This window comes from Trachurus trachurus, assembly GCF_905171665.1.
Source record: "Trachurus trachurus genome assembly, chromosome: 11".
Lineage (NCBI taxonomy): Eukaryota > Metazoa > Chordata > Actinopteri > Carangiformes > Carangidae > Trachurus > Trachurus trachurus.
The window spans coordinates 30,762,193-30,833,684 of NC_139904.1; the positions used below are offsets into that span (position 1 = coordinate 30,762,193).

At 41.6% G+C, this 71,492-nt stretch overlaps 3 protein-coding genes across 3 annotated transcripts; 1 reads left to right on the top strand and 2 right to left on the bottom strand.

Annotated features, from left to right (window-relative positions):
* Positions 1 to 32,250: 32,250 nt before the first annotated feature.
* zdhhc18b (zDHHC palmitoyltransferase 18b) lies at positions 32,251 to 44,012 on the bottom strand. Its single transcript, XM_083981677.1, has 8 exons — positions 43,150 to 44,012; positions 42,231 to 42,391; positions 38,439 to 38,588; positions 38,068 to 38,205; positions 36,383 to 36,434; positions 36,147 to 36,249; positions 35,733 to 35,842; positions 32,251 to 32,773 (listed from the first exon to the last, which is right to left on the bottom strand). Exons 1-8 carry the CDS (start codon positions 43,404 to 43,406, stop codon positions 32,596 to 32,598), a joined length of 1,149 nt encoding a protein of 382 aa, XP_083837803.1. The 5' UTR covers positions 43,407 to 44,012; the 3' UTR covers positions 32,251 to 32,595.
* Positions 44,013 to 45,736: 1,724 nt separating this feature from the next.
* Positions 45,737 to 52,931, top strand: kdf1b (keratinocyte differentiation factor 1b; the record flags this gene model as incomplete). Its single annotated transcript, XM_083982576.1, has 3 exons — positions 45,737 to 46,646; positions 48,170 to 48,256; positions 50,459 to 52,931. The coding sequence occupies 3 exons, from the start codon at positions 45,737 to 45,739 to the stop codon at positions 50,545 to 50,547; spliced, it is 1,086 nt and encodes a 361-aa protein (XP_083838702.1). The 3' UTR covers positions 50,548 to 52,931.
* Positions 52,932 to 52,963: 32 nt separating this feature from the next.
* On the bottom strand, positions 52,964 to 54,621 carry nr0b2b (nuclear receptor subfamily 0, group B, member 2b). The gene is made up of 2 exons (XM_083982575.1): positions 54,002 to 54,621; positions 52,964 to 53,298 (listed from the first exon to the last, which is right to left on the bottom strand). Exons 1-2 carry the CDS (start codon positions 54,564 to 54,566, stop codon positions 53,057 to 53,059), a joined length of 807 nt encoding a protein of 268 aa, XP_083838701.1. The 5' UTR covers positions 54,567 to 54,621; the 3' UTR covers positions 52,964 to 53,056.
* Positions 54,622 to 71,492: the final 16,871 nt, after the last annotated feature.

A 71,492-nucleotide genomic window follows, 5' to 3' on the forward strand; every position in this document is an offset into this window, starting at 1 on the left:
GGTGACTTAATTGCATAGCAGGGTCTTTCAGGGGTGGTCTTCCCTCATTAGAGCTCCATGCAGATTTAGTGCAAGCTCACAAACCTTGCGGGCGGATGATATGGGCCATGGCACCATACTGTGTTCACAGTAGCTAGAGCAGGGAGTGCATGGAAAAAAACTGTGAAAAATGTGGAATAAAGACCTCCCCGAGTGGCAGTAGCTAGGGGGCTCAGTTATTCCTGCTCTTGAATAAATGTCAAGTTAGCAGTTGTATTGAGGCCTTTCCGCTCACACCCAGAGGTTAGTGAGGCTACAATACGTAGCTGCTCCTCGCAGGAAGTAGGCCTAGTCCAGCTGCAGCAACACACGTTCACCACCCAAACAACAAGATACTCAGAGATGTAGCTTAACACAATAAAGACACTGAGGGAGCGTCTGGTGTTCGACATCTTCACACCTCAACTTCAGACCTGCCACAGTTTACATAATGCTAGCTAGCCAGCTGTCTGCAGCTATCAGGCTAATGTTTTCATTAAACACAAACAACAGCAGCAGATTGGTTGTGCTGGATCGATGTTGAAACTGATCCACTTAACTAGATGTTAGATGATACTTTAGTTGAGATATATTAAAGCAGTAAGCGATCTGGTGGTTTTGGCTAACTTCCTGTCAGCCGATGGAGTTAGCAGTCCCCGCCCTCGTCCCTACGTCACCACATTCACGCGCATCCCTTGGCTGCACACACAGAGAGAACCGCCCCTTTATGCCGTTCTCTCTCCTCATTGGATAAAGGTTGTAGGATACAAGGAAAGTTTTCTCCTCGGCTTACAGCAGAGCAGAGTGACTGACAGACCCGTGTTTCAGACCAAACACTCTATATAAGTGATTGCTGTCGGAAGATAGAACTATTTAAGACTTATATTAACACAAACATTCCGCTTACTTCTGCTTTAATTGGCACAACTATGGCAAAAGTGCTTCAATTACAAGAAATTAGTTGCAATTACAAAAATCTATCCATAGTGTCCTCAGTTATTTACAGTATGTGCAAATGGGGGCTGCAGTATGCCTATTGCTGCATGTGTTGTTACCTTTAAGTTTGAAATTAAAAGTAATTTTAACATGAATTAAGTGATAAGCATCAGTTCTTGTGACGTTCATAATGAGGTGACCTGCCTGTGACATTTGCCAGGTTCCTGCTGTAGCTACATTGTTGTCACTAATTAGACCACGTGACCGATGGAGCAAGTATTAATAGGCGGGTGTGTTAGTTAGTAATGATGTTTGTCATGTTTTATAACGGGTGGTGCTGGTTGTAACTTGGCAGCAGGTAGAGTATGGTATGTCCTCTTTAATGTGCTCTTCTTTCTAATTGTCTCTACAGTAACTTGACACAGACAATGAAATAGCTACACCACCCCGTCTCCCTGGATTCATGAACAGAATACAGTGGGTGATCAGCCATGACATTAAAGAGGGACTATGCAAGCTTTTTAGCTCAACTCTGTTACATTTTTTACCTCAATTAAACAGCTCCAGAGCAGGGCCGTTGCTAGGAATTCTGACCCCCCTGAAAGAATACTAAAATGGGCCCCTGCCCCCTGACTTTTCCACTTTTTTTCTTGTACGTATTATCATTTTTTATTTAGCCTACTTTGTTTTGATGCTAATGCAGCATTATGAATATTAGTCAGGGTCTTATGCAGAATAATTCAGTCATACAAAGATTAGACTACTGGGTTTTTTGGGGGGCCTATGGGCGCTGGGCCCCTAGAATTATCATCACCTTTCTCCCCTATACAACGGCCCTGCTCCAGAGTAATTGTGATGGTTATATGTCAAATTACTTGGTCATTCTAACCGCCTTTCTTGTCAGTAACAGTAACGGTTTTATAACGTGGGAAACTTACAGTATAACACTATTATTTTATAATGCCGTTAGTCCAATCACTGCAGATAAGACTATACAAATATCGTAACGCGTATATGATATATAATGTTATCTACGGCGCTATTGACTGCTTTCTCACCGGCTTTATTGAAAACAAATGCACATGGAGGAGGAGGGTTAGCAAAACAGCAGGAAAGCGACCGGACTTGCAAGTTCTCCTCATGACAGGAAACATTTTTTTCTTGACAAATCCATACAGTATACCTTTCTAAAACTAATTAATTGATTGAACTAAATTAAGTTCAATTCAAATCATGTTAATGTCTTGCCTGTTTTTTTGTGTCTTTCTTACATTCAGACATGTTAAGTTCAGACAAGTCAATGAACTCTGAGGTTTGGTTCAGTGCTGGGCAACTAAAACAACTGTATTTATGGCTCAGGAAAGGTTCTGGTCATGCTTGTAGGCAACTGAAACAATTTTGGCTAAAGTTAGGGGCAAGGTTTGGTTATGGTGAGACAACAAAACCTAAAGCTAGAAATTAAATCTTGACTCACAGTGCGCTCTCTGTAAAAGCTGTGAATTAAAGGCCCAATGTATCTGCCCATCCACCACCTCGACCACAGCTCCCTCACTGTACAGTACTTTCTGTCCTGCTATTTCACTGCTTCCTGTAATTTTCAAGGCTCAAATGTATTTGCGGTTTTTTTTTTTTGCACTGACAGAATTTCTAGAGGTAATTTCTGTGTTTTTGGTTTCAGATCATGTAGAAAAGTGGAAGAGGAAATCAGATTTATTGCAGATTAAGTTGCATTTTTTTTATACATGTGGTCACTTTTAGTTCTCCCTACTTTTACTGGCTTGAAACAGTCCCTCCTTTTGCTTCAGTATGTCATCTGTGAGGCTTACAGCCACTCTCTCCTAATAGCAATGCAAATGCTGTGGGGGAAATCCAACGCTTTCCTCTCGCAGTTTCTTTATTTTGACTTGAATGGAGTCAAATACGGATAAGGAGTGGAGAGCCCTTTGATTATATTTTCCCACTGGATTATTTTTACTCTCACAACACGGCTCATTGACAGAATTGCAGTCTTTTACTCTATTTTAGGCCTCTTATTTTCTGGTTCTTGGTTGGACTTGCACGGCAGGCCCGACCAAAGCCCAGGTCCATTTGTAGCCTCTATGACCAGCAACCTTCCAAACAATGTCCCAAGGTCAAAAACAAGCTCAGCAGTGTGTCTTCCCTCTTCACAACACATTCAGAAGTTGTAGTTGAAGTTGTTGTAGATTCTATGAGCTTGATGCTCTTCTGTGATGAAATGAACAGTTGAGTCTTTACAGTATGAGAGCTGTATTCCAATGAATGTGAAAAAAGGACAAAGTGACATCATAAATAAGACTGAATAAGAGTGAACTTGGGAAAATATTCAAATTATTTGGTCAGAGTTACACACAGCACAGTTCCAAGCAGATGTTGTGTTGTCTTCCATAAATAAAAACTCTGGTAGTTTTTAAAAGTGATGAGAGAGACAGAAAAAAACAGATGTTAAGTACAGTATCAGAAGAAAAAACATATATCCCATAATTATTTATACACAAATATACACCTTGTGCATATAAATGAGACCTATAACCCTAGTGCTGCTGTCTGTGGTTACCAACGGCAGATGTGAACCCACTTTCTCTTGGACGCGACATATGCTGCATGAGCTTTTGGTTATAAATGACGTGCAGCTGTGCTTCAGTCTGTCTGGTGGGAACAATAATGCCAGCTAGAGCATGTTTTTCTTTAGAGCATCAAATATATTTAACACAAAAATATTATTTCCAGTGCACTTCAGATGGTTATTCCTTTCAAAGACAACATGTGGGTAAAGTGAAGAGTTCCCTTCCAGGACTATTTCATCCTGGAGTCCTGGAAGCTCCTGTGGAAAAGCTGCTGTGAGTCGTATCTTAAACAGACGTGAACAACTTAACCAGACAAGTGTTTACCAGATCAGAGGTCGTCCTCATCATCTAAGCATACCCGTCAACACTGGGATATGAAAATAAGAGAAATTATCCGCGACCCCGCCGCGAGCAGTCCCACCACCCATGACCCCTTATGTTTTTAGAAAAGCTCTTCTGATCATTGTACTGAAGTCATTCACACCTGATAATCACCAATATTGGTGGACATAATGAAATAAAAATGGGTGCAAGCCCAGGGGCTACCAGAGTAGGGGCCTATATGGATCCTGGGCGCAAGCCACATGGGACCCACAATTGCAGCCCAAGTGGGGCCCATATGAACCCCACGTAGCATTACATTTGATATTTTTGATATTTTGATATGAAATTGTGTATTGTGCTCTATGTTTTATTATACGTTTTTGTGGCTTATGTTTTCTTCTCCGCTTTTGTTGCCTCTGGTCCATGTCGTTGTAAATGAGAACTGGTTCTCAATCAACCTGGTTAAAAAAAGGTTAAAATAATAATGATAATAATAATAAGTCTTTTTCTCTTGTAAAACCAAAAACATATTTGATAAAGTTTTAATTTTTCATTTATCTCGGCTCATTGTCCACAACACCCAGGAGCCATTAACACGCCGGCTGTGGCTCAGGAGGTAGAGCAGCTCGTCCAGTAACGGGAAGGTCGGTGGTTCGATGGTGTGGTTAGTTTCCTCCACGCCTAGCGCTGTATGAATGTATGTGAAAGGGTGAATGTGACCTACAGTGTAAAGTGTTTGGAGTGGTCCAAGAGACTAGTAAAGCGCTACATAAGTGCAAGTCCATTTACCATTTACCATTTGCAATGAGGCTAAGAGGACACTTCATCAGAGGCCACAAAGGACAGACAGAAGTCATTGGTAATGGGGCTTCACTTCAGAAGAAAATGAATGTTTGTGGATCAAGGATGGAGGCTGTCAGCTGTGTGATGGATGAATCAAGAAAGATGAGAAGACATCCTGTAGCTCACCTGCTAGAGTTAAGTCAGTGTGTGCTCTGGGCTTAGTTTTGGCCCCAGTGGATGGGATTCAAGTCCAGCATGTGGCCCTTTATGGCATGTCATCCTCTCTCCAATGTTCCCATCTCTTTCTCTCTCTCTGATCTTTCTCAGAAAAGGAATGAAAAGAAAGATAGTCTGTTCGAGTGTTTATACGTAAACAGCTGAAATCACAGCTCAGTTTTTGTCACAATGTTTGGCGATTTTGTCAGATGATGTCATAGTTATAAAGTCAAGACTTGACCACAGTCCAGACACAGAACCAGGTTCTCAATCTGTCTTGTTTAGTTTTACAAGAGATAAACAATCAAGGATGAAGACAATCTGGTTATTTTGGCCAAAGTGTTTGGTCATCTATCCATCTCTGTTTACAGGAACGAGCAAGATTGTTTTGCTTTTGATATTAGTTACATTTTCTTCTGTTCTTTCATTATTCACTTGTTCTGGGCGGCTGAGGCTCAGGGGGAACCGGGTCGTGGTTCGATCCCCAGCTCAGTGTCCTGGGCAAGATATTGAACACGAGTGGTTAGTTAGAAATGCACTTCGAGGGGTCACAATATGATTGCCAGTCCATGAACCATTTACCATAACTGTGTTGATGTCAATGTTATATTTAACAAAACAATGCAATTTCTAATGTAACAATAATACACACACAAACAAGCTTGAAATATAGACTTTTTTTTTTTTTTTGAACAATTTCTCATGTCGGGGCTTCAGTACAAGAGGGACATTACAGACGAGCACTGTGGAGGTATTTGGATGTTTTTTGGTGTGTCTTTTTGGACAAAGAAAGTTGGTATCCATTCACAACCATTATATGGACAAATACTGCTGTGCGAACCCCCCGTAACTCAGAGAAGGAACTCTGAAAATTCTCACAGCTCTTAGTTGACATGAGGGTGAGTAGATAATGAGTGAAATTTGAATTTTGGGTGAACTATCCCTTTAAATGTCTAAATTGTCTCCAGATAGATTCAAACACACAGTTTTTTTAACTGATTTACGTATGTATTTTTGTTTCCAGGAAACTTCACAGGCTCATCTCATCCCTGTAAAGCCAAATTGATTAATTTGTTGCACAAGCCAAAGCGGCTGCATGTGATTTCTCGCTTCAGGAAAGAAAGCACCTTTTAACCTACCCGTTTACACACACACCTCATCCGTTGAGCAGAGTCTCATGCTGGTGGACCCCACACAGCGTCAGAGTCTGAACAGTCGGCGGTGAGGAGGGTGAGGCAATGCCAGCCCACGCTGTAAAACCGGCCACAGTTTATACTAATTGTACCATGAAAAACCTGACGCAGAGATTCTGTCACAGGGTATGGGAGGAGATGGGGTTTGAGAGATGAGTAAAGGGTGAGGAGGAGTTATCCAGAAGCAAGCAAACTCAGAAATGAAGCACTCTTTTTGGCTCTCAAAGGTTCTTTTTTGCGGCGTCAATCCAGGCAACACGTGGCCTCCAGGTGCTCCATCAAAACTAGTATCTGCCAGCTGTCGGACAGCCAGCCTCAAAGTATCAACCAACACACACACAAAAAAAAAAAGACGAGACACTTATCTGTTTTGGGATTCACGCATCGGAGAGACACAAGCAAGTGTGTAATGGAACTGAGTCAGCAGTGGATTTATGAAGTTGCGGATATGCATGAATCTTCTCAAGGCAGTGGAGGCTGTCCAACATCTGTGTTGATGCTTTGGACATGTGACAAATCAGCCATTTCCTTCTGAGGAAGACAGTGCTGACTGGAGGAATTTTAGAACCGGACTGAACCTGTTGAATCACGCACTCCAATAAATACATATACAGTGAAATATTAAAAAGCAGAACTTGAGGAAGCGCCTGTTAGAGGTGTTGACAGAAAGACACATGACTGTCTCCATTAGATGACATAATTATAGCTGAAAAAGATGGAGCTCAAACTGGTTCCATTGGGCCTTGGCGGGAACTACAGATACAGCAGATCACACAAGTCTGGATACTGACTTTGATGAACAGGTGGCTGAGACCAACAGGGAGAGTAAAACCAATTCTCCACTGATTCACAAATATAATAGCTGTTAATTCACTCTTTTTAAACGATCAACATTGACCTAGCAGCGTTTCTTTTATTTGGATTAAGTTAAACATGAAACACTCTTTTGCAATATTTTAAGCAATATCAGTGTATTATTTTTGATTTCTACAATAATGTGGTTTTCACCGGTGGAGACAGTTCTGCCAGTTTAGCTTAAAGGGGAATTTTTTTTATTTATTTAACCTTTATTTAACCAGGCGAGCAAATTAAGAACAAAATTCTTATTTGCAAGTGCATACTGAAGGGGAAGGGGGAGGGGAGTGCTAAAAGTGAAAACAAGGTTATATAAATTACACAGATAGATTCAATATAATACAATACAATACGATAAAACAGTTAATCAGTATAGGGCATGACAAGAGGCCTATTAGCAAGTGCAGGAGTCGACTATGGAAATATCACTTTTTGAAGGCTCTTCAACATGTATTTGGGTGTTTGTCTTGCCTTCTGGCCCCCAAAATGTGAGAATTGACAAAAAAATCTGTAATGTGCAGGGTCCCTAGGTTGAACCTACCTGTGAGTACCTGCACTGGTAGAAGGGGTGGGGCGGGGCAAGCAGTGGCTCATTTGCATTTAAAGGGACAGGCACTGAAACCAGCTGTTCTGAACAGGGCTGTTTAGAGAGGATGAAAAGAGCTGTGATGTTTGATCCTTGGGGGATTTTGACTGAAGAATGTCACAGACATGTCTTTAAGACACCTGGGAACTATTTTAATTTGTGGAAAATGGGCATAATATGTCTCCTTTAAAGATCATAGCATACAATTCACCCAGATACAACGCTGTCAGACAGTTGCTCAGTAAGCTGCAGCACATGAGGCTTTGCAAAACTTCAAAAGAACATACCACATTTGTCCTGGATCTTAATTATTTATGTTGCATTTTGGTTTTTACCCCTACACGCATTGGCCTTTATCAATTATGTCTGTGTTATTCTAATCCTCTTGTTGCTACACCCCTGTGTTACATCACTGTTTTGTCTCAAATCCATTGTTTTACCCCCCAGTTACGGCTAGACACTTCAGCCCTGTCCAGCCATATGTTGACATAATCTATAAATACCTTTCTTCTATATCAATATATTTTTCCCTCCCGGATTATAATGTTCTTTCGATTCAGTGTTTAGCACGCGTTTGATCAAGAGAAACACTGGGGTCAGGAGGTTCACAAATGGCCAAGGTTAAGCAATGAAAACAGTTGGTTATGTTTAGAGAAAGTTCATGGTCTTTGTTACATGCTGGAAAAGTCAACAGTGGCCTGAAGCAGGAGAGATGAATAAGAGTGTCCGGTGTCAGTTCTTGTGCTTTATACGCCCAAGAATTCTCCCCCGACTTCCTCCCTGCGACCTTTCTCTGCAGCCTAAGAACATCACACAAAGGAAAATGTCCTCCAGAAGACAAAGCAAATTGGTTGCACATGAATGTAATGCAAGAGACAGTGTTGGGCATCCACAGAGAAATATAGCTGAGTCTAATCCCTTATGACGCAATACCTGCGGATAAGTCGGGCATTTTCACCACGGGAGGCAGCACAGCTGGAGAGCAGCAGCGACTAGGAATATGAAAACACCACAGAGGAAAAAAACTGCGCTTTCACATTATGTGAAAATGTATTTTAAAGGCAAAATGAAATCTCCAAAGCATCAAGTATACCCTTCTTGCTTGAAAGGTTGTCAAAGATCTCAAAAATGACACGGTCAGATCGGAGTTGGTAAAACTCGTTAAACAGATCTTCACCGACACAACAGAAGCGCTGATTTTCAGTTACTGCTACAATATGTAATAGCCTATATGCAGCTACGTCATTTTACAGGAATCCACCAATCCAACCTCCACTTCCGGGGCCATGGTGGCAGCAGGATGAATGAAGTAGCCCAGATGTCCCTCTCCATTGCCAAGTTTCAGGATTCCCATGGAAGAAAAAGAAAGATGAGATGTAGGCCTATAACTCCTATGGAATTCCATTAGGTCTCTTTCCCATAGTGCCCAAAGTACCTCCACTGGACCGTGTCCAAAGGGCATCCTGACCAGTTGCTTGGACCACAAACAATCTACAGTATCAACCTCCGGCCAGATGTCCAGACTCTTTACCATCACCCACTGCTGCCATCTGATGTTTGTTTAAAAGATCTGTGAGAAATTGGTGTAATGAAATTGTAACATACCGTACATACATTTTAAAGATGTCATTTGATGCCTTTAAAGCTGTACAGAAAAGAAAATTGAATTTGAGCCCACTCTGGGTCATAAAATTAGTGTAATAACTCATCTATCAGACGATGTAGCCCAAACTTTGTGCAAAATTCTATTTTTGATTAAATCCGGGATGAAAGTGGGGTAGTTTTTTTTCGCATTGGATAATGGATTATACGTCAGCCTGCTCACGATTCATCAGCCACTGATATTGGTAGTGTTGTAGTAGGCTACTCGAGAATGGTCTTGGTCTCGAGACCGGTCTCGGTTTGTCAAGACCAGCCGAGACCACAGCTGCTGTGATTTTTTTTTTAACCGCAAGAACTTCCCGAAAAAGAAGACCTCCCTCCACAGTCTTGGTCTTGTCTTGGTCTCGGCCCCTCAAAGTCTTGGTCTTGTCTTGGTCTCGGTATACTCTGGTCTCGGCCTTGTCTTGGTCTCGGGTTAGGTGGTCTTGACTACAACACTAGATATTGGATCCGTCATCCGTCAATCAAATTTCTGAGACACACACACCGAGCTCGGTCTCGCCCCAAGCTTTGAATAACCCGCCCGCTCGATAACGACAATAATGATCAAATTTGTTTTCCTTACTCAGGTAAACTCGTGTGGCAACTCGTGACAACTCGGCGCGACAAACAAGACAAAGGGCCATTTCTGTACACCTTTAAACTGATAAAAATGTCCTATGTCTGGATGGAGGATAGTTTACTATTTCACATAATCACTATTCATTGTAAAATGGCAGTTGTTATGAAGGAGGAGAAGCAAAGAAAACAGCTGTTAATGGCTCTCAGCTCCCGCTCTCTCTGTATGTCGATTCCCTCTGCACAGTGCAGCACACGGTTATATGCTGAAAGCATTGCAGGGCAAATTAAATGTAATAGGCCTTGTCTGCCAAACTGAAACTAAGACAACCACAAGGTGAAGATTCAATATGCATCAGAGATGAGGCCAAACACTGAGTCAGTAAAGAAACTGGTCGTACACACACTGAAGCTCAACACAGAGAGGATGCTGGAACAGCTGTTACTGAGAATGAAGACAATCTGGCACAGGAGACATGGGGCACGCAGACTTGCATTAGGAGGGGAAGACAATGAGACACAGGTGTAACACATAAGAGGCGGGGTGGACAATGACAGGAGCACACAAGAGGAAAGGTTATACACAACAAAATAAAACAGGAAGTGCTACGCAAATATGAAGAAAGGGACAGGACATGAGGAAAAACGTCTCTTAACTTAACTTAAACTTAACTTAACTTAACTTAAGGGGCCCTAATTTCTTGGCGCAACTCAGGGTGGCGCAGCGAGGCGAGCCCTGACGCAGCTGGCGAAGTGGTATTATCGTCCAGTGCAACAAGGTGCGCAGCGGATTCGGTAAATTGGCAGACTGCTGTGCGCTGAGATGGGAGTGGTCGCGCAGCAGGGGGAGGTGTCGACAGATTCGCCGTGGCGCAGTGACAATTTGTTGCCGATAGACCGCGCGGAGAGTGCGCCGAAAGCTCGCCAGCTCCAACCTGGTCTAATCTCAGCGCAAGGCGAAGCGCAGCCAGCGCAGTGGCAATTTGACTGCCCAGCGCGCAGTGCAGACACGTCACCAAGACCTCACAGGCAGATTTCCACAGTTCCAGGCACATTTAAATGCAATTAATAATAATAATAATAATAATAATAATAATAATAATAATCACAATAACCCCTATTTATTGTATCTGAATCAGCACATACACCTATATCTATATAGATTGTCCCGTCACACTGATGGCAGACCAAAGGCTTGCGTAATGGAAACTCAGCCTGACTGAATTAACACAGATGAAACCAGGGAGGGACTGAGACAGCCGTGGATGTCCCAAGAGCAGGTGTTGACACTACACACTGTGCCGTTGCAGATTATCAGCTATTTATTTATTTATTTACTTATTTATTTATTAGGGGCCAGTGCCGCATCGTCACGCGACCATAACAAATAAAACTGAAAACAAATAAACTATCATCTCTCACAGGGTTACATGCTGCCACTCCGACATATCGCCATTCCGACATTTTACTATTCAGACATGTCACCATTCAGACATACCACCATTCCGACATGCAAACGTCCTGCCATTCCGACAGTTTCGTCCCGCCATTCCGACAAGGCTTTAATTTCCATAAGGAAATGTGCGTTACTCCGAGCGGCGGTTAGGTGTATGTGTGTATGTTTGTTTTTTTTTTTTCATGTTTTAAGACATGTGTACAGATGTGATACAGTCAGTGGAAGCTTAATAAATACACAACCACAAAGTCTCGCCATGTACAATCACACACTCCGATGTCAGTTTGTAACAATTTCCCTTACAATAAGGATATAAGGGGAACTGACACAACTGCTGCAGGCGGATCTAGGCTCGCGCTACTGGTGCGTCCAGGGAAGCAATAATCAAAGTCGCTACTTAGTCTGAGTCTCTGTATTTCACTGAACTCAAAACGCGCCCATCACAGGCGGCATATAATAAACAGTTAAACACAGATCAACAGAACCCGAAAGCCCTCCCCCCTCCCCGCTGTCCATTAAGTCCGAGTGGGAATGGTCTCGGGCGCACTGTCACTGTCCGTGCCGGCGTGTATGTGTGTGTGCGGGGGTGCGCGAGCTCACAGTGGGTCTCATTCATGAAACGCGAGTAAATCTGTGTGTAGATTTGCACATAAAAGCTCACGTTACTAAAACTCTACTCCGGATTCATGAACGGTGCGGGAAACTCAGATTTGATCGTAAACACGTGTGTAAGATGATGAATCCCAGCCCATCGTAAACTAACAACACGCCCCTGGTGATCAGCAATTAGCATAGATCTCCATACATGAATAGCCATATAAGGAGATCCTGACCACCATATTAGGAGGTAGGTGCCTCCTGCTCACCTGCGGCCATGACGCAAACGAGGAAAGAGGGAGAGAGAGAAAAAAAGAGAGATTGCGGATCGAAGTCATTTTGGGTGAAGTGGAGTCCAGAAAAAATATTTAATTCTCTTCTGTTAGTAGTGGTGTGACTGGGACAGGTAATCAAAGGCTGGAGGGAAGAAACAGATTTAGTGAATTAATAATAATAATAATAATAATAATAATAATAATAATAAGGTTTATTAAAGAACCGTTTAAGAAGTAAAGCCAGAAATATTCGATATGATGATATATGAAAATGTTCGATATCAAACATGAAAAAAAAACAGCAGCGACGGGAGGAGGAGTCTCTTCACAGCCTCAGCTGTAGGCAGGTTATATTGTTACAGAAGCACTAGCTGTCTGTCACAGCTCCATCCAAACCGGTGCCGACTGCGCTGCTGCGCAGGGTGAAGTGTGCACCCACCGAACGTGTTGCAACACAAAAAAGTTTTTTTCCGGTTTTATATCAGATTATTTTCATCATTAGATGGACCCTTGACGCGTTTGTGCGTGTCCGATCCCTAAAACGTCTCTCTCTCCAAATATTTCTAATTGTTTGTCATGTTTAAATTACGTGTTTCAAAGGCGTCTGCATATTTTGAACATGAGAGTAATACGGATTAAAATTGTAATTTTCAACAGTGACAAGCAGTATTTCTGTGCATTCCTACATTTACACAAGCGCAACACACAGTCCGGAGCAGGTGTAGATTTTGTGAGTAGCTACGAAAAAATCAGCACTACTAAAAGATTGATGAATGCGGAAATCCACGTAAATTTGCGCTGCTCAGGGTTTACACACAAATCCGTGCTGCTCACGTTTCATGAATGAGACCCAGTGAGTGTGTGTGTGTGTGTGTGTGTGTGTGTGTGTGTGTGTGTGTGTGTGTGTGTGTGTGTGTGTGTGTGTGTGTGTGTGTGTGTGTGTGCGTGCGTGCGTGCGTATGTGTGTGTGTGTGTTGGTGCGTGGTGAGGGTGAGTGAGAGAGAGTTTGTTTGTCCTACTGTCCACACGGGAGAGACGCCGCGGCTCCGCCGAGGTCTCCCTCGTCCCGCTTGGCTGAAAACGGGCTGTGAGGTGTCCAAACGGGCCTTTATGATCCACAGGGTAATCCACCGGGAAAAATAATCCACTATGCCGCCTCTCCTCCCCTCTCACCACGTCACTTCTCCATTTAAACCCTCGGTCCCACTAATGCACCTTTACGCATTACGCACACAACTTACAGCAAAAAAGAAACATTCATTCATTCATTAAAGGTCCGCACGTCCAAGTGCGCAAACCACAAGGATAATTGATCATTTCCCTGGCCTAATACACAATGAAAAAAACCTGGGGAGCAAACCTGCAAATCAACTACCCCAGCTGGCCTGGCAAAACCCAGTGGATCACTACAAGTTGTTGCAACTTTTGGGAATTTACTCCTGGTAAAAAGGCTTACAAACATGGACCAGGACGGCTCCATAATACGCACAAAAATCCAAAGGAAACGAAAGGTAACTTTAAAAAAAATAGCAACAGCACGAAGTAGTCAAAATGTGTGTTTTACGCATGCCTCTGTGCGTCTGCAGATCAAATTGTCTATAATTAAACTTGGAGCCAGACCCGGCCAGGCTACAGGAGAGATCAAAAATATGCAGGGGTCCAGGACCCCCATGAGAACCACTGATCCTGTTGAACGTACTGTAACCACTGTGATACAATAAAAAACAACATCACTGATCTGATTCACCGGCGTAGCGGTCCCTCTCTCCATTAACTCTCTAGCTCTCTCGACCACAGCTGCAAACTAAGTAGCACAGCGCCAATAATAATAATAATAATAATAATAATAATAATAATAATAATAATAATAATAATAATAATAATGCATTTTATAATCGAGATGGGATGTGACAAGGGCGTTGACCAGAGTCAAAGTGCTGTTAGAGGAGAGAGATGGGCAGGCAGGGAGGCGGTGATCATTATTAACCTACACATTTAATGACCTTATGTCGGAATGGCGGGACGTTTCCAAAAAAGGAAAGTACCGCCATTCCGACAATGGAAACAAAAACTGTCGGAGTGGTGGGACGTTTTCAATTAATGGAAGTGCCGCCATTACGACAATTAGACGTCAATGTCGGAGTGGCGGTATGTCGGAATGACCCGCGGATACCCTCTCACAGCAAACCACAATCAGGAGGTGCGTTACGCACCTCCTGATTGTTTATGTTGTGATCTGTGCACAGTGTTTAAATATAGGTTAGATAGATAGATAGATAGCACTGGATAACATCATAACCTCCTCCCTCCCAGACTACTTTTGCTTCATCAGCCCGTGAGGTCTGTTCGCGCGACCGGACACTGCCAGCTTGGACCGGACCAGAACATCAGTTTCCTCCCGTCTCACTTGCTCTGACAGATTGAGAGCTGTTGCCCAGTAAAAAAAAAACAACAACAACAACACACACACCCCTTTTCCATTCATAAAGACACTCATATTTAGTAACCTATATTTAAACACGTGTGCACAGATCACAACATAAACAAACAGCTGTGCGTAAAGGAGGCATCGCGGAGCGTCTCTGTTTTTCTTTTTTCTTTAGAATTTACCTGAGAGGGGAGATGTGAATATCTGCTCACTATGATGTGGTTTGCTGTGAGAGATGATAGTTTATTTGTTTTCAGTTTTATTTGTTATGGTCGCGTGACGATGCGGCTCAATAAATCAATAAGTAAATACACAAATATAGCAGATAATCGTGTAGTGTCAACACAGCAGTAATCCATCCTCATCTTTCATCTGTGCAGCCTTTGATCTGTCATCAGTGTGACGGGACAATCGATATAGATGTGCTGAATGTCTATGCTGCAATCTGTAGGTGCTGATTCAAATCTTCTCTTCCACGGTGAAATCAAACGTCCGCCTTGCGCGCGCGGCGGATTTAAAGGCGAGGAGAGGAGCTCATTTGATTGGTGAAGATCTGACTCGGCTGTGTCAAACCCACTCCACGCCTTCTCTCCTCCCTCTATGCCATTTGCGCCGGTGGGAGGGAAGTAGGCGGGATGCGCTCCGCTGCGTTTCGAAGGAAAATCGCAATCTGCTCCTGACCACTCCCCGTTGGCGAAGCGAAGGCGAGGCGCAGGCCTGATCCGCTCCGCCTGCACCTAGTTCACGAAATTAGAGCCCAAGGCTGTTATATTATTAGGGGCCGGGCAGCATCAGCTTCCAGGTCAGGACCCTATTGTTTTCCTCAATGTTCTTCTTCTTTCTTCTTCTGTGGAAGTCCTACTTCCCATGCATAATCAGTGAAATAACTCCACAGAAATGTTCCACCCCCAGATTTACTCAACTCCAAGGACATGTGCCCCCCCCCCACAATATGTGTTAAATGTACAGACTTTGAACATTTCTACCAAAGCAACGGTACATGCTACACTTTTGAAACTTCACCAAAATGTCGCCCCAATACTGCTAAAACCTTTGTCCACTTAAGTCCATCACTCTGTTATTTTCAAAAACTGTTTTGCTCAATTGACACCAAACTTGCTAGAGAGCATCTTCAGACTGTCCTCCACAAATGATCCTCACAGATTTTTTATTAATCAAAAATTGAGCCTACAGTGCATGAAAACGTTTGACTGTAAACAGTACTGTAAACATATACTATCCAATTCTTGCTAAATACGTTTTCAATCTTCCTGAAAAAAACATATTTTGGAGTCATGGCTGATGAAGTTTGGCAAATATCAGAATTTTATCTCAAAATCAAAATTTTTGAGAACATTTTGAATTCTGCTCTCATGGGAACAACTGCAGTCAATGTAGAGTGGCATTTTGAAACATCAGATTTTCTCTTATGAAGAAAAACACTTATCATTGAAAACAAATCACCAACATTTCCATGCTGTCTAGATGCAATTTATGTATTATCAGATTTTTGTTTAGATAATACAATTTGTGATATTTTGACAATTTTTCGAAATCTGCTACGACAGCTGCTGTCCGGTCTATGACTCCCTGAGTCTATTTGAGAAGCCACACAGGTCTTACTTCAAGACGATTAGCTCAGTGAGTTAGACGCTGGTTCTTGGTATCAGAGGTTGAGGGCCCCAGTAAGGCTGACACATAAGGACACATTAAAATAGAGTAGAGTAGAGAGTAGAGAATACTTTATTCATCCCTAGGAGGGAAATTCAAATTAGTCCAGTAGCTCACACGACAATGACACAAAAAAGAAAGAAAGATGAAGCAGGGCCGCCGGATGGAGCAGGACTGCCGGATGGAGCAGGGCCGCCGGGTGGAGCAGGACCGCCGGATGGAGCAAGGCCGCCAGGTGGAGCAGGACTGCCGGATGGAGCAGGACCTCTGGATGGAGCAGGGCCGCCAGGTGGAGCAGGGCCACGGGATGCAGCAGGACCGCTGGATGGAGCAGGACCGATGGTGAAGGGGCAGCTGGGTGGATCAGGATCATTGGTGATACATATGAGATGTCCTCAATGGTAGTGTCACAGCATGCCTTTTAAATTTAAAAAGGAAAAAAAAAACTTGCCCAGCGCCAACCATTGACCTTATTGTTTTGCTTAAACTTCTTTTTCCTTCTTCTTCCAAGGAAATCCACACGCCAGGGCTCACTTCCAGACAATTAGCTCAGTGAGTTAGGAGCTGGTTGTTGGTGCCAGAGGTTGTGGGTTCAAGCCCCAGCAAGGGTGATGATGATGACATATCAAAATGCCAGATGTTCTCAACTAGTAACACAAGACAATAGTGCTGATGTTGGTGTTACAGCATGTATCTAAATTTAAAAACTTTGAAAATAAATTCATAACAGATCAACCATATGTGCTAAGGTTTTGCAACTTTCACATTGAAATTGCCAAATTTCGTCTATTAAAAAAAAAACATTGCTGTGCAGCAGCTATAATTTACCATTATTATTTCCTCCTTCCTTGCATGACCAAATGTTTTCCATTTATCGTTACCATGAACAACCAGTCTGCCTTTCCAGTTTACACCTGCTCCATGCTCAATGAAACAGTTCACCCAGGTGCACTGGTGCTGCACTTGTTATAACATTAAGTTTGCTGTAACATTCAGTTCTAAGTTCATAGCATGACACGCCCAGCTGTACTCCGCTCTGCTTCATTTACTCACATCAGTCATCACACCTCAAATCAGCAGCCGGCAAATGCAGGCATCTCCCATGTCAGGTATGCAATGGGTTTACTGCTGATGATCAGAAAGTTTTCAAAAAGAATGTAAGTGAATACACTGAATATATACAGTATAGCACATAATATAGCTCATATGAAGCTCAAAGAGTGGACCGAAATTTGGGACGCTGTTAGTTGTGCACAGGGTAAAAAGTGGATGTTTACCTGCAGATCTGCAGAAGCAGGACGACTATTTCTGAGTGTTAAAATATGGAATTCCAACACAGTTGAAGAAAAAAAACTTTACAAATATCTTTCAGTTTAAGAAGTATAAGCAAAAGTAGGGATAAAAGCATGTACCCAATAAAAAAGAATCGTTATGGATTTTGATTTGTATATTGTTAGCTGTAAAACGATTTATTATTATGGTATTTCATCTGATGTAAGCATTTTTTTGTTTGTTGTAAGAAAGGAGCAGTCCAATGCAATCCAATCCAATCCACTTTTATTTATATAGCACGTTTTAAAAACAACAAGGTTACCAAAGTGCTGCACAACAGATACACAAACAGTAAAAGAAATAAAGTTAACATACAGTAAATTAAAAGCATATAAAAACACTAAGAAGATCAGATAACGTCTCTTCATCCTGCTCCTTTCCCCCAGTATTGGAATATAGTATATAAGATTTACACATACAAATGAAATGAATGTACAATCCTGATATAAACCTTCAACAGCCTTTAAAAGCCCATGCAGAATTCAGTCACGATGACATGACGAAGTATAGAACTGCTCTCATTCCTGCTTCATCTTGGCTGTCCCTGGCTGCTGCAGGAGGCCTCCAGCCTCTAAATGAGAGCTGGTGGCAGCGTCTTGATGAGATGTTATCAGTGCCAAGAAGTGAATGCATAGTAAAGGGTGATGAAAAGTTTTAACCCCCGAAGCCTGAAGCACAGACAAAGACCCCACTCATTAAGCATGAGAAGGGGGATCTCCCTGGCAACGGCTCTGTGTTTTCATGACACAGTCGGACGAGGAAGGGGAGATCGGCCATGTAACGCAGCGGCCCATAAACATTTATTTGTTCTTCCGAGGAACTCATTAAACATGGCAGACTCTTTTGGCCCGCGGCAACCCTAATTTGTCTTGACATTCCCAAGATGGTGCGTTGAGAGGGGAGCCCCGCTTCCCTCGTAAGACGCACACATGTAAGACAGACAGGTAAACTACCGGTTAGACAGCTGGAGAGAACTTGTAAAGATATTATACACGCTGCTGATGATGTGCAGTGTTTTTCGTACATTCAGTGCAAACACTTTTTAAGGTTTTTTGGCGCCTTACCATGATGATCATTTCACGTTTTAACAACCCGCTGTTGAGACAAACAAAATCACTGACATATGAGGTCAGTGTTCTTCGATATAAACACAAGAAAACATAATTTTGTTTGTTTTAATAATGAGCAATTGTAAGCAGTTGACTAGCACTGAGAATGATCACAAATCAATGTGGTTTATATTAGAGCCTTTAGACTGATTAAAAGATATCTTCATCTTCAAATCACAAGTTGTATTTAATGTGTATGACTAAATAGTCTGAAATGTTTTGCCACATTCAGGGACAGGCCCATTAGAGGTCAAAGGTCATTGTGGTTAGGACAAATTATATCACTCGGCATTAATTTATATGCACCAGTGTTAACTTAAAGGGATAGTTCAACATTTTGGCAAATTGGCCCATTGCCATAATCCCTATATTCATAGTAGTAGGTTCGTTACCTTTATTTGTCAGTGCAAGCTATTTTTAGAACGGCGGAGCAGAGCCGTGAGCTGCTCAGAGCTACGCTATGGAGGCTAAAGGAATTTCTTGGTTTTCCTCATCAAACTCATCTAATACAAAATCCCAAAACTCCAAAAGGCTGTCGTGGACAAGTTGTGACATGCACAATCACCACGCTATGAGATAATAATGGAACGTTACGAAACTGAGCCATTTTCGAGGTAAATACAGGGTAAATACAGAGTCTGCTTGCTGAAAAACTGTCCCTGAATGCAACGCGCATCAGCGGTTTTGCATGAATTTCCCTCTAAAACAACTCTGTCTGGTAACGTTCTGTTATTATCTCATAGCGTGGTGATTGTGCAGCTCACAACTTGTCCACGAAAGCGTTTTGGAGTTGTTGGATTGTGTATTTGATGAGTTTGATGAGGGAAACCAAGAAATTCCCTTAGCCTCCATAGCATAGCCCTGAGCAGCCTGCCGCTCCTCTCCGCCTTTCTAAAAATAGCTTACACTGACAATTAAAGGTAACAAACCTACTGCTATGACTATAGCGATTATGGCAATGGGCCAATTTGCCAAAATGTTGAACTATCCCTTTAACAAGGCAGTCGTTAAATGGTGCAATTGAATTATACTGTATGCATTGACTTTGGAACATAAAGCTGCATCGTCAATGTTTGGCCATTTGGGGGCAGCAGAACAGGCTTTAACTGTCTCATAAATCTGTTATTGGTCATTTAAGTGTTAACCATCTCAATCACCATACTTGTCATTTATAATCATACTTATACTGCTAATAATAAAAAGTACAAGTGAACCAAAGCAGTCAGTTTAATACGAGCTGAACTGCGGGACTTTGTTCCAAAGACCCAACTGTTTTTATTAAAGTGTCGACACTGGACTCTTAATCTGCCTACTGTTTAACCTTGGACTGGTGATGGGGAAGGGCAGGGGATATAAATCAACTTCTTATTGTTAGTGGAAGGTGTGAGTGAAGTTTGCAGCCCAAAGATCCAAAGCCCAGATAGTAAAATTAAAAACCTCTGTCCCAGTTCCACAGCCTGAGTCTGGCCCTTAGACTTCCACATCTGGGTAGATTCCTGTTGTCATCTTCCAGAAGGTTTTTCTCTGTGTGCACCAGAATGAACTCTGGTTAAATCTTATACTGATTCATTCACTTCATTCTGATGACTGATACAATTCAAATTACACTGACATTGCTAATGTACAGTGCCTTGCAAAAGTATTCATAGCCCTTGAATGTTCCCACATTTTGTCACATTACAACCACAAACTTAAAGGATAATTGCCGGTTTTTACAATCTGGACCTTATTTCTAGCATAAAATACGATCATTTACTCACCCAGATAACTTTGGTGTCATTACAAGTCGTTCAGACGAAATTAGCTCCAGCCGAGAGCCGCGTATATCCGTATAATGTGAGTCTATCGGGCAGCAGAATGCAGCCTCTAAATAACACATTATCTGCCGCGAAACTCGTTCATTTCACTAATATTTTGTTCTGATAGGCTAGTGCTATTCCCCTCTGAGTCCTGGGTTAGCTGTTATCAACATCCGGGGTCTGTAGGTTGACCTACTGAACCGTAGCATTAGCGGTAGCAACAAGCCGCGCGGCGCTCAGAGATGACATCATCCAGGTCAGAGGTTAGTAGGTCAACCTACAGACCCCGGATGTTGATAACATGCCACCACGGGCTCGGAGGGGAATAGCACTAGCCTATCATAACTAAATATTGGTGAAACGAAGGAGTTTTGCGGCAGATAATGTGTTATTTAGAGGCTGCATTCCGGTGCCCGATGGACTCACTTTATACGCTGCTCTCGGCTGGAGCTAATTTCGTTGGAACGACTTGTAATGACACCAAAGTTATCTGGGTAACAGTAATTTTCCTTTAAATGGGTTTTATGTGATAGCAACACAAAGTAGTTGTAGGAAAATGATACATGGTGTTCAAGGTTTTTAACAAATCAGAGACCAAAATTGAACTTTTTGGTTCAACACTATGTGTGGCAGAAACCTAACACTGCACATCAACCTGAACACACCATCCCCACCATGAAACCTGCTGGTGGTGGCAGCAGAGTTGATGGGAAGACAGATGGAGCTACGTATATACAGGACAATCCTGGAGGAAAAACTGTTGACTAAAGACTTGAGACTGGGATGGAAGTTCACCTTCCATCTTCCACCTTCCACCCTGTTAGAACGGCCCAGTCAAAGTCCTACAGGCCTAAATCCTACTGAGAATCTGTGGCAAGACTTGAAAACTGCTGTTCACAGATGCTCACCATCCAGTCTGACTCAACTGGAGCTGCTTTGCACAGAAGAATGGGCAGAAATTACAGTTTGTAGAAGTGAAAAGCTGCTAGAGACATACCCCAAAAGACTTGCAGCTGTAATTGCAGCAAATGGTGTTTCAACCAAGTATTGACTCAGCAGGGCTGAATACATACACACACCACACTTTTCAGATTTTTATTTGTAAGAAATCTTGAACACCATGTATCATTTTCCTTTCACACAATTATGTGCTACTTTGTGTTGGTGTTTCACATAAAAACCCAATAAAATACATTTAAGTTTGCGGTTGTAATATATTGATAAGTGTTGAAACCAGGCCGCCAATATTCATATAAACTATTATTCTAGATCACTGAGCACATACAAGAGACGGCTGAAGGAAGACTGACTGATGGCTGAAGGGAAATCACTTTCGGGAACACTTGAATGATTCCCAACTTCCCAACAGCATCAATTTCCTTTTTGCAGGTTCTGTTAGCAACACCGAGGCCTAACAGCAACATGCTGCTGGCCAGGACAGTGTAATAGCTTGCGGATGGCAACACCACTTTACACTTGCAATGATGGCGTTGGGGACAATTTTGTGTCTGGCACACAACATGATCTTTTCATGCTGCGAGTACCAGACAGCGGTACTGACAGGCGTCCTCTTCATGGTCAATCAGAGACATCCTGAAAACATTCATTCAGAACAACACAGTCTGAACACAGTGTTCTGGCACAGTTAGTGCAATGTGAAATGAATTCAAAGTGTGTCACTGTAGTTTCTTTTGGCCAGAGTGAAGTGGAGAATTAACAGTAATGTCTCGTAACTGAGAAACCTGAGGGAGGAAATTAATAATCTTCCATTTTTATGTCACTTTGTGGGAATTCCAAAACCTTGTTCTGTCTATTAAATGATAATATCAGTTTTAAAGAGGCTGACGAATAATCTTGATCCGTGCTTCCCTTTCCTAATTTGATCAGGGGGAAGTTAATTGAGCAAAAACATGTTTTTATACAGGACATAGACTCCATATGGTGCCATAGGATCATAAACGGCCTGATTATGACACTGCATGTTGACACAAGATCATGTTTATTAGATTGATTGAACATTAACTGGTTTTTATCACGTGGTAGATGATAAAGTTTATATTATAAGAAGGACACACGTGAGCCATATGGGCACTCATTACGTCCCGTTTTTAAAAACTGATTCAAACTAACATTATTGTTTGAATTATTTTGACCTATAGTTCAGTTTTAGAAATAATGACTGAACCGGGAAGAGGAGCTTCGAGAAGCTTCCGCTACAAACAAGCTTGAAATATAGACTTATTTAATTTTTTTCGGGACAATTTCGCATTTCGGGGCTTCAATACAAGAGGGACATTACATACGAGCAGCATGGAGGTATTTGGATGTTTTTTGGTGTGTCTTTTTGTTACGAAGACAGTTGGTATCCATTTGCAACCGTTATATGGACATGCACTGCTACGCCGAGACCCCCTGTAACTCAGAGAAGCCACGGAGGACTCTGAAACTTCTCCCAGCCCTTAGTCCACATGAGGGGGAGTAGATAATGAGTGCAATTTCAATTTTAGGTGAACTATCCCTTTAAGGTCACATACTAAGCTCCTGTTTTGAATAGAGGGCACGGCAGAATGCATTGTAGTAATGTCATTAAAAATGATTGTACATTATTTCCAGCATGAGCCATTCAGAGTGTCAGTCAGGATTCTGTGAGGTTTACGCCCAGTGGCACGGAGACACTAATCCAACTAGCAGCGGTGTAGGCGCCGACAGGCCTTACTGTCGGACACTTTTACAAAATACATTCACAGCCTCACCTTAACACACACGTTTCCTATCTGTGGTTTCCAGGCAGCACCCTACCTCTCAGACACTGTGGTGTGTGGCTGGCTGCTGCTCTTCTCCATGTAGCCTGAGCAGAGTACACAGCAATGACCCTGATTAATGCAGATTTTTTTCCACATTCAAAAGGTGGCAGCGTGTTTTAAAGGTATAGTTCACCCAAAACTGAAATTTCACTCATTATCTACTCACCCTCATGTGGACTAAGGGTTGGGAGAAGTTTCAGAGTCCTCCGTGGCTTCTCTGAGTTACAGGGGGTCTCGGCGTAGCAGTGCATGTCCATATAACGGTTGCAAATGGATACCAACTGTCTTCGTAACAAAAAGACACACCAAAAAACATCCAAATACCTCCATGCTGCTCGTATGTAATGTCTGTCTTGTATTGAAGCCCCAAATCTACACACGCCGGCCAGACAAACGTCTTCATGACCGTGGGAAATGCAGTCTTCATTCCAGCAAAACACCACTGCTTTCGTCCACAGGGGCCGCCAAAATCAACACTAAATGAAAAGTCTGTACAGAAAGTAGCTCTTTTTTGTCGGGTCCTAATGATTTCCAGTTCATGGCCCACTGAAAACTACTGCACATTCCCAACATTCATATTGCAATTTCTATATTTAAGCCATCTGACTTGCAGTACTTTCTTTGCTTTACATTATCTTTTATATATGTTTATGTTTATCCACCACAGGACCAAGCAAATTCACCTTTTGTGAAAACCTACATTTTAAAAATAAACTTGATTCTGATTGTTATGATTTGTTGGCCCATTTGTAATGTCTTACCCAACCTGTGAGCCACAGCTCTCAGTATGGGAACCACTGGTTTAGTGTATTTTTTTAATTTTTTTTTTTTTTTACTGTTGCATACTTACTAGATGACTGGCTATAAACATAAATATTCCTAAGATTTGAGCAAGTTCTAAGGGGCTTTAACACTGGAAACACTGACCATGTTGGTCAATGAAATGGAATTCATTTGGAAGCTGCTGACGAAGGACAGAACACGATTCATTCACTTTCTCCATCTACAGTTTCACAGTCAGCTGTGGAATTCAGCTCCTCGACCGTCCACCTCTCTGTCGACCTTCAAGGCTTACCACTGCACTCTGCTGTAAAACACCTGACTACAGCTTGGTGTTGCATTGTTTTGCTATAGTGACCCGCTAAACCCAAACAGACTTAGATATGAAGCAAAAAGAATGGTAAAAGCAATTTCATTTGACTCTCAACTACTTAATCCAGAAAAAAACTAAATTTTCTTAGTATAAATGAGGAAAGAGAATAGAAAAAGAAAAGCAAAGTAGTCAAGTGACAACAGATGTGGATGGTGCTAAAAAAAAATGCCTGAAACTCAATAGGTGTCCTGAGTGTTTAGTTCACTGCCTGGTTAACTGTGGATGGATTAGTTGACTGCAGCTGCATGTTCATGGGCCGTCGCTGCCATCTAGTGGTCAATTGTAACATTTCAGAGGAATAATATCATTGACTAAGTCAGGTTTGTTTTCTTTGTCTTTATTTTGACAGTAGCATTGGCTTAAACAACCACACAGTTTGTACAAAGACAGTACAAGTGTTTCTCCTCATTAATGCATTGCTTTGCATTCACTCGCTGATGATCCAGAAGATGTTGGGGGGTGACCGCTGACACACTGAACACTCCACATGAAGTGATGCTTCTCTAGTGTTACAGTAACACTCTTTAGGTGAACTACAGACAAACAGTGTGTGTACGTGTGTGTGTGTGTGCATGCCTACGACTCGGTGCACGGGGATGAGTTGGGTCATTTGCATTTTTGTGCAGCTATTGCCATCAGGTTACAATGTGGATTAACATGATATATGTCACATAGAACTTGCATATTGAATTCCTAATTCCTACTGATTTCCACCTGAGAACGAACCAGCACATCCACCGTTCACACATACATCGTTTAGATTTGTCAAAGCGCACAAAGTAAAAACAGTTTTAAGGAGGTGAGGACAGGTATTGCTGTTGCTGAGACAAAGTGCGAGCAGGAGGTGGACATTTGAAACGGAGCTTTAAATTTCACCGTGACATTAATGATAACACAAGCAGGAATGAATGGCGCTGCTTCAGCTACACAACCTAATGTTTCATCCAAATAAAGGTGGCGGAGGTCCTCTGAGGCGTGGTACTGCACGTGACGTCTGAATGGATTCAAATCAACAAAAATACCATAAAATACGTCTTTTGTCATTATCATGCAGTTGCATTCACTGCCATTTGTACAGCACTGAAATCTGAACAACAGTACACACCAATATCACTGATACACACTGAAGCCACTGGGCTGTTTGAGCGAGGCTAAAAGAATAGTCCACACAAAAACAAGATTCACATTGTTTGACAGTGGTGTGACTCGGATGCAGTGGCCTTTAACTGAAGCCGAGTGAACACCTCAGTGAGATTTTGGAGCAGAGTGTCAGACAGAACCCTCCACCCAGGGCTGAACCCCCCCCCACACCCCCACCCCTCAGCTGCCTCAATGTCTATGCTTTTATGCTTAATGCATGGCAGTTACTTTGTAACTAATTAAAGATTAATGTTGAAAAAGCCGCAATGTAATTCATCTTAGGTCTTGATTAAAACTAAAATAATAACATTAGGTGCTTAAAGGGATAGTAGCATTTTTTTAAAGTGGGGTTGTATGATCTACAAATAGTCCTTAAGTACTTTAATTGCAGTAGAAGACTCACTGCACTCCTCCCGTTAGCAACACCAGCCCATAGCCCTGCCCAGAGATTTACAACATACAGTGTTGTGAACAGACCCAAAGAAACGGCCTATTTTCACGGCCTAAAAGAGGTTTTACCTGAGAAAAAATATACACAGTTCCATTGTTCACTAATATAATTTTTTCCAGCCCTTCAAAGTGCAGGAAAAACACAGTTTTTATTTGGACCTAACCAACTCACGTATCCCAGGGTTAGTGCCCGCCGATCTGCAGTTGGTTAGGTCCAAATAAAAACTGCGTTTTTCCTGCACTTTGAGGGGCTGGAAAAAATATATATTATAGCGAACAATGGAACTGTGTATTTTTTTTCAGGTAAAACCTCTTTTAGGCCGCGAAAGTAGGCCGTTTCTTTGGGTCTGTTCACAACACTGTATGTGGCTATTTGTAGATCATACAACCCCACTTTAAAAAAAAATGCTACTATCCCTTTAATGTTGTTTTGAAATGCACGTTTGGAGTCTGCATGGCAGTTACTTTGTAACTAATTAAAGATTAATGTTGAAAAAGCAGCAATGTAATTCATCTTAGGTCTTGATTAAAACTAAAATAATAACATTAGGTGCTTAAGAGTGGCCTTTATGTAAGGAAACCATCTAGTTCACCATCTGGACACATTTTAAGGTAAACGTCATAGAGAGAGGTGAGATACAGGAGATGTGGCAAGGTGAAGAGGGCCCGGGCGGTCTTCGAACCCCAGACTCCCGGGTAAGAGTCATATACGCGCTAACCAGTCACCCAAAGGGACATCCCCTTAGCCAAGTAGCCAGGGCGCATGATCAACTGGAGGCATAGTGACAGGACCCTCAACTGTCACAGAGACGGGGCTCTATCATTGTATAAAATTGGCATGCTTGTTGGACTGCCAGTTTTTGGAAAGTCACTGAAATTGTTTAAAGGGGAACTATGCAAGTCTGATTTTCCTCTGTGTTGCTAACCCTCCTCTCAGCCATCTGCATTTGTTTTCAAATAAGCCGGCGAGAAAGCAATCCATGGAGCGGTGGATGACGTTATATCATATATACAATGCTACATCGTGTATATTTGTGTAGTCTTATCCGTCATAAAGGTTACAAGGCGCGTTGGTGTGGCGGTGCCGCAGAGACAAGAGCTGGGACACCGGGTCGGAGGCTCTGATCTTACAAGGTTGGTGCTTTTTAAGTTAAAAATGTAGCATAGCTAAGGAAAAAATCCTGCATAGTTCCTCTTTAATGTGACCGCAAATCAACTCCTACATTAGTAAGGTTGTGGTGGAGGCTTCAGATGATGTCCAACAATCAAACAAGGTTGTTCATAATGTGCTGATCCCCAGATCGTCTCAGTCAATGTCAGGTTGTAGTGGTGTATTACAAAACAAATTTGCAATTGATCAAATCACCGCAAACAGGCTGTCGTGCAGTAAACCAAAGGCACCTAAAAGTCTGAGGCCTGCCGGGTAATTCAGCCTCACTTCCATTAAGATGATCACAATCCCATAAGAATCATTAGGCAGGATGGTGTTCATTCTTCCAAGGGAGAAATTTCAACTAACTAAATCCATTTTTTTACTAAAATGCATGATAGTGTTTCCTTTCATTTAAATGTCAGTAAGAGTTAGATTTGAACACAGAGCTTTCATATGAAAATAAAGAAACTACCCCCACATCCCTGAACATACCACATGTCTGCCGTTCAAATCCCATGACTCGCTCCACTATATATCTCAACATGACATCACCAGCACAACCTCTGCTATTGAGCTTAAGGAGAAACTGGCTCTGATTCACGCTATAAACTGAGCAGTGTGGTAATATGGGAATCACACATGTGAATGCTGTATTTGTGATGGACTTTTCCTTTTAACGGCAACTTTTCTCTTTAGAGATAGGCTACTCACTGATTCTTAGCGTTAACCCTCCATCACGAAGCTTTTCAAGCTCCCGTTTACATCAAAGCCACTGTTTCACAGAACTGAGTGGATCTGACATGCTGGTAAAATTCATGTTTCACATGAGAATCATTCGAAAAGACAGATGGCTCTATCGGTTTGCCAGTGCCCCCATCTCAAAATGACATTCCATCTTTTCATGTGCTTTCCATTCGAGGCTACACCACAAACCCCTTCACTGCCAGAGGAAGCTTCATCCTTCTACTTCCTGTAGATTGACCACACAAAATAACATCTCTTTGTGATTGTCATCCCCTTACTCAATGACGATACCGATAAACAATAAGAGGAAAACAAAACAGAAATCATACTTGTATCTCACTGTTTTACAGCATGCAAGCTTCAAACAATGTGTGTTTTCTCTTGAGAAAGTCGTTGTTAAGGTCAGTCAGTGCAAAGGGACGAAGCTGGTAGCGTCCGGAGAGGTAGGGGAGACGGGGATGTCGAAGGCAGGGTTGGGAATATGTAAAGCCACTCGTTTACTCTTCTTGGAGCGAGTCTTGGCGTGACGTGAGGGGGACTTATCGCCCTGGGAGCCGGCTGTGTGGCGGGCCCCGCAGCTCATGGAAAGCTCTGGTGAGGGGTCAGAGTTCACGGCGGGACTGCTGTCTGGGCAGGTATGAGCTGTCTGAGGTTTCCCCTGTGGGCACGAGGTGGACAGGAGCGGAGGGAGGGTGGCCGACTCCAGCAGACCTTTAGTTCCCTGTGTGCACTGGGGAGATGTGATAAAAAAAAAAGAAGAGAGCAGAAAGAAAGAAGAAAAGAAAAAGGACGAGCACCGATGAGACGAGCCAGTCAAGTTAACAAGATGAACAGCATGGTGTTAAATCACTTCAGTGAATTCAGCAACAGCTGTGCAAGATGAATAAAAGGCGAGCTGGGAGTGTGGGTGATCTGAAGCAGCAGTTTCCAAACGTTTCATGCCATAGATTTGCATATTCATTAGACCTCAGGGATCATATTTGATAAGTTTTAAGCCCAGGGAAGATCCAAGAGCATTGTCTGGTAGAAGGCCGTATAAAATCGTACTGAAAAAGAAAGATCACACCAGAAAATTTAAACTGCAAATGATGGCATGTGAGTTACTGATTAAAAAAAAGGAGATATATCTGCAGCAAAATCCTTGGATCTTACACTTCCTATTTCAAATTGAACTGTGCATGTTCTTTGAACTTACCAGCCTGATGATGAATAGCCATTTAAAACCGTGCCCCAAATTTGTAATAAAAGCTTAAAAGAATAGTTCACCCAAAATTGAAATTGCACTCATTATCTACTCACCCTCATGTCGACTAAGGGCTGGGAGAAGTTTCGGAGTCCTCCGTGGCTTCTCTGAGTTACAGGGGGTCTCGGTGTAGCAGTGCATGTCCATATAACGGTTGCAAATGGATACCACTTTTCTTCATAACAAAAAGACACACCAAAAAACATCCAAATACCTCCATGCTGCTCATATGTAATGTCCGTCTTGTATTGAAGCCCCGAAATGAGAAATTGTTCCGAAAAAAAAAAAAAGTCCTCTTCCTGGTCCGTCCAAATCGGACCAGGAAGAGGAGCTTCCGCTACAAACAAGCTTGAAATAGACTTATTTAATTTTTTTTCGAAACAATTTCTCATTTCGGGGCTTCAATACAAGACGGACATTACATACGAGCAGCATGGAGGTATTTGGATGTTGTTGTTTTTTTATGTGTCTTTTTGTTACGAAGAAAAGTGGTATCCATTTGCAACCGGCATATGGACATGCAGTGCTGCACGGAGACCCCCTGTAACTCAGAGAAGCCACGGATAACTCTGAAACTTCTCCCAGCCCTTAGTCGACATGAGGGTGAGTAGATAATGAGTGAAATTTCAATTGCGAGTGAACTATCCCTTTAATGCTAATAAGTGCAGAAGCCATGCTAGCAACTCCAAGCTATTTGCAGTCTGGTTATTGTAACCTCTGCTAGCTAGTTTTGCAAAGTTTGCTACTGTACCTTGCTAACATTAGCAGCTGTTTATTTGCCAGCCTTTACCATTACTATACAAAGGTTAAAGTTGCCCATTAGTCCTGTGAGCAGCACTGCTTCTTCAGGGCAGACTGGCCACAGCAGTGACTCGGTATCGGACAGGAATGAGATATGCTGACAGAAAAGAAAAGCAGATCTGTGGCACGAAAATGGTCCATTCTAAAGCTAATACTGAGAGCATCAAGTGGAATTATTTGAGCCAATACTACATACCTGCATTGTGCACTGCAAAAACTTAAAATCTTTCCAAGAATATTTGTTGTATTTCTTGTCAAAATGTCTCATTTCTAGTCAAAACTAATCTCTTTTCTTTTAAAATGAGATTCATCACTTAAAAATGAACTTGTTTTGAGATCATTTGTCATTTGTTTCAAACAATCATCACTATCACTTGAAATAAGTAGAATAATCTGCCAGTGAAAGCTGGTTTTTTGTGCTTGTAATAAGGAAGAAAAACTTGCTCCACTATAAGTACACTATTTCTACTTATTTCATATGAAAATATGCTTCAAAGAAGTAAAAAGTGTCTAAAAACAAGCTACTTTTTAATTTAGTCTTATTTTAAATATAATGAGATTTGTTTTGACTAGAAATGACATTTTGACTAGAAATAAGACAAATATTCTTGGTAAGATTTTGAGTTTTTGCAGTGTGAATTTGTGTTGCACACACTGTAGCCTATATTGTGTTTAACTGTACATTCTACCGTGTCTTTAGCATAAAGCAACAGAGGTGGAGAAGCCGAGAAGCCGAGAGGACATGCAGGCACAGCGGTGGGAGACTCTGCACTCGCTTTCCCTTTCTCTATCTAGGCTTACCAAGCTCAAGCCTCGCTGTTCGTGCTCTAAATGTGGCTTTTCAGCCAGTACAGGACACAGCAAAGTCCAGATATTTCTCCTCCTAGTGTCGGTGGTAGGACAGGCACAGAGACAGACCACATACACAACAGTAAGTTAGGGCTGGATGACTGGACACAGTGAACATTCTGATCCTGGGACACTGTTGATCTCTTCTCCACTTACACTGTGATATGTAAATTAGTGGGGTGGAAAAACAAAACAAAACAATGAAAAGTGAGTATGCACAGATGATGAAATGAATGGACAAATACACATGTTTTATTACATTTTTACTTTTGAAATTGGTGATACATGACAAAATAAAATATGTATAAAACAGGATGAACAACAGATAACAAACAATAAAAAAGGCACCTCGAGAGAAAAAGGGGAAATTATGGCGATCTGTCACAGACAAGTTGGCACAACTGAAATGGAGGAGGAACCAAAATAGAATAAAAAATAAAGCTTCTCTCACTGTTTTCATTTTTACACCCTCACTCAACACATCTCAGTAACGAGGAATGTGTCGGAGTGGAATCTCTACAGCTTCAACTGGCTGTCAGTTTACCCTGCACACAGGGGGAAACAAAAAATACAAACAGCTGTTTGTCTCTATAAAAGGCCAAACAGCAGTTACTCTACTGCTTGGTGTAGGAGCATTGTCACTCATGCTGCAAGTCTATCTGAACCACAGCTGAATGTTGTAAACAACTCTTCAGGCACATAGCCCTCACTGTCAGGGAGAACAGCAAGAGGAGGAGGAGGCTGTGAGCTCTCCTCCTCGCTCCTAAATCATCCTGAGTCAACTTAACTGCACATGAACTAAACACTTGGACGCAGAAAATATAAAAAAATAAAATAGAAAATAGAACTTTGTTTTGCTTCCATCCCAAGAAAATCCTGCAGTAAACCTGATTTGGACATTTATATGAGGTAAACATGACTGTAAAGTTCAGCAAAGCATTTACTACCTGCTGAGTGTCTAAAGTCGTCCGACTAACAAGAACAACGGAAAATCAGATCTTAAAGGGATAGTAGCATTTTTTTTAAAAGTGGGGTTGTATGATCTACAAATAGCCCCTAAGTACTTTAATTGCAGTAGAAGACTCTCTGCACTCCTCCCGTTAGCAACGCCAGCCCATAGCCCTGCCCAGAGATTTACAACATACAGTGTTGTGAACAGACCCAAAGAAACGGCCTATTTTCGCGGCCTAAAAGAGGTTTTACCTGAAAAAAAATACACAGTTCCATTGTTCGCTATAATATAATTTTGTCCAGCCCTTCAAAGTGCAGGAAAAACACAGTTTTTATTTGGACCTAACCAACTCACGTATCCCTCCGCCCAGGGTTAGCGCCCGCCGATCAGCAGTTGGTTAGGTCCAAATAAAAACTGCGTTTTTCCTGCACTTTGAAGGGCTGGAAAAAATTATATTATAGCGAACAATGGAACTGTGTATTTTTATTTCAGGTAAAACCTCTTTTAGGCCGCGAAAATAGGCCGTTTCTTTGGGTCTGTTGACAGCACTGTATGTTGTAAATCTCTGGGCAGGGCTATGGGCTGGCGTTGCTAACGGGAGGAGTGCAGAGAGTCTTCTACTGCAATTAAAGTACTTAGGGGCTATTTGTAGATCATACAACCCCAAAAATGCTACTATCCCTTTAATAAATCTATATTTAATCTAAAATAATAGTTTGTGTCAAATAGACCCATCTCTATCCTGAACCCTGAAATAGCAAGAAAGATATGGCTCTTAACTGCAATCAGTGAGGTTTCATAAACATAAAGCGATACCGACAGGTCTTGTTTCCACTGAGAGAAGGAATAAACACTGATTTGTAAACCCAACAGGCAGCAGACAGATGAGGAGTTGGGGGCGACAGCAGGCAACAGGGCTTCTGTCAGGCACAGGAGGAGTTTTGGAGGGAGTTGGGGGTTACGGGTAAGCCAAAAGCCAGCTGTGAAGATCCTCCTACCACATTTATCTCGCTTTTAGTGGCCGTAGTTGGCACCTCGATGTCCGCTTCCCCCGTCTGGGCTGATTCGTCTGTGGGCAGGAAACCTCGTCTGTCGATCAAACTGAAACGAGGAGAGTCCAGATCATGTTTTTAGTCGGCGCGTCTCCGCTACAAACAGGTGGTGGCAGAGGCAGTCTGAACAACTGTTGCACTGCAAAAATGTGTATCTGACATGTACCATGCTTTGGATAATACTTCATAATTTATAGAGGTGTTATTGCAGGGAGCTGTGGTGATGACAACAGGATATAAAATTCAGATACCATGGAAATGAGTTTTACTGTCTCTTGAACACAGTCCAGTGAAGCCACTTCTGAATGAGTTGTATTTACAGTCTCAGGGTGTGAAGATACATGGAGCTACAGAACATAAACCAGCAGATAGACTGAGTGTGTCAGTACATGCACCACAGCCTTATATTCACTACGTCTGTCTGATAAAACCTCATTGTCATAGAGCTGGGTTAAAGGGATAGTCCAATATTTTGGCAAATTGGCCCATTGCCATAATCCCTATAGTCATAGCAGTAGGTTCGTTACCTTTAATTGTCGGTGCAAGGTATTTTTAGAACGGCGGAGCAGAGCCGTGAGCTGCTCAGAGCTACGCTACGGAGGCTAATGGGATTTCTTGGTTTCCCTCATCAAACTCATCAAATACACAATCCAACAACTCCACAACGCTCTGGTGGACAAGTTGTGACCTGCACATTCACCACGCTATGAGATAATAACACAACGTTACCAGACAGAGTTGTTTTAGAGGGAAATGCAGAGATTGCTTGCCGAAAACCTGCCCCCGAGGGGAACGGGCAACGGTTTTGAATGAATTAATTTATTAATCAATTTAATAGGTTCTTCTTTATCATTTTTAAATTAATACTTATTTGAAGATTTAATATGTAGTTACAAAACTAGTAACCTTTTAGCCATGAAAACTAGAGTAGGGGTCTCCAATCTCCTCATCTTACTGGTCACATTCATTAAGCTCAACCAAATCAGATGACTAAGCTCATTTTACAAGTCATCAAATAACAATAATCGTATCTAAATGAGTATAACTTAAAAAAATTAAGCCTAGAAAATCAAAGCAAGAAGATCCTCAGTCAGTGAACAGGTCAGTGAAGTGAGCTTTACAAAATAGAGTACAGCCTCCCTTACTATATCCATGCTACTAATATACGGAAAGTATTCAGACCCCCTTTGATATTTCACTATTTGTTATTTTGCAGCTTTATATTAAAAATCTAAATCTCTGGCCACTCCGCCATATATCGGAATACTTTCCGTACCCACTGTATGTTCTGTGTATTTCTTTTAAAGCTTTAGTTTGTGTCTGCTCTGTTAAGGTGCACTCACACCGGACCTTTTATTTTTATTGCTGGCGACAAGTCTACATATTAAGTCAACGCAAACGGGCAACTGAGCGATTGTTTGAGATGAGAAATCCCAACTCTCCGGCCGTCAGTCGCTTGTCGCTCAGCGCTGATTGGCTGTCGTAATCTATGCGTTAACTATGACAACTACTGAAACCATGGAAATGTAATACAACTCCACCGGTCCGGAAGAGCAGAGCCGGCTTGACGTTGTACGGCGCTTGTGGGACTTCCACAACTGGTAAACAGCGGCAGCAGCTACAATGTCAGCCGTGCTGGACCAATACAAACGGGAAGAAAAGAGCAACTCGGAGCGAGGTGGAATTCACTGGAATCGCTTGAATACCGTCATCAGAGCGATCTGTTGAATTGTTCCAAACTGACGAGCGACTGCAGCTGAGTGACAGAGCCATTTTTTTTGGAGCGACACAAGCGACAGCGACAAAAATAAAAGGTCCAGTGTGAACGCACATTTATCAGGAGAGTTTTTATTCCATGGAAACAAACCTGACAGTGACTCATCTGTGTAAGTCCGTGTATTTGATTCAGCTGGATTTGGAGTGTATTTACTGACCGAAGTTGTGTTTCTTAAAGGACAATTCCGGGCAAATTCAACTCGGGGGTGTATTTTCCTAACATTTTAGGTCTAAAAGAAGGAATCTGAAGATTTTCAGTTTAATCGCTCCTGTTTTGCGGTAGTTGTGTCTGTCCCTGCATCGCCACGGCAGAAATGAATGGGAGTGGATGTAAGTTCCGCTGTTTAGGCTGTTTACAGCCCTCAAAGCCGCAATTTTTTTCCACAGACAGCGTCAGATGGCGACTCAAACATGCACAGAGAAGTTTATTTACTTCAAGCAAGCCGACGTGTTTGTAAAACTAGATCTAATTCAAAGTCTCCCAGAGTCTCGCGCGAGACCCAGTTGCTGTGCTCGGTGTGTTCAGGTGCAGTGGGAGCTCCCGTTTGTGTCATAAACACAGGAATATCAACTCTTGACTTGCTTCAAGTAAAAAAAACTTCTCGGCGCATGTTTGAGTAGCCACCTGACGCTGCCTGTGGAAAAAAATTTATCACTTCAAGCAAGTCAAGAGTTGATATTCCTGTGTTTATGACACAAACGGTAGCTCCCACTGCACCTGAATACACCGAGCGGCAACTGGGTCTCGCGAGACTCCGGGAGACTTTGAATTAGATCTAGTTTTACAAACATGTCGGCTTGCTTGAAGTAAATAAACTTCTTGGTGCATGTTTTGTTTGAGTCGCCATCTGACGCTGTCTGTGGCTTTGAGGGATGTAAACAGCCTAAGCAGCGGAACTTGCATCTGCTCCCATTCATTGCTGCCGTGGCGATGTGGGGACAGACACAATGACCGCAAAACAGGAGCGATTAAACTGAAAATCTTCAGATTCCTTCTTTTAGACCTAAAATGTTAGGAAAATACACCCCGAGTTGAATTCGCCTGGAATTGTCCTTTAAAATTATCAAGACATGGATTTCCCAGAGTATAATCTCTGAACATCTGGTGAGTTACTGGTAGCCCTCCGGCCCTCTGTGTGCTGCTGTCCAGAAACAGGCAGATCTAAGACACACGTAAAACCAACTACCGTTAGTCAGTCATGCATGGAGTCCATTAATAATTCAGCACTGACCTCGGCGGCATGGGTCCACAGAGCACAGAGCAACAGTTGATGAAGATGTTTCTATGACTGTATGGATTTGTGACATCTTCTCCACTCTTCCCCGACCAGGAGCCTTTAATCTGGAAAATATAAATATAAGTACACACTGGTTACAACATATCTAACCATCTGATAGGAAATTATTTTAATGTTATTTGCATTTCTTTTCATTACTGAATGACCAGTAATAGTATAATGGGGTTATAAATGAAATAATCAACAATAAGCTGCTGCACAACATCACTTTAATTTGTGATAAAGATGTTGAAACCAAAAAAATACAGTGAATGTAAATGTAAAGTGTTTTTATGTGTTACCATTTATTTTTGTTGCAAAAAAGTGAGGGTACACACACAAACATTACAAATTCAATGCTTTACTCACGTCTTCATTAGTGGTCAGGTTGGAAGCGACTAAGTATGTATGGAAGCCTGAGAGGCCCAAGATGGACCAGACTGAGAAGAAACATATGACCAGCTCAACTGCAGTGAAGGCCTGGGTTAAGGAGGTCGTCTGTGTATTTGAGGAGGCTGGAACACATAAAAGCTACTCAGTGACAGTGCTCATTCAGATCATCTTTTTTCTAATCTTTTTTTTTTTTATAAAGAAGTAAAGGATATCTGCCGGGACTCTCCTGCAGAGCAAACACAAGGCCTTTTCCACCTTGAGCCCCTGGAAGAGAAGAAAAAAAAACAGTGACGCACAGTTTGTGAGTGGATTTCTATGGAAGATTGTTAGGGCCACTGTAAAAAAAAAAAAAAAAAAGTCAGTCAGAATTCTGAGTTTAAAGGAGCGATATGTAAGAATGTGGCCAAAAATGTTGCTGCAGTCAAATTCAAAACACAGCAGCGCATTGTCCCCCCTCCCCTACCCACCAGACTCCAGGTTGCCAGACAGCGACGTGCTAACCTCCGCTCTGCTCACTCAGTCAGTCTCAAAGCCTCAAAGCAGAGTAAAAAGCTAAATATTCATCAATCTCACTGTTTTATTGCTCTGACTCACAGTAACTACGAGCGGAGTTCACGTCACTCAGGTGATCTGCAAGTTATTACTGCTCCAACGCTGTGTCTGCAGCGCTGACACACACAGACACAGACACGCACACACACTGTAACCCTGCATCTACCGGAGCCTTAGTGGGTGTTCTTCACGCCGTAGATGAGCCAACATATGAGACGTCTTACCGCAGAATAAACGATGTGAGCCGCTCCGGTTCTCCTCCACTTTCTGACGTCGGATGACAGGCGACGTGACCGGGCCGGACTCATCTAATGAACCGCTCCACACGTTCACAATCACTTCATTTAACATCGGCTCCATTTCGCCACATTTCCTCCCTCTTTTCTAACTTTCACTTTGTACTTTTCCCCTTTACCTTTAGCTTTAGCAGCAGCTCAAACTAACTAGGCTACATGCTCACAACAGCAAGCTGTGTATCAAACGACAGAGCGACAAGCCGCTTATTTCTACCGTGTGATATCAAGGTAATACGACCATAATAACCGATAATAGCCTAGAACACAATCTTTTTTTTCGCGATCTCGTCTTATCTCCCAGCCGTATTTGCAGCTCAGTGGAAGCTAACTGGCAACCCGGAGGCTGAAATGCCACAGATGCTGTGACAGGGAGAGAGCGCTGGGTGGCGACACAAGCCAACTATAGAAATTCAAAACATAAACATGATTCGCGGTCTGCAAAAAAAAATTTTTTATGCGAATATCTTGGCTGTAGGATTGTTGTTGGTGAGTTTAGTATGTTATATGAACATTATTCCTGAGTCTCTGTGACATATTAGGACGATTTTACAGCCAGTTGCTTTAGATTTCTTACATATTGTACCTTTAAAGTCAGAATTCTAAGGACAAAAGTCAGAATTATGAGGAAAAAAAGTCAGAATTCACCTTTTTTTTCCTTTCTTCTTTTTTTTTTTTTACAGTAGCCCTAATCCTGTTCTGTATGTTTCTGGGTCTATTAGAAGGTGAACGTGTGTGTAAATGTATTGGAATTTGATCTGAATTTGAAGCAGTGATACGAGGGTCAAGCTCAGATTAGTTCATTTTATTCCAAGCAGGACTTTAGGTTAAGGAGCCAAACAGGAACCAGGCAAAAATAAATACCAGGCACTTACCACAGCCATGAAAATATTCTGTACACTTCATCTTATCAGATGCCTAACCTGCTGCGATGTGGTAAACCTCACCTGTCTGTGGGTGAGCGAGACTAAACAAACACTAACAGTGGGTGGCGGGTGGTGTTACAGTAGCTGCCATGAAAACACCTGCAGACCGGAGCAACAAACACTCACTCAGCGCGAGATGCGTCGTCACGCAGCCGAAGATGAACGCCGTCAGGAAGGAGAGCGACACGATGAAGGTGTAGAAGAAGCGGTAGTTGCGTTTCCCCACGCAGTTTCCCACCCAGGGGCAGTGATGGTCGAACCGCTCTGGAGGAAGAGAAGAGAAGGCATGGAGGAAGAGAAGAGAAGGCATGGAGGAAGAGAAGGCATGGAGGAAGAGAAGGCATGGAGGAAGGGCAGCGGAGGAGAATTCACAGTGAAACCACTGACATTTCAAATTAGAGGGACGGTTCGATACGTCGTGAAAGGAACGCCGCTCGCTGCCTGCTGCCCTGCGAGGACCTTTATTTAATATTTATCGTGGGTAAATGTCATCTCACCCACACAGTTGTCGCACAGGCTGCAGTGGGAGGTGCGCGGAGGCCGGAACATCTTGCAGGTGAAGCAGTACTTGAGCTTGACCACCTGCTGGTTGATCAGGACCTCCTTTGTGCGCGGTGGAGGCCGGTAGCTCGTGTTTCCAGTGTTGTCTGCAGAGGAGAAGGACGGAAAACACACACACACACACAGACAGACACACACAGAGAGCAGAACTTCCTTAATCAGATTTACTGTTGAGTTAATTTGATCACAAGAGCTAACGATCTGTCTGGCCTCCACTGCACTCACCATTATAGTGAGAATAGGAAATACCAATGGTGAAATAACACGGGCACCAAGACGGAGGAATGCTGCTTGTACGTACAAGACACGGTTGTATAACGTCCAACCAGTGGGAGGCTAGTCGTGCTAGCTTTTGCTGCAAATGACATTTCAATGTGAGTAAATGTTATCTGACAACAAAATCTGACCACAACATCAGTGAATGACAGCACTCACCTTTATATACTCTATATAACTCCAAATATAGCTGCATATACTGTCAACACAATCATGGGGGTAAATTAACACTCACTTTGACTTCAGAGGGCTGATGTGCAGATTGTATTGTTATTATCATGTGTAGCAGTTATCATTGTTTTATTTATAATGTTGGAAATGTCTACATTCAATCATATTATTTGAGTTTCATTGTTCATGCTTTCCTCAGTCATATAGGGACTGGAGATGGAACACTAAGACTAATTTCATTTACACCTCTATGTTAAAAAAACAGATGAGAAAATGTTTGTAATGTTGTTTTCCCAGTGTCAACACTAAATGTGTTTAAAACCTTAGAGTTATAATCAAATGGTGATGCAGTTCTACTATTAACTATGTGCTGTGTACTTTATTGATCAAATTTTAAAAACAGAAAAATCATCATCAAAGAAATGTGAAACACATCCGCACAACTCCAAAAGATTAACACAAACAGATCTGGGTACACGGTAAAAAGTGTGTAACAAAAAATAATGGAAAACGGCAGATACAAATAAAGATGATATAAAATTACAAGTTTTCCTGGGCAAAGGATGGAATAGGATGTGTTTGGGCAACTCTGTGCCCATTCCTTTTGCATCTTCTGTGCTCTTCTTTACATGCTACATGCTTTTACATGCTACACCCATATGTCATGTCTCTATCTGCTATATGCCTATGTGTTTAACTATTTAAGTGACCTATGTGCTGTTAGGAATATTTTTGTCATGTAATGTTGTTTTGTTTCAGGCTGGCAGTTAACACCTTGTCCAGGAACCAGTATTTAGCTAATACTGGCACATTACAGTAAGTAGTGAATTAATGTGCGCTGTCCTTATAAATAATGTAAAGTAAATACTTTGTTCGTAATATTCTCTGATGACACATTTTACCTTGATCAAATAATTGCAGCTCCTGTGATTTTAATATTGCGATTTCATTCATTTCCTGGTTCGCTGTTCAACAGTATCAGTAATCAGATTCAGCTTCATTGATTGAAAACTGACTTAAATTAAACAAAATGTGCTTACGTAAAAGCGGTTACTGTATGTTGGAGTCTCTGTTTCAAAAATAACTGGAACAACAGCAGAACAGTTGGGTAATATGAACGTCTTACATCACCACGGCCTAAACTTTGGTCAGGAGTAGGAGTTTGCAAGGTGCACATGAAGCCAAGTTGAAACACTGAGGTCATTTTACCCCGGCAGGCCATATGGAAGGGAAGGATAACGTTGGCAAGACTTGAGACTGACGGTGAACGTAACCGATGGAGCGCTCCAAACAGGTCTGTGGTGAGAACACAGGACAGATTGGAATCTGTGCAGAACCTCATCAGGAGGGAGAACATTTCTCAGTCCTGAAATAGTTCAGGCGAATCGAGGAGCGTTTGGAAGCCAACAGAAACACCTTTCCTTCAGAAACAAAAACGACCTCAATGGCTGCCAATGTAACAGAGGCACGACAAATGAGTCTTTTCTAAATTTCTCCATTATGTAAATGTTGCAATGAAGAAGTGGAGGATCAGTTACATTTATTCTTTTATTGTACACATGTAGTCAGATTTTGGTTAGACATTCAAAAGTGGCTAAGACCCAAAAATATTCACTTCGAATTTACACCATTAAATATTTGGTTGGGAGTACTGGAGATAAATTGCCCACAGATTGTGAACACCATCATCCTTTTGGGGAAAATATTTATTTTTAAGACCCAAACAAAAACACTTTTGAATTTGGTTTTTTTTTTTAAATAAAGTGCGACGCCAATTTCTTTTGGAAAAAATTATCGCATCCAATCAAGACAAGATAGAAATGCATAACAAAAAATGGGAAAAACTTACTTTTGAGTGAAGGTATACTAAGTAGTTACTATTAATTTATTTGTAGTAGTTTCACATCCTTTTTTTGTTGTAGTTTTGTTTTTTAGTTTAGTTTAGTTTTATTTTCTTGTGCGTGTTTTTATTTTTATTTTTTTCTGTCCTGTTTTGGTCATGTCTTTGTTGTGTTGTTGAGTCTGCTCTGTCTTTTGTCTTCTGTCTGTTTGTTTATTGGTCAGTGTATTGTCGGTTTATACATTGTATATGCCTGTTCCCATTAAAAAAATAAAAATAAAAATTCTCCACAGGACCTTCTCTGTGTCAAAGGTTTCATCGTCATTAAAAGTAAATTGGCATCAGTGTGAGCGGTGACCAACCACCCCATTAGAATTTTCCTGACGTTTCGATTTCAGAGTGAAAACAGCCGACGCTTGCAGAACAATGCCCTCGATCTCAACTGTGAATTGTGCTCTGAAGGAAAATAAACTAAGTGGAAGCTCTTATGACAATGCTGAAAATAGTACGTATGTCCTTGATGTTGGAAATATTGAATACGACTGAGCAGTTGTGCTTAAGCTGTTTGCATTTAGGGATCAAGTTTTCTAGGGCTTGTGGAAAACTGTGGTGCCAGCGGTGGTCTAAATTCAATTAGCAGGAATGTCACTAGGGAAAAAAACAGTGAGCACTTTAAAGGGATAGGTCAACATTTTGGCAGATTGGCCCATTGCCATAATCCCTATAGTCATAGCAGTAGGTTCGTTATCTTTAATTGTCGGTGCGAGCTATTTTTAGAACGGTGGAGCAGAGCCGTGAGCTGCTCAGAGCTACGCTACGGAGGCTAATGGAATTTCTTGGTTTCCCTCATCAAACTCATCAAATAGGTACACAATCCAACAACTCCAAAACGCTCTGGTGGACAAGTTGTGACCTGCACATTCACCACGCTATGAGATAATACTGGAACGTTACGAGACAGAGTTGTTTTAGAGGCAAATGCAGAGACTGCTTGCCGAAAAACTGCCCCTGACGGAAACACACATCAACGGTTTTGCATGAATTTATGAAATTTACGAAAACGACTCCGTCTTGTAACGTTCCGTTATTATCTCATAGCGTGGTGAATGTGCAGGTCACAACTTGTCCACGAGAGTGTTTTGGAGTTGTTGGATTGTGTATTTGATGAGTTTGATGAGTGAAACCAAGAAATCCCATTAGCCTCCGTAGCATAGCTCTGAGCAGCTCACGGCTCTGCTCCGCCGTTCTAAAAATAGCTTGCACCGATATGGTAACGAACCTACTGCTATGACTATATGGATTATGGCAATGGGCCAATTTGCCAAAATGTTGAACTATCCCTTTAAGACTGTGAACCTTTATGATGCTGGAAAGTCAAAAAAAACATTTTAGAACATGTGTACAGCTGTGACCCCAGCTGGTACCAGAGTTGGCCCCTTACCGATCTGTTTCTCAATGTCGGCGGCCTCGTCTGGTGTGGCTCTGGGCAGGATGCCCGGGTCAGTGAAGCTGGTCTGGAGTAGGGTGATGACCACAAACACAAAGAGGACTCCTCCAATGACAGGTATGCAGCTGGTCAGGTGTTTGACCAGGAAGGGACAGCTGTAAACATGGGGCGACCACAAACAGAGAGTGAGGATGAATTACCGGGATTGTTAACGATCAAAGCAAAGACCTGTCTGATACAATTTTTCATCCACCAAAGAACCTGGTTTTAATTAATAAACGCACTTTTAATTACCATTGCACCTCCCTGGAGAGAGAACACATTTTCCTACATAGTGATTAAAAAAAATACTATTTTCATATTCAGGCAGTAATTCCCATGATGTCCTATTATAACAATGTCATGTCACATTAAAGCTCTGACACGTACTGGAAATCTTTAAGAGACTACTTTATTATTATCTTTTCAACAAGAACTGCTCTTAGCACTAAAAAATATGATATTTTTTCTTATCTATTATTTTGTCTATTCTTAATCATACTCTATTACAAATTACTGCTTTGTTTTTTACTGCTGCTGCTATAGCTATTTCTTTGCTGTTGTCTGCTGCTGCCTAGAACCCTGTAATTTTCCCTATTGTGGGACAAATAAAGGTTTATCTTATCTTATCTGAGCTTTATGTATATTTATATTTTGAGCTGAACTGAGCATCACTCAAGAAATTTCAGTAAATGAATAGGAATATGTTACTTAGCGCCTGCTCTATAATTCAGGGTCGTTCTGTGAACCAGACAGACCACACGTCAATAAAAGAGAGCTATTTTAGCACTATTCGCAATAAGACGAATGTCGTTCTCGACACGTTATAATCACCACCAGAGCAGCGGCTGGTAAACAAGAAACATGAACTCACTCGAATATAAAGAATAATCCACTTGTGACGAGGATCAGGCCCAGAGTGAGGGGCAGGACTCCGCTCTGCCGGGCCACGATGATCCGTCCCCCGCACAAGAAGCGATTCTTCCCGGGGAAAACTTCCCACTTTCTCCTCGGTCTCTTCGGCTCCTCCGTCTTGTTGTCACCGTCGTCGTTCCCATGATGAGGCGGAGGGGTCGGGGTGGGCGTCGGAAGTGCCCGGGGGTCGATTTGTTGATATTCGCAATTATTCATGATTTATAATGAAGTTTGGTCGCTCTGTCCCAATTCAGAAAAAAAACGGGGCACCCGGCCGGCGACACGCAGCAGCAGCAGCGGCAGCGGCATCACCAACCCCCGGCTGCTCCGCGGCAGCTGCACGGAGCAGACGTCGTCATCCCACGGTGAAAACAAGCTAATCCTTTACTGTGGGTATCCAGCTGTAAATAACCCAAAGACCCCGTGCTCCAAATTACATGCCAGTTAATTCTCATGCCTCTTCATTTATTCGTATTTAAGCCTGTTTTTAAGAAACACAGAGTACAGAAGTGCACATTCAAGCAGTAACCCAGCACCCATATCGTTAGCTTGGTAGCCGTGCCTTCCACACTAACCAGCCGTGCCAGCTGCGGACTATTTAACATCAGTGAACCCAAAACACTGTCACCGCTGCTAGCTTGATAGCTGGTATCTCTTGCATAATTTATCTAATCGTTTTGCCAATATCCAGTTTGTTCTAAATGCACAAATCGAAACGAGCTGCAAAAGTTTGTAATATATGATGCATTTTGCTCCCCTGTTAGGAGTCTTTATGCATTCGTGACTATTACTGGTTAGCTACGTTGCTATAGAAAAAAAGCGTCGGGAAAATTTGTCTTTTGTCAAATTTAACACAAAGGAAAGATGAATTTCCGGTTCTTTTAATTTCAAATTAAATCACCTATTAAACGTTACATCTTATTCGTAGTAACGGGTCTCACGTAAATAGCCACACGATATATTGGAATAGCTTTCACACTTTTACAACTGTGATATTCACCATAAATGTCGTTTGTAGAAAGATTAACAAACGTACGGTTGTCGAATTGTACAATATCCGGTAAATCAGCACCTCACTGTGCCTAGCTTGACATGAACTAGAAGTTGCCAACGGATATTTCAAAATAAAATTGTGAGAACGCTATGAACAGTTTTAGGAATTACATTTTAATTTTGTATTTCATGGTGGCCTAAACAGACAGAACCAGCCTGGTGTGTATGAATTGAATACTATATTTAACTGGTATTTACTAAGTGCATTTATAATGTCTTAGATTAGATAAACGCCTGGTGGCGTTTAGAGCACAGACAATCTAAAAAATATATGCACAACTGCATCTAAAATCACGGTGGCTATTTAACTTGTTTTATTTTTGTAGTCATAACCGGAAGTCTCACTCGTAGCTGTTACCTGGTGTGCTTCCTCCACCTTGACGCTCAGGTACAAGGATTTGGAAAAGTTTCATGAAACTACAGTTTTGGACCGGACTTGACGAATAAGACATTAGAAATGTACTGTCAACAAAAATGTTTCATGTAAGGTGGAGAAGACTACGTTAGTTTCGGGACTCGGTTGGTGGACGCGCCGTGTATCCTGTGAGTAATGTTTACTGAAAAAAAAAAAAAAAAAACGTAAGTCCTCTAATGGAGGAAAGAGCAGCAGTGACAGGTCGCCATGAAAGTGAAAATCATTTTAATACGACAGGGACTTTCCAGAGGCTCGGCCAAGCCTGAACGTCTTATTTAATTTAGTCGCTAAAGGTGAAGGGAATTTGGAAAATAAGGGTTTTTTTTATATAATAACGTTATGGCCTAACGTTAAGTGTTTATTATATGGTACAAGTTAACTGCTGTTGACAAACGTCGCTAACACCGCCACGACAGGGACGGTCAGACACTGTTTTGACAACCTCGCAGTTGAAAGGGCGTCATGTTGTCACTGAATAAATCCGCCGGTAATCGAACAGCATTTATAAGGTTTAAGAAGAAGGTTTTTTAAACACCACAAAAACTGTTCGCTGTAGGCCATTTGTGCGGACTGTCAAAATAAAAGAGGTCTAGGTCTAAAACATGTTATTTGGCTTAAATAACATTAATAAAGTTATTGGTTATGCTCTGGTTGCTCTGGTCACCCCCCCCCCCCCCCCATTAGATTAGCAAAGGGACATTTGTTTTTAAATAAGGTTTATTGTATATGGGCTTTTATTCAACAAAGTCCCTCTGTTTTTATAATGACTCATTTCAAGTTCAATCTTAGAAATCCCCATGACACAATCCAATAAATTTGATATGCCTGTAATGAATTGTCTTGAACTCTTGTGTTTACATACTCAATAGAACCAGTTGGGTAACTTTACCTGCCACCTGGGGATAGTAGTTTCACATCGGTTTCGAAGAGAGATGCCCTCAGGTGGCTCCAAGTGATTTTAGATTTTGGCAGACACATTGGAACTCCCACAAAAGTTGCTCAGGGATGCTGTTTTAACACATTTTGTACTGATATTTTCTTTTGCTTCTGCAGATCTCTGAGCCAGTTACCGGTAATCATGTCTGCCGGCAGCACTGACAGCTACAGGCACGGGCCGAGCCGGAGCAGCAGCCAGAGGTCTTCGTACGAGGAGCGCTGCGTGGATCCAGTGGAGTACAGGCTGCCAGAGCCGAAGACTGTCCACAAAGCTCACCTGAAAGACGCGAATGGGAAGCAGTCGGAGACCATCGGCTTCATCCCTGGCTCGGCCGACCCTCCTTCTTCCACGCAAACCTGCAATCCCTGCACTTCTCCGAGAGGCTGCAGGACCTTGGTGTGCAGCGTGCTGACCTGTGGTCTGTACAGGGTCTGCCAGCGTACCATTCTTGCCCCGTGCCTTGCACCGAATGAGAGCTCCTCGGATGAACCGGAGAAGGTGAGCCTCCAAAATGTGAAGCAAGAAGACAACAAAGAGGAGGACAGCGCAGACTGGCTGGGGGACGTCCGCATCGCCGGGGTCAAAGTGGACAGCCCGAGGGAGTATTTAGACGTCGAAAGCAAACCAGTGCCGTACGTTCCCCCCACCGCCGGCGTTCAAACGCTGCCCGGCAATCACTCCTTACACGAGTCCATGAGGTTTGACGACTGGGAGGACGCCAGCGAAGAGAACGTGGACTCCCTGATAGCGAAGAAGCTGCTGGAGCTCTACTCCGAATATCAGATCGAGGAGCTGGCCAGGTGCACCTCGGACTCGGTGTTCCTGAGGAAGAGCAAGGCCATCAACCAGCTCATCAACTCGGTGGCCGAGGAGCACAAGATGGACGAGCAGGAGGCCGAGTGTCGGCTGGTGCGCGGCATCATCCGCATCAGCACCCGCAAGAGCTCCAAGAGGAGGCCGCCGCCGCCCGCCTCCAGGAGCGAGAGGACGCTGTCGGACAGCGGGAACGAGACCATGAGGGAGAGCGATTCCTTCTCTTTCAGCAACAACAGTAAGTCACAGTGCACAGAGCGCTTCTGCTGAGCTTTGACATGGTTCGCTTCATGGAACAGAACCACCACAAACCTGCCCTTTCCAAAGAGACCACCAGGCACAGGCACACTGCTTACACTGCGTGTTTGTGCATGTGCATGTGCATGTACCTGCAGACCAATCCTGTCAGAAAAGTCAGCATACAGCAACAAGATAGACACTGTACACGTCACTCTGGAAGGAATTGTTATGACACTTTATTATCTAAGGTGTAGGGATGGTTTACCTTTCATACCTTTCACATTTGAACCGATACAGTACCAATACTCGGTTCCTGGGAACCGGTACCGGTATACAACAGTGCCTGTTTTCGGTACTTTTTGTGTGTAGGCCTATAATTAAAGCAGAAGTAAGCGATCCGGTGGTTTTGGCTAACTTCCTGTCAGCAGATGGAGTTAGCAGTCCCCGCCCTCGTCCCTACGTCACCACATTCACGCGCATCCCTTGGCTGCACACACAGAGAGGACCGCCCCTTTATGCCGTTCTCTCTCCTCATTGGATAAAGGTTGTAGGATACAAGGAAAGTTTTCTCCTCGGCTTACAGCAGAGCAGAGTGACTGACAGACCCGTGTTTCAGACCAAACACTATATAAGTGATTGCTGTCGGTAGATATAACTATTTAAGACTTATATTAACACAAACATTCTGCTTACTTCTGCTTTAAAGTAAATTTTTGTTTGTAAAAAAAAAAAGGCCAAAACTTCTGAATTTTTAATATTTATTTCTCAACATCACAACTCCTCAGCCTTTAAGAGTATTTTATGATTTTGAATAATCAAATAGTCATTCAATTAAAAAATAAATCAAATAGTTTATGAGACTATCGTCTTGTCTGAAAAAATGTAAACGTTCCCTTTATGTATAATATTTATAAGATATTCGCATCTGGCAGGCACTCCCATAGACTGTATCCTCTCTGCCTGAAGCATTGCATGCAAAGTTGCATTCAGGTACCAAAATGTTTTTATGTTTTAAGTTAGGGGTTACTGTGCTCCTAGTGAAATAAGTTAGTCTGGAGCCCTGACATTTGCTACCAGTATTAGGCTATTGTTCATGTTGGCTACACAATTATTTGCACAAACAAATCAAAAGATATGGGCTGCCAACTTCAAAGAGGTACAAACCTGTACTGAACTGTGTCCTGTGTGCTTGAATTGTTTAATCACATTGTACAGAAATTTCAGATGAATTTGAATAACTGGTTTATTTGCATTCAGCAAAATAGTGCAAACTGCTCTGTGTTGAGTATGGAGCTGTCTGACATTTGTTATTACAGCTCTCTGGGTCTGCAGAGCCTCTAAAATGTAAAATGCTCCCTATGAATTAACATACACATGACAAGATGAACACTGATGAACCTCTGATACGTTTTAAGCGATTCACCACTGGTGAAAAAAACACTGTCCATAGAAACCAGTGTTACCTCTGCTGCTTCTCTCCCACTGAGTAACCGTCACTCTTGTCCTCACTGTTTCCTCAAGATGACTACAAATCGAACCCAAACATCCAGATATCAGAGCTGACCTCCTCCGACAAGTGTGCCAGGGAGATATGGAGAAACAACGGGGGTAAGAAATCAGCCTTTATTATGTTATCACACACACACTTTACTGTCACACTCGCAGCTCCTGCCCAGCACCTGCAAATGAGTTGTAGCTTGAGTATCGTGGTACTGAGAAACATGCTATGTTTTCCACACCGACATTTATTTGAGGAAATCCATCATGCGTGTATTTGCCAACACACAGATGGATCTGAACACAGCCTGTTGTCACCAAACAAAGCCAAACACTGCTTTAACTTCCTGTTAAGTTGTGTTCCAACTTTTAACTTCAACTTTTGTTTCTGATTACACAAAGAGTCCGTATTTAAGCGCAGCAAAGTCAATTAGTAAGACTTGCACTAAAATCAGCTATTAGATGTTTTTGTTTCCTATTTTTTGCTATTATATACCTCTGATAAGGACAGAGACAACCCAGCCTTTAGATGATCTTAGTTGAATATCAGAATTGGTTATTCTTTGTCAACCAAAAAAACCCCCCAGAAATTCACACTTTTCTCCACATAACCGATCAGATACTGTATAATGATCAACATCTTTCTTCCTTGTAAAAGTCTGTCTGTCTTGTGCACATCAGAATTGTACGGCCTGCTGCTCACTTTGTTGGACTAAAAGCTGTTTTGGATTTTATGATATTGATTCTTAAAATACTGGAATGGAAATTTTAGTTTGAGTGATCGATGGAACTAAAGAGCACCAGGCTTATGTAAGTCCATTACCTGAAACTTTCATGTAATTTTCCCCATATTTTTAATTGTAGGCTCTAAAAGGTTTCTATTCCCTCTGTTAAATCTACAGGATCTGACTCCTCTGCCTTTTATGACAGTAACAGCTGCACAGAGGTGTTACTGTTTATTGTGAGAGCAACTAGCTACTCATAGGGTGCAGGAGGGACAGAACAGCTGAAAACAGAGCAATGTTACAATAAGTGATGCTCCAAATAACCCAAATAACCACACAAAAATTCTACACAGGAAACCACCGTGTGATCTGTAGATCAACCATATCTAGTCCAGCCCTAACAACAGACAGCTTTGTGGTTCAGCCGACAAATATTCATATGTGGACGAACTCGCAAGCAAATGAGCACAGAGCTGCTGCTGAAACGTACCTCCAACATATTCACAGGGCTGCTCCAATAACAGACTGAAATGTAAATAGTTTAGTGAAATGAGCAGTGCACTGGAGCGTCTGTGTCGCTGCTCTGCACTTACAGAGCTCAACAATAATGAGCCTAATATTTTGTCTTTTCTGTGTGGTATGTTTGATTCACCAAACTCCCTTAGCTGTTCCAACTTTTCCTCACTGGCAGTATCTGCTCCTGCTACTGTACTTGCCACACATGTCAGAGCAAAGAGGAAACAGTAGGGGATAGAGAGTTACATACTACAGCAATGCAGTGCATGATGGGAGATGGTCAGTGGTAAATTAAAATCCCCAAATAGTGTCAAACATTTCAGAAAAAAACAGCAACACATAAACAACTCCAAAGTGATACAAGTGCTCAAAACCTCAACAGAACAAATAAGTGAGATGGAGATGACGGAGGTGTTGAGAACAGATATTAAAGGGATAGTTCAACATTTTGGCAAACTCGCCTGTTGCCATAATCGCTACAGTCATAGGAGTAGGTTCGTTACCTCTAATTATCGGTGCAAGCTGTTTTGAGATCAGCGGGGCAGAGATGCAAGCTTCTCAGTGAACACAACGGAGGTGAATGGTACTTTCGCTTTATCAAACTCAATCAAATACACAATCCAACATCTCCAAAATGCTCTCGTGGACAAGTTGTGACCTGCACATTCACCATGAAATAATCATACAACATTACGAAACAGAGTTGTTTTTGAGGCAAATGTGTAGCTGGAACTACATTCCAGACACGGCTGCTGGGCGGAGTCATTTCAAAAGCGTAAAAGTAGTTCCGAGTATTTGCATAATGTTTCGTAATGTTACATAATTATAATTGTTTCATAGCGCAGTGAATATGCAGGTCACAACTTGTCCACAAGAGTGTTTTGCAGTTGTTGGATTGTGTATTTGATGAGTTTGATGAGAGACAGGAGACCTGTACCATTCACCTCCATTGTGTTCACTGAGCAGCTCACGTCTCTGCCCCGCTGATCTCAATCCACACCAGCTCATCTTTTACATGAACTGAAATGAAAACATCGGTCCCTGAACTAACGCTGATGTTTTATGTTTCTAGGTCAAACTTCTAGTTCTCCAAAACGCTACTCTCACACGGGGACCAGCTCGTCAGGCGTGTCGCTCACTCGCTCCTCCGTGAGAACATGATTTCCCGCTCCTCGAAGTATCTGTCGCGCTGCGTCGTCAAGGTCGCGTTGAAAAGGGGGACGCTCGACTTGCACAGGAGTCTCTGGCTGAGCCGAGCTCCATGGCTTCGCTGTGGAAAAGGGAAAGTGTGAAAATTCACATTGTCTGAAGGACGTCAGTGAACTCAGGGCTCTGTGTGTAGATATTTATGGTTGATGAATATTATGTGTATATTTGAAGGATCGCTTCACTGAGAGCTCGTCCTGCAGGCAGATATCACCAGCTCTTACATATTATGTCATGATTAACCGTCCCCCCTTGTCCTTGAAGGAGTTTGATGAAACCTGATTCTCATTTTACTGTTCAGATAAATGTGCTGTACATTTAAATTTAGTTCTGTAGGAATACAATACAGAGTTATATTTCTTTTTTTTGCACATTTAATTTTATCTACATCATCATAGATTGAATTATAAACAGTTGTATGTGTTAATGTAACAACTATTTGCAGCTTGTGATTCTGGATTCAATAACATAAATGATGTTCTAATATTTTTCATAATTGGGCATTTTTTCAAATGATTATGAGCACAATAGCATTGCACAAAAAAGGGATTGATGATATTTGGCAGAAAGAACTTTTGTAAATATGTTTTTAGTTTCAGAGTTGTATGTGTGCCTGGTAGTAGGCTGCACTAAAAATAGTGACCCCACCTGTTCTCACACCTGTACACTTTCATGACTGCACCCTGAACAGTGGTGATGCTGTTGTGTTGATAAAAGTAAGTCCACAGAGAGACAGACATGGAAACACCAGGCAGAGTGCACTGGTCTAAACCACCTCATCATTCTTGATTTCATTGTCTGAACACAAGAAAAAATAACTAATATACGAAAAGACAAAATGAACATAATCAATCTAAACCACCTCTGTGGTGGAGCTCACTGCAGGTGCTGGAGACACAATAGCTCAGATCCACTCTCATGAAAAAGTCTTAGCCTGGATTTATCCAAAGGTAGCTGAAATCTGCCTGGCAACACCTCTTGAGGAAGCTTAAAAACATTAAGTTGTGCTATTTACCAGATGACTTCCTGTATTTTTTGTAATGAAATCCATCTGAGCTTGGAGAAATCCAGGCTAAACTTTCGTAATTGTTTCCAAGTCACACTACTGTTGCTAGTCTCGTCATATGCAGACATGAGAGTGGGATGCTCAGGAAGAAAAAACAGGTTTTCCATAATGTAATAACATTTTTTTTCTAAAAAAGATAGTTGGAAAAAAAGGTTGAAAGCTACAGAAAAGTTAGTAGCTAGTAAGTGGATCTTGAAGATTTTTTTGTTTTTTTTCTGATACATGTCAAAATTCAGTTTTTGTTTTTTTAATTGACTTATGTGGTTAGTGATTTTTCTTTGTAAAGCCGATTTGTGTGTTGGTGTCATAACACAGAGTTTATATGAAGCAGATAGATCTTCAGGTTTTAAGGTGAAGAGTGTGTTTATCGCTGTCTTGACACTGCTTTGGGGCTGACTATTCTTCTGTCTGGAACTCAACTCTTGACCTGAAGGTGTTGTGAAAGCTGGTGTGAACTGCAGCTGCACTTCAGGTTGTATCATGACCTACAATCTGTCCGGTGACATTGTCCCAGGCTGTCTCCTGAAGCGAGCGTCGTTTTCATACCAACATGCTGACTGGGTTTCCTCCTGGGTCCTGATGGGAAATCGGCCAGATGACTCATGTTCTTATCAGCGTTAGGTTATGGTGAATGTTGGTCATGGACCCTGCTATACAGTAATATACATGAGTACTTTATATATTCTGATTAACCCATGTCCAGACTATGATTTTGTTCTTTAGTGCTCTGTTTGGGGTAAAATGGCCTGAGGCGCTTTAACTTTTTTAAATGAGTCAGTTTGGCTCCAACGACATTGCCGTTATAACTAACAGGTGTAAAACTGGTTGTTCTGGTTTGGACCAGGAAGCAGTTCTTTAGAAGTGACTAATTAGAAATGGTGACTACCCATAATTAAAAATGACAAATCAGTGTCATATGAATGTCATATAAACTGTAACTAGCTTCTGATTTCTCGAAACGGAACCAAATAAAACCATTTTGAGTTCATTCGCATCACACAGTGCTTTATCAGGGTTCCCAAAAGTTATGACACTTGGCTCTTTCTCAAAAAAAGGAACCTCTAATTTTTTTTGCAAAAATGTTTTGGCAGGTTCTTCTATTGATAGTCACCTACTTTTGCCTCACTGTAAAATAATAAAGAAAATGAAGTGAAAGAAAAAGAGGAGTGTCTTTTTGTTTAGCGCATGTGGCCACATGAGGGAGTCAGAGACAACGTTTTGTTTTGAAGTGCTGCTCATTACTTCTCAAGTGTCTTTCATTCATGTCTGAAATGATACATCATTAAAATCATACGTTCATTAAGCTCAATGAGGTATTCGAGGGTTTATTTCATGCACTTCACTGTAAAAAAAAATTCAACATTTAAACACTCAACTAATAAAAACTCTATTCTAATCTTATTGGACAAATAACATCTCTGATAATAAATGTAACATGTTTGCGTTGCCAATAAGGGGCTTGAAGAAGAGCTCAGTGAGCAGACTGTGGCTGACGGTCTGAATGGCGGCGGCTGCTATGGCGATGTGTCTGAAGCGACCGGCGTCTTCTGGGTGCCGGTGGTGGACGACTTCTTGGAGAGCGCCCTGAGCTTCCCGTTGGAGACCCTCAATCACTAACGTGGCGGTCAGTCCTTGAACAGCTGTAGTGATAGAAGGGAAGTCAATGCTAATAGAAACAATTATACCAGACTCATTAAAGGGACAACGAGGAGTTTTGGAAAAGCGAAGCGTTTTCACACTACATTTATGAGCCTCCGTGCACCGTGACATTCTTTGACCGGCGCAAGACAGACTCATGTTTTCATTCATCAAGAATTAAAGTCAGGGCCGGTGCGTGGCGCAGTGGTTAAAGCGGCCGCCCCATGTAGAGGCTATAGTCCTCAACGCAGGCGTCTCTGGTTCGAATCCCACGTCGGGCAGACCTTTCCTGCATGTCATTCCCCCTCTCTCTGCCTCCCCCTTTCCTGTCTATCTCACTATGAGCTATCAAATAAAGCAAAAAAAAACAAAAAATACACTTTAAAAAAAAAAGAATTAAAGTCAGAGGTTCAATGACGATCACATACCGTCGTAGTTCCGACCATAAACGGCAATTCGGCGGCGTTATTCTCATGACTCGCCACGAAACCGAAAGTAAAGAAACGCTGGTCGGCTCGACCAGCATTTCCACCACCACTAATAATAACAAAATAACCATAGAGACAAAACCATATATTTATCGAAAATGGGCCCATTAACAAGTGGTAACGTAGATTCATCCACATTAACGTGAGACTTTTTTATAACCAAATAGAAACTCCTCATTGTCCCTTTAAAACACAACCAAGTGAAAGGATGTTTTACCTGGGTTAAACAACATAGCCCCCTTCAGGTAAGCATATTCCCTCGGGCTGAGATCCAGATTCCACAGCTGATGCAAGCAAGTTCTCAGTCTGTGGACTCCAGCAAGAGTCGGCTGGACTGCCTCCTTATCAGAAAGTCCTGGTCTGAGCAGGATCTGTCTGAGGATACTTGACTTTGGTACATCGGTCACTTCAAACTCTATCCTCTCTTGTGCGAGTCCCAGGACGAACAAAGGGACCCAGCAGCGTCTCAACAGCGACGACTGATCTCCTAAAGGAAGCTGAGCGAAGGAGGGTAAACCTCTCATGAAGCTGATGGTTTTGACCAGCACGGCGGAGGCCACCTGGCAGCTGGCCTTCGGGTCCTTCAGGCAAACCGTCCTCCTCTGCTCACAGTGGCAGTTGAGCGCTACAGAGTTCCAGTTCAGCTTGCTGTTGAGGTCAGCCCTGTCCCTCCAGCTCAAGATGTTGTAAAGGATAGTGTGAGGATGCTGATCCCGGGAACCAGAACAACTTCTGTTCGCAATCTTCTCTTCAAGAGCAAACATAGCGAAGGACATATCCATTAAAAAAAAAAAGCAAAGGAAAATGAGTGAGTGAGCTGCGTGAAGCACCGGCAGTCTCACCCATGCAGCGATCAGCTCACTCCCTATTTATCCTGGCTGTCACCTGATCACAGCACAAGCTTAGCCTTGACCCTCCTTTTTAAACTTTTTTCATTGAGAAAAAAAAAAACCCAGTGACCATGGACTTCCCATGAATCTGGGTTGCTTCCACGTGGAGGTGATAAGACTAGTTAAACTCAGCAGCTGTAGCCTACAAGGAAAAGAAATACTGTAGCTGGCAGGGGTGAATGACATTTATCATGTTTGTCTCAGTCATTAACTCTGTCTGTGCCTGTCTACCAGCGGCTGACGGGGTCAACGCACAGGCTGCCACTTGACTTGTGCCCCAGTTACACCTACACTATACCCTCCATGAGAAAAAGAAAAGCACTTAATGTCCTTAACAAATTATGATTATTTCAACTTTTTTTTTTTTTACACCAGTTTAAAACATTACATGCCAGTCATAGTTGATAAAGTCTTTCTCTGGAGGTTTTATCTGACTGTGATCATTTATCATGTTAAAGGGATAGTTCACCCAAAATTCAAATTTCACTCATTATCTACTCACCCTCATGTCGACTAAGAGCTGTGAGAATTTTCAGAGTCCTCCGTTCCTTCTCTGAGTTACGGGGGGGTCCGTGCAGCAGTATTTGTCCATATAATGGTTGTCAATGGATACCAACTTTCTTCGTCCAAAAAGACACAAAAAACATCCAAATACCTCCATACTGCTCGTCTGTAATGCCCCTCTTGTATTGAAGCCCCGACATGAGAAATTGTTCTGCCGCGTGATTTGCACTGACACAGGAAGAGCAGTGAACTGAGACACTGGGAGCTTCCGCTACAAACAAGCTTAAAATATAGACTTATTTAATTTTTTCCGGAACAATTTCTCATGTCGGGGCTTCAATACAAGAGGGACATTACAGACGAGCAGTATGGCGGTATTTGGATGTTTTTTGGTGTGTCTTTTTGGACGAAGAAAGTTGGTATCCATTGACAACCATTATATGGATAAATACTGCTACGCGGACCCCCCCATAACTCAGAGCAGGCACGGAGGACTCTGAAAATTCTCACAGCTCTTAGTCGACATGAGGGTACGTAGATAATGAGTGAAATTTGAATTTTGGGTGAACTATCCCTTTAAAACGAAGGCAAGATCGTTCTGGAAAGAGTTAGTTGTAGCAAAATTGTAGAATTATAAACAAAATCTCTACTGACCTACTTCTTAGTGCTTCTCAGTCAAACCACAGGCACGGCAGATAGTGCTTGAAGTAATGTCAACAAAATTATGATTCAAACATTCACCAGCCCAAGTTCTACGGCTGTGATGTGACATTTAGCTCAGTTCACTCCCAAAACCACAACTGTCAACGGATTTAATTTGATTCTTATTCTCCCTTTAATCATTTACTGTCACTGTCACTGACCCTGTCGGTCACAGCAAGCAAAGCAAACAGCTAGGATGACATTTTGATTAGTGTCCACAGACAATGAAAATAATAAACATTTAAAAAAGAAACTGTAAAATAACCCAATATTACAACACAGTAAATGAAGTGTTTGAATGCAATGTAAAGATTTATGGCGCCTTGTACATGGTGATCCATCATTTCTTTCAGTTATAAAGTTGTGAATGGCCATGGTAGAATTTATTTACTTTGGAAACACCTTCTCATGGTATTTCTTTATTTTCATTACTTTCTACATTGCAGATTCAAACTGAAGACATCAAAACTATGAAGGAACACATGGAATGTAAAGAAGTGTTAAACAAAGCAGAATGTGTTTTCTATATTAGACTTTTCAAAGTAACCACCTTTTGCTTTGATAGTAGCTTTTTGCAAACTCTTTACCTTCTCTGCAGCTTCATGAGGTCGTCACCTGGAACGGTTTTCCAACAGTCTTGAAGGAGTTCAGAGGTGCTCAGACTGTTTTACCTTCACTCTGTGGTCCAACTCATCCCAAACCATCTTAATTTTAGGTCAGGTGATAGATAACACTTTTTGTTTTGATTATAAGTTTTGTGTTAAAGGGACAACGAGGAGTTTCTCCATCGGCAGAACGAAAAATTCCGCGCCAATAAAAAAGTATCATATTAATGTGGATGAATCTACGTTACCACTTGTTAATGGGCCCATTTTCGATAAATATATCGTTTTGTCTCTATCGTTATTTAGTTATTATTAGTAGTGGTGGAAATGCTGGTCGAGCCGACCAGCGTTTCCTTACTTTCGGTTTTGCGGACGCTGCCCGCCGAGTCATGAGAATAACGCCACCGAATCGCCGTTTATGGTGGGAACTACGACGGTATCTGATCGTCTTTGAACCTCTGACTTTAATTCTTGATGAATTAAAATATGAGTCTGTCTTGCACCGGTCAAAGAATTTCACGGTGCGCGGAGGCTCATAAATGTAGTGTGAAAACGCTTTGCTTTTCCAAAACTCCTCGTTGTCCCTTTAACTGCATAACTCCATATGTTCCTTAATAGTTTTGATGTCCTAGGCTACAATGTAGAAAGTAATAGAAAATAAAGAAATACCATTGAATGAGAAGGTGCATCCAAATTTTTTGATTGGTAGTGTACATTTCTACAGAAAAGTTACCTTTTACTCCCAAATATTTGTCAGCTATAGCCTAGTTGTATCCTTTTCTAGTTTAGTTAAAGCAGAAGTGAGTGATATATTTGTGTTAATATAAGTCTTAAATAGTTCTATCTTCCGACAGCAATCACTTACATAGAGTGTTTGGTCTGAAACACGGGTCTGTCAGTCACTCTGCTCTGCTCTGAGCCGAAGAGAAAACATTTATCGTATCCTACAGTTTTTATCCAATGAGAAGAGAGAACGGCATGCAGGGCTGTGTGTGCAGCCAAGGAACGCCGTGAATGTGGTGACGTAGGGACGAGGACTGTTATGGTGCGTTCAAGGAAACTCGTATTTTTCCGACCGTGAAGTGGTACCAGTTCGATCTGGTACGAGTTCACCGGTCGGAAGTTACGAGTGGCCGTTATAGTGACTTTCACCGGTAAAACAGGTCGGAAAAACACGAGTGGGTTGCCTGGAACGCTACAAAGTCGTAAGTTGTGACTTGAAGCTGTTATTTACGATTTCAAAAGCCTGCCTGGAACGCAGCATTAGCGAAAACGACCGGACCACTTACTTCTGCTTTAAAGTATAACTGAGTCAGTATTTCAACAGGATAAAACTGTGGCACTTAAACAGAGGTGATGTGGCTTTGTTTCAGCCCTGTATCTACCCAGTACAAAATTATTTCTCAGCAGATTGGCTGTGTTGATAGCCCTACTGCAGTTATACTTTAACATGCATCCATGAGCATTTGATCTGTTTTTATCATCTTTACCATAAGCTGGAAAGGCTTTTGTCAACTCTTTTCAGAAGTATAACACTGATCATCAACCTGTATACAGATAAATTGTCCTATGAAATTGTGTGTTTCACTGAGGTTCAAAGCCAGTATTTCAAGATGTAAAACTGAGTGCATATTTTGTTGTTGTGTTTTGTAATTTGAGTTGTTAAAACATGTCACCAGTGCTTCAGTCACACTCAAGCAGCTCTTTTTGTACAGCCGAAAGCCTATATGAAGCACCGGTTCAACAGAACCTGTGAGATTTTACATTCCATCTGTCTTCCATCCCTCCCACCAATAATAAGCAGGGTGATGTGATTATTGCACAAAACCACGGCTGACTCACCTTTCAGCTGAGTAAAATAATATCCCACAACGTGTGCCAGCGAAGTGGGACAGCTCAGACAGAAGCTCCGCCCACAAGTAACATTTAGAAAAGAGCCAGTGGGCATCCATCTCCTGGAGAGTAAAAACAACACCGCAAATCTGGGGGATTTAACTGTGGAACACATCAAGGTAGGCTACGTTTGTGCAATTTAAACATCTAGAAATATGATTTAACCTCTGGAATGAATATCACTGAATATTTGTGTCTTCATTCTGTTTTAGATGGAAGCAATTTTCCACCTACTTGAGAAGCACAGATTACAGACTTACTACAACCACTTTCTACAGTTAGGTGTGAAGGATGAAAGAGATTTCCTTGACAGTGTGACAGAGGAAGATTTAACCAGCTTTGGTAAGATCACTAATCAGTTACTGTTTATTATGCAAATTCCATAATGATATTTATCGCAAGAGTGGGTATTGTTGCTGTTTTAATATGAATGGCATGACTTGGACCAGTCGACAACGTTGTGTCAAAGGAAGCCAGGGGTTTAACTGCTGAAAACAATAAGAACCAGTTCAACTTGCATGATCTAACCTGTATACATTCCACTCCAATAATGATTCTATAGTAAAGAGCACTGGGAGAACACACCTCAAAACATGCTTCAGATCATAATATGCGGTGAGATAAAAGGGAATAGGTCAATGTAGGTAAAGGAATGCATTGCACACCCAATATTTTCTTGGGATTACCTTGAGATCTTAAAATGTGCTGTTAAAGGATGGATTGATATGAATTTACTTTGAATTAAAGACGTCAGTATGTATGTATTAATGATATTTTAACAAATTTAGCAAATTTGCATTTTCTATTTGGACTAGTTTAAATAGAAAATTATCCTGAGTTAATTTAAACTTAACTCAGGATTTATCCTGAGTTAAATTTAAATTAAGAAATAGTTTATCATAAGAGTTTGTTTAATCTGAAATGGAGATTAACCCCTTTTTCCAAACAGGATTAAGTCAGGTGGAAAAGAATCGCTTTTCCTCTCTGAAAACAAACATTGGCAGATTTCGAGCCCCAGCACAGCCAGCTGCAACATCGGAGCAAAACTCAGTGAAGTCATTCTCTCTGCAGTACACATACCCCAAATGTCCAGAACTGAAATGCATCAGAGGTAAGGAAATCAGAATTTTATTCCTCTTTTTGTTTGTGTGGTTTATTTTACATGGATTGAACATATCAGTGGAAAAATGTACATTTTGCTACTGATTTGGAAGCATGGAGGCTTTGAGACACTTGTCTGCCTTTAAGTGGCACAGGCTGGTGCAGGTGTAGGGTGGAGACAAAGGTTCCCACAGAACAAACAAAAAGGGATAGAGGACAAATAACCGTTGCAGGGTGAGTCAAGAAGAAAGAAAACAGTGACAACATTGAATTTATAGGTATTATATTAATGATTCCATCATCTGAAAAATGCATTAGGCCTATATGTTCCTGTAGTCACTGTTTGTTAATGTCTCCAGCAGTGAATGTGTAGAGCATGAAAACACATGATTTTTTATACATCTTGTTAATTTAAATACACAGACATGGATCCATCACAGAACACAGTGGAAGATCTGATGCTGAGGATTTGCCACCTTGAGAGTATTCCTTCATCTAATGGTGTCTGTCTCTACACACTGGATGGCATGCCCCTGACTGACGATCCCTTCTTCAACACATGTAAGATCATCCACCTTTGAAATTAATAATGTCAGTGTGATTATGCAATATGCACCATAATGTAATGTCTGTAATGTAACGTATACCAAAAAATAATGTAATATGGGAAAGCAGCGTTTATAACGTACAGACATGGAAAAAATTGTTGGTACGCTCCTGTTAAAGACAGAAAAACCCACAACTGTCACTGAAATAACTTGAAACTGCTAAAAGTAAAGGACCAAAGGATGTTCTCCTAGAAGCTTTGTGTGGAGCTCTTTGATCCAAGACTGAAGCTTTTTGGTAAGTCACATCAGCTCATTTTACAAAGATGCAAAAATGAAGCATAGAAAAGACTGTCCCTACTGTGAAACATGGATCAGACCCGGTTCTGTTCTGGGGCTGCTTTGTTGCACCTGATACAGGGGGTCATTCTGCAGCAAAATGTGCTGCCCAGTGTCAGAAAGCAGGTCAGGGCTCCTCCAACTGGGTAATGATACAAAACAAAACACTGGGCTGTTCTGACGTGGTCTTCGATGAGCCCTGGTCTACATGTGTGGAAGGAGCCGGAGCAAGAAGAACAGCCTTCAATCCTTTTGCTCACGAGGAGTCAACGGGTGCTGCAGTCAGAATTCACCTGACTGCAGTGATTGGCTCAAAATCTTATGCAACAAAAGATTATTATTTTATCTTTTGAAATAATTATGTTGACCTACATTCAAAAGCAATGTCTGGTTTTCATGAGTTAATTTTCACAATTATTTTTTTATCAATTTTCTCAGTTTCAAGTTATCTCAGTGATAATTGTGGGTTTTTCTTTCTTTAACCTAAGGGTACCAACTGTTTTGTCCATGTCTGTATAGAGATAATTATAATGTATGTGTATACTGTATATACAACCGTACGTATATATACAGATACACAGAAGGAATTTAATAAGCTCATTAACACAGCTTAAACTTCAGTTATTGCTTCCAGCACTTGTCGACAATCCAAATAGTTGCTCTTTGCTCCTGTCGTTGTGCCTTCACCTGTAAAGCAGGGTGTTGTAACATTTGGAACTCTGTCAACAACAACATAATACTCAAACACTGATGACATGTTATGTTGTGGGGAGAATGTCGGCCTTCTGTTAACCCACCTAACAAGACACTATACTAATGGCACAAGTAGCTTTAAACTGAACCTCCTGTGGATGGAGCTACAGAAACACTCCTGCAACACCTGAGGCCTTAATTACTAGGTCCAGATCAAGTAAAGCTGGTGGGGGTGGTATGGCGTGGCCTGATTATAATTGACCCTTCGCGTAAGCCCCGCCCCCTTGGTTACAGTTGCTACGCCGGGCAAGCTTTCACTCCCAGCCATGCTCCTGGCAATATTTGGTATGGATTTCAACTGAAATATCAGCAAATTTCTGGATAAACTGTTCTGAGATAATAGAGAGAAGAAGTCACAAAGATCATTCAGAGTTTTCAGTGACGTGACTCGCGCAGGAGGATAAAACATCTGTTCAACGACACGACTGGACAATGTACAGAGCAGCAGTAAGGGCTGGTCATTTTACCGTCTATCAACCCACCAAGACTTAGGTCATCTCACTGGTCATGAAACGTTGTCAAACTGCAAGTTTTGGGGCGATTGTGAACCACATTACAGCTTTCGCTGCTGTTTTTTTCTCCCACCGCTGTATCAGTCAGTGAAAGCAGTCCCTGCCTGGAGGATCCCTCTCCAAGGTAAAAGCTCAGGTAAAAGCCCTAAAAGTACAGCTGTCATTTCGGAGGTGAACATATGGTTATCCCCATATTTACACTTGCTCAAGTCGAAAAAAAAGTCCGCTCGTTTCTGAACATCTCTATATTGCTGCCGCCGCCGCCGTAGCAGCAGCAGCAGCAGCAACAACAACATCCTTCTCTACAAACAAATGTTTTTCGTCCTAGTCTCAAAATGTGTCCACAAAAGCAAACGTAATGACTCATTGCCGAAAGCTTGCCAGGCCTATAGTTACGGTTGCTAACGTAGGATTGGACAATAGCCGTTTGTGGGAGGGGTTGGCGAAGGGTCAATTGAATAACACAGAGCACAATGTGTCTGGTGGGAACAACAGCTGCAACAGTTTCTTGATATGAAGACGTGTTTTTTTTTTTTTTTTACACTGAGTCAGTGTGAACAAAAAATATACAAAACATTCATTATAATGATGTTCAAATTTAAACATCCCCCAAAAAGACAAACCTGTGACTTTAACAGATCCTCTCAGAAGCTATTGCTGTTCTAAATAAATTAAAAAGAAACTGATTCAACAATGCATTTAAAGGTACAGTATGTAAGAAATCTAAAGCAACTGCAGTAAAATCCTCCTAATATGTCACAGAGACTCAGGAATAATGTTCATATAACATGATGAACTCACCAACAACAATAGTACAGCCAGAGTATTCGCATTAAAAATCTTTTTTTGCAGACTGCAAATCATGTTTATGTATTGAGAATTTACGTGTTTACATGTTGCGCCACCTAGCCCTCTCTCCCAGTCACGGCGGCGTCAGTGGCATTTCAGCCTCAGTCTGCTTCCACTGAGCTGCCGCTACGACTGGGAGAAAAAATTAGATCGCTGTGTTTTGAATTTGACTGCAGTAACCGTTTTTGGCCACATTCTTACATATTGCACCTTAAAATGATAGTCTAATAATAAATCATTTTTATCTTGTTGTATCTACAGGGTCTTTACAAGACAGACACATTCAAAGCGGAGATGTAATCTACGCTATATTTACACCGAAGGAGAACTTGCCGACGGCTCCCCCAAATTCAAAACAACAGAAAGATGGAACACGTGGAACAGACACAGTTCGGTGCCATGTCATGCTCAAGGTGAGTTTATGGTGACAAGGTGACAATTTATTTCCCCGACTTCATGATATGAGCATCAGTGGGAGAGGCATAAGAAAACCATCTGGCCTATTTCACATCAGAACTGTTAAATAAATATCTTTCCTTTATTTGCAGAATATTGATTTATTCACTCTATTGTTGCTTCTTCCTCTGCCTGTGGAGATAAAACCCATTTTTTCACGGCCGTCAACTACACTAGTTTTTTATTTTTTATTTTTTTTTATTGTTGTTTCAACTTCTATCCAGGAATTTGTTCTATTCTTCATGTCCTGCAACTCACACAATTCAGTGCTCATGTTTACTCCAACTTGTCATTATTCTGACTGAACACGACTGTTATTGCTGAATAGTTCCATGATATATAAATACATGAATTATTAGATAATCAATGTCCTGTAAATGAAAGGGTTCCTATGGGTTCTGAATGGTGGTGGTTTACTATTTGTCTCACATATATATACATCTTTATTTCACACAGGGAGACTTTGAGGTGAACGTGGACCTGCAAAAAGACACAATAGCTCATTTGAGGAACAAGCTAGCTAATGAAAGTGGGATCCCAGCACACGTTCTTCATTACAAGTAATTATTGTCATCTATGGATCAGGGGGGCTTGGATGTGTCTATTTGTACACTGTGTTCTGTTCATGTGTTTGTCTACTACATTTTCAGAGGTGAAAGTGGAAGTGGCAACACATTGGAGAGTTGTGGAATCTCAGAGGACTCCACTCTTCACTTCTCACTGTCCTCTTTTTCTGAGGAGCGTCCAGCCCCCACAGATTTCTTCTATGATGATGTGAAGCCCTCAGTGCAACAAACCCCCAAAGGAATCAGTGCCCTCTTCTCATCGCTCTACATCATTGTAAGCCCTTTGTTACAAGTACAGTGACCTTATTTGTCTTATTTTGCTCAAAGAGATGGAAGTGATATTGATTCTTTTCTGATCCTCAGTATGACAACAAGCAAAATCACCACATTTTCAACATTTATTATCATTATTGTTATTATAGTCTGTTTCTTTGAAATGTTATTATCCTTTACGCTGCTGGACCTGAGTAATGTATTTCGTTCTTTCATGTTTTAACATGATCGGTGACGATAAGCTTCACTGAGTTTAATGTTACTGCACTTGAGACTGCACTTTCTGCACAAAGAAATGTGAAGTCTCTACTAAAATAACACTCAGTTACTAGCAATAGTTTTTAATATCATAACATTGTTCTCATCTAGAAAGTCAGATCTCCAGTGGTTCCACACAAGACATTGATTGGCTACATTCGGAAGCTAACTGGATGTAACCCTCTGGCTCAAAGTTTGTATCAGATACTCTGCAAGAATGAAATCATATCCAGGACTCAAAAGGTAAATTATAACACTTTTATTAGCAAATTGTTTCACTAGTGATTCACATTCAGTATATTCACATGACTGTTTTCTTTTCCGGTAGATTGCAGTTGTTGAAGGCCTGTACACTCTCTTTAGAGAGCTTTTGCCAAAACTTGAAAAGGACCGTGGGGGAAAGATCATTGAAGATCTTGATGTCTTTGAGTATTCAACAGTCTGCTGGGCACATCTCATGTCAGAGGCAAAGGTATTTCCAAATTTATCTAGAGGCCAAAACGATATGAGGTGTCTGAGGAGGGTTTTTTATATTATTAAAGCAGAAGTAAGTGATATATTTGTGTTAATATAAGTCTTAAATAGTTATATCTTCCGACAGCAATCACTTACATAGAGTGTTTGGACCGAAACACGGGTCTGTCAGTCACTCTGCTCTGCTCTGAGTCGAGGAGAAAACATTTATCGTATCCTACAGTTTTTATCCAATGAGGAGAGAGAACGGCATGCAGGGCTGTGTGTGCAGCCAAGGGACGCCGTGAATGTGGTGACGTAGGGACGAGGACTGTTATGGTGCGTTCAAGGCAACTCGTAACTCGTGTTTTTCCGACCTGTGAAGTCGTACCAGTTCGATCTGGTACGAGTTCACCGGTCGGAAGTTACGAGTGGCCGTTATAGTGACTTTCACAGGTAAAACAGGTCGGAAAAACACGAATGGGTTGCCTGGAACGCTACAAAGTCGTAAGTTGTGACTTGAAGCTGTAATTTACGGTTTCAAAAGCCTGCCTGGAACGCAGCATTAGCCGAAACGACCGGATCGCTTACTTCTGCTTTAATAATAATATAAAAAACCCTCCTCAGACACCTCATATCGTTTATCGTTAATTTATTATTCTAACAAGGCAATAATTGTCCTCCTATGATCTATTTAAACTACCTACCATGTGCAGTTGCCCTCTGTTATATTATATGTAGAATTCTTGTAGTATATGTGACGCTAATGTTTTTGTGTCCACATGGTTCAGTCAGTTTTAAAAGGGTTAAAATTTGAAAAAAAAAAAAGTATGATTAACTTGCACTTCCACATTCATTTTTAGGGACCCAATATAAAATTTCTGCTTTTAAAAAAACTTCAACCTGCTTAAAAAGTCTCAATAAAAACCATATCTATTAGTTTGGCATGATCTTATATTTGTGCTTGTTGAGTTTGGTAAGTTCAAATGCTGAATGGTATGACCCTAGAAAAACATTAATAATTCACATGAGTCATAAAAAAATAATATTTACTTAAAAAATATGTTTGAAATATTGAAATCAAGGCCATGGGCTTATATGGGTGTGAATGGTAATGCTTGTGAATTTTTTTTTTTTAAGTATATTTTTTGGCTTTTTATGCCTTTATTTGATAGCCATAGTATAGATAGACATGAAAGGGGGAGGCAGAGAGAGGGGGAATGACATGCAGGAAAGGTCTGCCCGATGCGGGATTCGAACCGGGGACGCCTGCGTTGAGGACTGCCTCTACATGGGGCGGCCGCCTTAACCACTGCGCCACGCACCTCCCCAATGCTTGTGAAATTTGATTTTAAAATTAAATGTCAAACACAATGGCATGGTTAAACCATTTGACTTTTGACATTTGAAAAGGCTTTTCATGGTGGTGTAACCGGTTACACCATTTTAATACCAACACATAGTGTAATGTTTTATATTTATATTGTTCCACATTCACACACCCTAATGATTCTGGAACAAACTCAGTGTAGAACCTGCTTAATAAAAACCTTGTTGAATGACACCAAGCCTGTAGTTACAGAGGAGTCTTCCTATACTGCCTGATGTCTCATGTAGTGTTGCTACTGTATCATTTTTACAGAAAGAGACGTCCGATCATGAGAACTACGCACCATGTTCCCTGTTGTCTGAAGAAGGCAGACGTTTCCTCGAGCCAGTCAGTGTTCCAGGAGTCCCAGGGGCCTTGGAGAGAGCGGTTGTGCTGCAGAAAATCCAAGGTACAAAAGAAACAAGCAAATCTTATGCTTACTGATCTAAATTACGATAGAAAACCAACAAGGATATGCACATTTTGCAGACATGTAATCTCCTGATGGTCATGCAGTGTAATATCATAATATAATAAATGTTAACTTAATGAGGGTTTTTTTTTCTTTTCATTAAGATGGAGAGAAGATTCCAAACTGCACTGAGGAGGTTTTGCGAGAAACGTCACTCAGGAGAGACGGCAACACTGAGAAGATTCTGCTCAGCGTTCATCCTTCAGTTTCAACATATCATCTGCTGATTTCCAACGACAGTGTGACTGGACAGAAGTATGTATTATTAAAGGGATAGTAGCATTTTTTTAAAGTGGGGTTGTATGATCTACAAATAGCCCCTAAATACTTTAATTGCAGTAGAAGACTCTCTGCACTCCTCCCGTTAGCAACGCCAGCCCATAGCCCTGCCCAGAGATTTACAACATACAGTGTTGTGAACAGACCCAAAGAAACGGCCTAAAAGAGGTTTTACCTGAAAAAAAATACACAGTTCCATTGTTCGCTATAATATAATTTTTTCCCTTCAAAGTGCAGGAAAAACACAGTTTTTATTTGGACCTAACCAACTCATGTATCCCTCCGCCCAGGGTTAGCGCCCGCCGATCAGCAGTTGGTTAGGTCCAAATAAAAACTGTGTTTTTCCTGCACTTTGAAGGGAAAAAATTATATTATAGCGAACAATGGAACTGTGTATTTCTTTTTCAGGTAAAACCTCTTTTAGGCCGTGAAAATAGGCCGTTTCTTCGGGTCTGTTCACAACACTATGTTATAAATCTCTGGGCAGGGCTGGCGTTGCTAACGGGAGGAGTGCAGAGAAAAGAAAGAACAAACACACATTTTGAAGCTTTGTCGTACAGATTTGCACCAGTAGCTGCACATACTGTACAGTATGTGTGACACAAGCTAATAATGATTAGTAATTGATTATTTTTAATCTCATACAGCTTTATGAATAAAGATTAAATTAAAAACTATTTCCCAGTTGTTTTAAGTTTGCATTCCGCAATAACCTGTTCAGTAATTTGTGTGTTTAAATTACAGCTTCAACATTAATACTGGGAAAACATTTGCAAACATGGCAGAAGACCTGGAAGCTTCCCCTCTGCTCAGAGTATCTCCACCACTGCGTTTGAAGGATCTAGGAGTTCAAGAACCATGTCTTGTTTTGCTGAGAGAAGGTATGACATAAAACACCAGTGTGTCAGTAAAACCAATATACCGCTATACAGGCACGTGCACACATAGGGCCCAAAGGGTGCTTGAGCCCCTGCCCTTTTTGCCTCGTATTAAAAAGTGCCCTTTTTTTTTTTTTTTTTTTCAATAAATGCATTCCTGTTGTGCATGAGGATGTAAACAACCGCGCTGTAAAAAATGCCACGGTTATCTACCGTACGCATTTCCTTGTAATACACACTGTATTGTGTATGTACGTTGGTGTGTGTGTTGTCCGCTCTGTCCCTCACTGAGGGGCCGGGCTTCCCCGCGGTGCGCGCTCTCTCACATGCACGTCCAGAGAGAGAGAGAGAGAGAAGTAGAAGCCGATAACCCGCACATAGATGAGACGGGACAGTGGAGCGACTTGTGTTGAATCTTGTGAGTTATAAATCCACCAACATCACTTCCTTGTTGGTTCTGACAAGTCACCTTCCACTTATTCAACGAGTTTAATATGAGTCATATTTCAGAAAAGCGCTCATTTGTGTTTGTTTAGCTGACTGCTTGTTAAGAGTTAAGCCCCACCCCGTCCTCTGTCTAACATCACCTGAGTGTAATGAACAACAACAGCAACAGGAGGAATCACTCACTCAGCTTGATTTCACTGACTATTTGAATTTGTTTCCAGATATTGAGTTACTGGTAATTGTGACTTTGCTGTTGTAAATATTGCTGCTGTTCTGAAATATGCACAGTAGCAGTCACAGTAGTCATTTCTTGGTTTTGTGTGTGTAGCCTGTAGGCTTAGCCTACTTCTATTTTGCACTTGCACATGATTTTTTTTTTCTGCAAGCCATGTTAATGTGCACCCAATACCATATTAGCCTTAGCCTACCAGTTCAGAAGTCATGACTCTGCAGTCCTGAAGGCGTGCAGGCTTTCTCTACCGACTAAATAGTAACTGTAATTTATTTTAATGTATTTATTTTGATATTAAGGCCTGAAAAAAATTGTACATACTGCCCTTTTCTGATGATGAGCCCCTGCCCCTCTATAGTCATGTGCACGTCCCTGCCGCTATAGAAATTTGTGCTGGTGGATCTGTTGCTGTGGCAGTGAATGTATGATATCCTGCAAGACAAACGGTGGAGAGCACCATATAAATGAGGTGCAGATACTTATCTGTGCCCTGAGTGGAGTGTTCAGTGTGATGTCATGGTTGGACATGCACTTCTTTATATGCAAATCAGCCAGGAAAAAGTGTGTTAAAACTTGTGTGCTGTTGCTCTTCCTGTTACGTTTTGTTTTTCTTTTGCAGACAATCTTGGTGTTTATCTGAATAAAAACAAGGCAGTCCCTGCAACGATCCATGTGTATAATTGTCTATCTGGCAATGCTGAAAGTGTGGATGTGAACGTGTTGGCAGCTCAGTGAGTACCTCAATTCTACTGAAAGTAAGATATACAGATGAAAACGAGTTTGACTTGGCCTTCAGGCAGCCAAGTCCAAGACTAAATTGAGGCTTTAGGAGGTATTTTTGCACATTGTATGTCCTGAGAACTTCATTTAAAACTGCCAGCTGCCAACTTGTATAGACTTGCACAGTGCTAAAGACACAAACATTTCTAAAAAAAAAACAGTTTCTCACTTTAAAAATATGAATTATTCACTTTAAATTGATGGGCAACAGGAGTTTAGCAAATGTAATACAGGGCAGATGCTTCATTAACTAAACAGAAAAAGTAGAGTCCCTATTTATTTGCATTTTCACAAACGCATTGCAGCTTAATGTGATATGACTATGTTCTGTGCAGGACTGGTGACCATAGGGATGACCATTCATTTGTCACAACCAGGACTCCCAAAGAGGCCATACTGGTATTTCTGAGTCTTATACATATACATACACATACACATATGGTATGTTGGATGTTGGATGTACTCAATTTCATACAGATTTTGGAGAGGTACTGTACCTGGAGTGATATGTTGCATATAGTGTGGAAACAGCATTGAAAACAAACCTCAGCTGTACAGACTCACAAAGTTTCAACTTTGTGTTTGAAAATAACTCAGTTTATTTAAGATCAAGGTGCATAAATCAGAGTGGGGCAGACAACCTGAATCTTGTTTTGTAGCTTTGGGGTCTGTCATTGCACCGTGACAGCAGTCAGCCTATGGCCACAAGCTTTTTAAAGGCATGGAAACAACTCAGTGTAGGCTACACATTTACAAAAGGTTTTAGGTCTTTTTGACATATAAATAAAGTCATTTTTTAAATTTGAACTTACTTACTTATTTACTTTCATCAGGTGCTGATCGATACGAGCTCATCTATGATTGAGAATTGCTATGGGAGTGTGGAGATACAGAAGATCCATGCTGTCAAAGAGCTTTTTGATAACTTTGCAACCCGCAGCATGGCCTATGATTTCCACCATGTCATTGGTCTTGTGACGTTCAACTCTACAGTGACAACCCTCCACACATTTACAGAAACACTGGAAAAGTTCAAGGTAAATACATCACACCGTGTGCAATTTTATACAATGGCTGTATCAAACTTTAACGTAATATAGTAGGTTAATATACACTGGTTTCTTTCTAAAGGAGCACATACACACTCTTCAGGCAGCTGGACACACCAAGCTGTATGATGCTCTACAACATGGAATGCTTGAGCTAGAAAAAGTAAAGAGGGAGTTCCCAAACTGCAGACTTCGTATTCTGTGCCTCACCGATGGATATGATGTTGGGTAAAACTCATTTCCCACTCAAGTTAGCTGTGATGCCATATAGTCATGATGAGATGCAGTGTTGCTTTGGATGTGAATGTGATATTGTTTGATTGACACAGAGATGCACTTTGCATCCAGATGTAACACACATGTTATATTATATTATGTGATGTTTTTTATGAGAACATATCCTAATATTTGTTTTATTTGTAGATCCACAAACCAGCCAGTGTCTGTTGCAGTCTCCCTGATAAACTCAAACATCATTTTGGATTCAATTCTTCTTGGAGATGTCCAAGACCGTTGTCTCCATGCAATCAGCATTGCAACAGGTGAGTTTTTACAAAATGTCATCAAACAGTTTTCTTATAGCATATTATAGGACTGGGAATTTAGTTTCAGTAATAATAATAATGGCTTGGATTTATATAGCCATTTCTAAGCACTCAAAGCACTTTACAGAAACCACCAAACATTAATTCAACATTCAAACCGCAAACCCTCTGATCATTGGACGACCCGCTCTACCGCCTGAGCCACTGCCGCCCCTGTCCATGTCACATAACAAAATAAAAAGTCAAATAAATAGTCCACTTCCACCAATTTTTGCACAGCAGGTGACTGCAAAGGATTTTTCATTACATATGACTTGTTTATCCGATCATTCCAGTTACTTTTAGGCTTCTAAACTGTGATTACAAAGAGTAAAAGGTTTCGTTCACAGTAGTTTTTGTATTGTATGTTGTATTTTTAATTTCCGCCTAAATTACAACTATGTTTTCAGGTTCATTTTTCATGATTTTTTAAAAGTGAATTAATTTCTGACTGACTGGTGATGTAGGACAAATACCTGGTTCATAGCTCAGCAAATATGAATAGGAAAAGAGTGAGCATTCTCAAGTGATGGGCTTTTTTTGTCATCTTTCTACTGGACAGGCCTAATTTGTCTGTTTTACAGAGATTGGGGTAGTTCTAAATAATACCCCCAAAAACAAATTTTGCCCCAAAATAAAATTTCACAACATTCCATTTCATGAATAGGAGACCCTAAAGATTAAAAAAAAACACAGTTGTGTTTTGTTCTACCTCGGGTAGGGGACGGGGTATCTCAAAAACTAAAGCCTTTTTTGAGGACTTGCCGCTAGACTATATTATATATGTGTGTGGACAGTTTGTGGTGAATTAAGGCTCCTCTTTGATTGATTTGCTTTCAGGAGGCTGCTGCTTCAAACCAGAGACGAGCAAAGATGGTCTCAAGCTTTTTGAGATAGAGACTGTTCTTTCTTTGGAGAT

What these genes read in the sequence shown, in the direction of transcription:
- zdhhc18b (XM_083981677.1), bottom strand. Translation starts at nt 43,406, where the DNA reads ATGAATAATTGCGAATATCAACAAATCGACCCCCGGGCACTTCCGACG. An exon ending in CGACATTGAGAAACAGATCG is followed by an intron (nt 38,589 to 42,230) that starts GTAAGGGGCCAA and finishes TCTCCTCTGCAG; the next exon opens with ACAACACTGGAAACACGAGC. An exon ending in GACGACGCATCTCGCGCTGA is followed by an intron (nt 36,435 to 38,067) that starts GTGAGTGTTTGT and finishes CTTCTCTTCCAG; the next exon opens with GGGCTCAAGGTGGAAAAGGC.
- nr0b2b (XM_083982575.1), bottom strand. Translation starts at nt 54,566, where the DNA reads ATGGATATGTCCTTCGCTATGTTTGCTCTTGAAGAGAAGATTGCGAAC. An exon ending in GGCTATGTTGTTTAACCCAG is followed by an intron (nt 53,299 to 54,001) that starts GTAAAACATCCT and finishes CTATCACTACAG; the next exon opens with CTGTTCAAGGACTGACCGCC.